General features: G+C 50.0%; 3 protein-coding genes and 1 pseudogene across 4 annotated transcripts; 2 read left to right on the forward strand and 2 right to left on the reverse strand.

The window, feature by feature from the left end:
- The first annotated feature begins 8244 nt into the window (after window positions 1-8244).
- LOC136467096 (uncharacterized) lies at window positions 8245-8993 on the forward strand (annotated as a pseudogene).
- Window positions 8994-28760: 19767 nt separating this feature from the next.
- On the forward strand, window positions 28761-30004 carry LOC136501992 (uncharacterized). The gene is made up of 4 exons (XM_066497488.1): window positions 28761-29163; window positions 29235-29327; window positions 29463-29600; window positions 29737-30004. Exons 1-4 carry the CDS (start codon window positions 28942-28944, stop codon window positions 29776-29778), a joined length of 495 nt encoding a protein of 164 aa, XP_066353585.1. The 5' UTR covers window positions 28761-28941; the 3' UTR covers window positions 29779-30004.
- A 153-nt stretch (window positions 30005-30157) lies between these two features.
- LOC136501999 (uncharacterized) lies at window positions 30158-31381 on the reverse strand. The gene has a single exon (XM_066497495.1). The coding sequence runs from the start codon at window positions 30984-30986 to the stop codon at window positions 30582-30584; it is 405 nt and encodes a 134-aa protein (XP_066353592.1). The 5' UTR covers window positions 30987-31381; the 3' UTR covers window positions 30158-30581.
- A 1461-nt stretch (window positions 31382-32842) lies between these two features.
- On the reverse strand, window positions 32843-48631 carry LOC136548047 (uncharacterized). Of its 2 annotated transcripts, XR_010781793.1 has the most exons (26): window positions 48164-48631; window positions 48015-48074; window positions 47821-47913; window positions 47285-47513; window positions 46674-46780; window positions 46470-46532; window positions 46092-46192; window positions 45635-45729; window positions 45329-45349; window positions 44367-44462; window positions 44140-44260; window positions 43616-43774; window positions 43341-43513; window positions 42912-43183; window positions 42367-42468; window positions 41980-42156; window positions 41702-41890; window positions 41330-41571; window positions 41089-41235; window positions 40073-40298; window positions 34649-34780; window positions 34414-34557; window positions 34046-34225; window positions 33522-33581; window positions 33199-33434; window positions 32843-33120 (listed from the first exon to the last, which is right to left on the reverse strand). XR_010781793.1 is itself a non-coding variant. In XM_066539703.1 (25 exons), the coding sequence occupies exons 1-25, from the start codon at window positions 48602-48604 to the stop codon at window positions 33363-33365; spliced, it is 3702 nt and encodes a 1233-aa protein (XP_066395800.1). In that variant the 5' UTR covers window positions 48605-48631; the 3' UTR covers window positions 32843-33362. The 2 variants fall into 2 exon arrangements, 1 of the variants encoding a protein (XP_066395800.1); XM_066539703.1 differs by having other exon boundaries at window positions 32843-33434.
- Window positions 48632-71094: the final 22463 nt, after the last annotated feature.

A 71094-nucleotide genomic window follows, 5' to 3' on the forward strand; every position in this document is an offset into this window, starting at 1 on the left:
CGCTGATCCTTAGCGCTCGGTCGTCGGGGCAGGCGGGGTCGACTGGGATGAGTTTGATGGTTTCCGCGGGCTCGAACGCCCCCGCGCGACGCTTGGAGTCAGGTACCTCGCCACTGAGTTGGTCGAGGTGGGCGATGAGGGTCTCGGCCTCTGCAAGAGCCTCGGCGTACTCGATGCATTCGATGTCGCAGTCGTATGCATGTTCGTACGTGGACTCGACCGTGATGACACCGCTAGGGCCTGGCATCTTGAGCTTGAGGTAGGTATAGTTGGGCACTACCATGAACTTGGCGTAGCACGGCCACCCCAGAATGGCGTGGTAGGCTCCCCCAAACCCGACCACCTCGAAGGTGAAGACTTCCTTGCGGTAGTTGGAGGGGGTGCCGAAGCAGACAGGGAGGTCAATGCGCCCGATGGGTCGCGTGCGCTTCCCCGGCATGATGCCGTGGAAGGGGGCGACGTTGCCTTGGAGCCTCGACCGGTCGATCTCCAAGAGCTCCAGGGTATTGACGTAGAGGATGTTGAGGCTGCTGCCTCTGTCCATCAACACCTTGGAGAGTCGGGTGTTGCCGATGATCGGGTCGACAACCAGTGGGTACTGCCCGAGATTCGGAACATGGTCAGGGTGGTCATCTCGATTGAAGGTGATCGCCTCTCGAGACCAGTCAAGGTACTGGGGGGTGGCCACCTTGACCGAGAAGACTTCTCGGCATTCCCTCTTGCGCTACCGCACCGTAAGGCATGCCGAGGGCCCACCGAAGATCATGAAGGCGTTGCGTACCTCAGGGAACCCATCGTCCTTGTCTTTGTCCTGGCCGCCGGCGCCCTTCTGCTTGGCGTCGTCGTCGAGGAGCCCGAGCCTGGCGTAGTAGCGCCGCAGCATGGTGCAATCCTCGAGAGCGTGCTTGACCGGGCTCTGGTGGTAAGGGCATGGTTTCTTGAGCATGTCGTCGAAGGGCCTAGGGCCTTTGAAGCCTCGGGGATTCTTGCGCTCTGTGGCCGCGACCAGATCAGCCTCCAGGACCTCCTGCTTCCCCAGGCGCCCCTTTTTCTTTCTCTTAGGGAGGTGGGAGGCTGAGGCCTCGGGGGCCTCGTCCCTCCGCTTACCCTTGGTGTCGGTGTCGGGGAAGATGGCTCCGACAGCCTCTTCTCCTGAGGCGAAGCTGGTGGCGATGTCGAGGAGCACGGCAGTAGAGCACGGCACGTTCCGACCTAACTCTCGGACCAAGTCCCGACAAGTGGTGCCGGAGAGGAAGGCCTGGACGATCTCCGAGTTGCCGACGCTGGGCAACTCGGTGCACTGTTTGGAGAAGCGCCGGATGAAGTCTCGGAGAGACTCGTCCGGCTTCTGGCGACAGCTCTTAAGATCCCAGGAGTTCCTAGGGCGCACGTACGTGCCCTGGAAGTTCCCGACGAAGATCCTAACCAAGTCGCGCCAGTCGTGGATTTGCGAGGGAGGAAGATGCTCGAGCCAGGCTCATGTTGAGTCCGACAAGAGCAAAGGGAGGTTGCGGATGATGAGCTGGTCATCGTCCGCGCCACCTAGCTGGCAGGCCAGGCGGTAATCGGCAAGCCAGGGTTCAGGGTTGGTCTTGCCGCTGTACTTTGCGAGATTGTCTAGTTGCCAAAACCGGGCGGGGAAAAGAGCAGCGCGGATGGCCCTGCTGAAGACCCGAGGGCCTGGCGGTTTAGGGGAAGGACTGCGGTCTTCCCCGCTGTCGTAGCGACCGCCTCGGTGTGGGTGGTAGCCCCGAGCGGGACCCTCATTGTCGTGGCGTCGTCGCCTGCTGACCACCTCATGGTCTCCCTGCACCTCGCGTCGATTGTCGAGGCAGTCCAGGAGCACGGGGACCCTGTGGGCTATTGGCGCTTGGTCGGGCTCAAGACGAGCCGGGGCTTCCCTGTCCTGCCGAGGCGGTGCCGTGGGTAGGTTCGATGCGCCCCCGTGCCGTCGGGAGGCGGAACTCTTGGCCTGCTGAACCGCGGTGGTCTCTAGGAGATCGCGGAGCTCGCCGCGGACCCGCCGCCCCTCCGTGGTAGAAGGCTCGGGCATTGCGCGGACCAGCATTACCGCAGCCACGACGTTCTAGCTAGCACGATTGAAGACTGGGGGTTGCTCGCTCCCTTCGTCGTCATGGATGCGGTGATGCACATCGCGGGCCCTCCGTCGGGCTCCTCCGCCTTCACCGCGGCCTCGCTGCTCTTGTTCGAGAGAGTCTCGAAGCTGCTGCAGAAGGAGTTGGTCTTGTTCGACCTTGGCCTGGAGCTCACGGAGCTGCTCTAGTTCTGGGCGCTGAGGTCGTGCAAGAGCGACGTTCTCGTTTTGTGCAGCCGGCAGGACATTGAGTGGGGGCATGGTGGCGCCCGCCCCTGGGCGAAGCGGGGAGTGGCTACCTACCGCCTCGTCCTCTTCGCCTGCCCTCGGCATCCCAAGCCCGACGTGAAAACACTCGCGAGTGGGGTCGTAAGCGGCTTCATCGTCGGAATCGGAGTAACCGAAGCAGTAGTCGCTTGCGGCCAAGAACTGGCGCAAAGCCCTAGGGTCGTGGAGCCCAGAGAAATCCACTCCGGGCCATGCCTCGTCCTCATCCAGGGAGTCGGCGCGGGTGCTTAGGTCGAGACCGAAGCGCTGGCGGCGCTCTGAGGGATCCTCGTGAGCGGCAGCGTATGCGTAGGCGTAAGAGGCGGCGGCATTTCTCAACCCAAAGGGGTATGGGGATGGTGCCGTCGCCAGATTCTGCTCCGCCGGGGTCGGCTCTTCAGGGAGTGGTGGAGCGGAGCTTGACGACTGGGCATCACCGCGAGCCACCGACGATTTTCCTTTGTCCAAGCTCAGGCTAGACAGGTCCCCAGCCAGGGACCCTGTGCCAACAGCTAGTCGTAGGATATCGGCGGGGAGTAGCGTGCCGCCCCGGGTTCGCGTAGCATCGGGGTGGCCTTGCTCGCGTCGTTCCTGGCGAGCGCGGCGAGAGCGGCCGCCTGGGCGACGCCTGCGCCTAGGCTGCCGGTGCATAACTTCATCGTCGGGCGGTGGGGCTCGAGGAGTGAGGAGTACCATGTCGTACTCATGCCCTAGAGACACGAATTCTAGGCTCCTGAACCAAACCACGGTGCCGAGACGCAATGGTCGTACGGGGTCTGCCATCCGGAACTTGCTGGGATGACGAAACTGACACGCAGAGGCCCCTACCTGGCGCGCCAACTATCGGTGTTTCGGACCGGGGGGTCCTCAACCGACTAGTGAATTTGTTCTGCGTGCTCCTGATTTTGGATGGTGATGCAAAGAGACACAAGATTTATACTGGTTCAGGCAATCGGTGCCCTACGTCCAGTCTGAGAGATCGAACTTGTATTCCTTGCACCGAAGTGCTCGTAGTAGGGGGTTACAAGCTAAGGGAGAGAGGGAGCTAGTCCCAGGTCTCGGCAGGGTGTCGCGTGGGCCATCTGAGACGTTGCTCTCAAGCGGCTGGAATGTGTGCCTGTGTGTGTGTGTGTGTGTTACAAGGTGTTCTTTCCCCCCCCCTAAGTGGCCCAAGTCTTCTCCTTTTATAGTTGAAGGGAAGACAAGGACAGTACGTGTATTACTATGCGGCGTCATGCCAACAGGGGTGGCATGTTAGAGCCCTATGGCATGTTCCTATGGCGGCGTGGTCGTCGGAGTGGTCCGTCCTTGGAGTACTGGGGCGGCGTGGTCGTCCCATCAGATCCTGTGCGTCGTGGGGGCCCCGGGAATGCCTCGGAGTGGACGCGACGGCGAACGTGCAAGCCACTGTGGACGGACTGTGCGCGAGGCCGAGACTTGGTCGGTGCCGAGGCTTGCACTACAGTGGGGGGTCTCGGCAGGCACGAACCCCAGGATCGCCGAGGCCCTGGTGTACAGTGCCGAGGCCTTGAGCGGGCGGCTGATCATGGGTACAGCGTTAGGACACAGTGGCCGGTAATCCCTGTCGTACCCTGTCCCAGCCGGTATGGCGCTGATCGTGGACACAGTGTTAGGACACAGTGGCCGGTAATCCCCGCCGTGCCCTGTCCCGGCCGGTATGGCGCTGATGCGACCTCGGGTCGCGTCGGCCATTCTGTGGCGTTGAGCCACCGTCCGGCTGAGATTGCGGGAGTGGTCGAAGCATTAATGAGACACGACGCGTTGTCTGGAGGGTCGGTCGAGGCGGGGGGGGTGATGGGCCGCGGACGACCCGGCCTCAGGCGATACGGAGAATGAGGCCTCGCGCGAGACGGAAAATGAGGCCCCTTGCCGAGGCCTTGCGCGGGAGGCCTCGCGCGATACGGAGAATGTTCCTCCTGCCGAGGCCTTCCGTAGAGAGCCTCGGGCGAGGCGGAGACGGCGTTCCCTGCCGAGGCCTTCCCTGGGGAGCCTCGCACGAAGCGGAGCTTGCGCCAGGACGACGAGACCTCGTTCTCGAGGCCCGAGGTGAGGAGGAGGAGGACCCAGTGGGCTCGGTCGTGGCGGGTGAGGGGCCCGCGACTTACCTTCTAGCTTTTATTTTTTAGATGGGACTTTAGCGATCCATTTGATGTTTGCTTGGGGTACCCCGTTCTAAGGTACCCGACACTCTCTACTTGTCAAATGCGAATTTATGAATGTATCTACGCTCTCATTTGTATAAAAAAATACACATATTTTGATTTGATGCCGGAGTTTACAATGTTTGACCTTTTCTTTTTAAAATTTTGATGCAGGCTATATTTAAAAATGTAGAGAGTAGCGATCAAGGACCTTGGTTAGTGTCGTAGTATGCTACGCCTAGCCTTAAATAAACTGTGACTACCATAGAAAGTGTGCCGAACAAAATTAAAGCCACACTTACGGCAAAGTTTGATAAGAAGCCTAAAAACTATGATATAATTAACCTAGGCATGGTAAGTTATATAACCCAAATATATCCTAACTTGTAGGTTGTAACAGCGTGCAGCAATGCTACTGCGGTAAAGGAAAATGATCAGAAAGAATAAAATATGCTGAAGCGCACTTGTAATCGAAGTGAAACATAGAGGGGGAAGGGAATAGATGCACTCCACATTCCCAGCCTCATGCAAGGACATATAATATATATGACTCCGGTCAGCCATGCTTTCAACACCATGAGTGCTAAGCTCTAAAAAATAACACAATGAGTGCTAATAATTCGATATCAAGCATTACCCCTCAACCACAACTCCGACAAACGATCTATTATCCTGCCGGCCACCAACAGGACACCGAACAAATCGCTGGGAAATAGCATTGGCCACACTAGGGCAGAGGTACAGTACAAATACATGCCATGCGTCATCTTAGTTCAAAATCTGCTAAACCCATAAAATGTCTATGACTCTAAACTCAACGTGAAACTGCTGTCACAGCACCTCGATTTTTCCCAATAAAACGAGAGAAAAATATGCACGATCAAAGCATGCAAATGACATATATATATTTCGAAATTGATATTTTGATAACTGAACCAATTCCATTGGTGGCTAAAAAAGGGGCACAAGCACAGGTATAAAAACAAAAGATAATACCACCATGGTATGACGACGGACACTAAAAAGTACATAGTTCTGCAGCTATGTCAGACTAGCAAATCATAATGGTTCCTCCCGCTGTATAATAGTCTTACTGGTGTCTTTTTCTTCCACTGCTTTGTATTTTTGGTGAATTCCAAACCATATTCAGCTATAGGAATGAAGCCATTACCCTGACCATGGTACTGCAAACATGAAGGATAGATCACAGATGTGAACCAAGCTAAATTACAGAACATAGTGCCAGGTTCAGTTTCAAGTATAGCCTATGGAAATATGTCACTAACATGTAGTTTGCAAGGAAACAAAAAAGTAGTGCTTTAATCCAAATAGGAATTTCAAATTCGATGGTGAATTGAGTTTATACAGGGAAAAGTTCAAAGATCATTAAAGTAAATTTTTATCAATTTAACTGTAGGTAAAAATACTTCCATATTTTACCATATTTTTGCTTAAAGATCTTGACAAATATCAAGATCCAATAACACTGAATTCAGAGAATTAGATTATGGAAGCAGATATCTGAAATGCGATGCTACATTGCTATGAATTTATATAGATCATTTAGTCCTACGCCCGCTTTAACCTTTTCTTGGCTCTGCTGCTTGGTGTTATTTTATTTTATTAGAATTATTTAATGTTATCACCCCACAACTCATTCCCATGGTAATGATGGTACTCAAACTCACCATTATTTGTACATTTGATTATTACTTCTTCACTTTCACAATAAAGGCAGGTCAACCAGAAATGTTCATTTCAATTTCATTTAAGTCACAACAATATTTACAGATCTGGACCAAAGATCCAGCAACTCTCTATGAATGCTATCCCAGAAGCTGGTAGAATTACCTCACGCTCTGGAATATATATAATTAGGCCTTGTTTGGAATAGAGGAAGTTCAAAGAAATTTCAAAGGAACTCAAACCTCTGTTTTGCTGATGTCACTATACGTTTGGTATGGAGGAATCGTCAACGAACTTTCCATAGGAACAATAGAGAAGCATGTACTTTTGTAGGAAACAAAAAATGAGCTCCGAGTCGATGGAAAATTTCCTACGGTGCTTGCGCTCACGTTGTGCTATGGATTCCTGCGTTTTTCCTGTGTTATGGATTCCTGCGTTCTAAATACTCCTTCTAGTTATTTTTTGTGTTTTTCCTTTCCTCTGTTTTACCACTACACACTCGCTCCATTCCTGTGTTTTTACCTGTTCCCGTGTTTTTTATTCATGCGTTCCAAACAGGCCTTATTGGCTGCCGACACAGCCTAGACAAAACCTGAAAGGAGAAAAATGTCATGCAAACAATATCTAAAAGACAGACATATAATCCAACTTGACGGGCAGTAAGGCTAAGGCACTAGCATTCTGCTCCATCTATTTTGGCTAGAACCTCCAGAAGTTCAACAAAAGTATAATAAGAACGACGCATGAACTTGTCTATCATGTCAATCAGATTCAACATGGAACTAATCTGGTAAATAAATGATGACTGCACAAACTAAGAATTTCAAGTTTTTAGAACAATAAAATCTATACCAGGAGTTTTGACTCTCCACCCCAGAAATCAGGCCGCCTTATCCTGATATGTTTTGAAATGTTTTAAATGTTTTAAATATTTTAAAGTGTAGATTTGAAATATTTTAGAGATATGTTTTACACACGGATATTGCAAAAGCAGATCAAGATGTTGCATATATTGCAATGGTTGTACACGTATGTTGCAAGCATCTGTCCCCAATGTTTCATTTGTTTGTTCAGACGTATGTTGCATGCATGTTTATCTAGATGTTGCATATGTTTCACATATGTTGCAAGTCTTTATCTGGATGTCGCGTGCGTTTGCAATGTTTTTTAATTGTTTTTTCAAGTATTTCAGATGCATGTTTTGAATGTTTTATGAGGATTTTATCTGTGTACCATTAAAAAAGATGGTCCCTATCAACAGGCCACTAAAAAATTCGAACGCACCCAGTGCCATTCACCTAAGCTTTTTTATCGCACATACCATTCCGTTCACATTATGTTAGGTTTCCACCGTTTGACAGGCCTGACATGTGGACCTGGTCAATGACAATGTCCAAAATACCTTTCTCTCACACCCCTGGCCTCTCACTTCTTTCTCTCTGCTCGATGGGCCAACCTGTAAGTGACCCGGGCACCTTCTTCTTCCAACCTGTCACACGAGCCCGATGCTGCCGTGCGTAGCTCGCCACTGGCCGCGTGCGGCTCCTCCGCTCTAGCCCTGCCCCTGCGCGCTCCGCCGTTAGAATCCGCTGCCCGCGCAGACCTCGCCTAGCTCCGCCGTGGCCCACCACCGGCCGCGCGCCCTATGACCAGCAAGCAGAGCTCGCAGCAGACGCTCGCGAGCTCCGCGGCCACCTCGCCGGAAGGCGCCCGCTGGGGAAGCCACCAGCCGCCCACGGGGATCTAGGCTGGGAGAGCCATCGTGCCCTCTTGCCTCCGCCGCACGCCGCACGTCGCGCCGCCCGAGCACGTGCGAAGTTCTGCTGCTATGCCGCCGCCTTGAGAACCTCCACCTCTGCCGTTGTGCCGTTGCAGCTGCTCATGGACAGCCTCGGTGCGGGTGGTTGACCAAGAGCGTCGCCCTGCGCGGCGGCCATGGTGCAAGGACGCGAGGGCGGCTAGCACGACCATGGTGGAGATGGCCGTGGCTGCGGAGGGCGCTCGCAGCGCGGGTGCGGAGGGTGCTTTACCACGATGGAGGCCCTAGACATAGGCTTCTTCCCATGCCACGAGATGTCCACCATCATCGACGGCTGCAACGACCTGCTGCTCTATCACACATCCCGCCCGACGGCGTTCCATGTCGTGAACCCGACCACGCGGCGGTGGGCGAAGCTGCCGCCGCCGTGTGCCAGGACACTGCTCTCCGTACTGGCGTTCGACCCCTACGCCTCGCCGTACTATAGGGTGGTGTGCTTCACCGGGTAGCTTCCCCGGGACGCCACCATCGAGGTGTTCGACTTCGAGCGTGGCGCATGGCAGGACCACGAGGTCGACTTCGGCCTTGAAACCAATGCCATGTCGGCCACCATGCACTACTCCAGTGGTGCGCTCCACGTGTTGGCCTACCCGGGCCACGTCGTTCACGTCGACCTGGACACTATGGTTTCCGTAGTCACCATGCTCCTAGCCCCCGTCAGCTGCTGGTCGCGTGTCGGGCACTCCCTGCGGCCGCTTGGGGTTCGTGACCAGCGACGGCACGGGCCTGAGGATCTAGGACCTCGAGGACGGGGTCAGCGACATGGTCCTCGATGGCGCGTCCCTAGCCCATCACGTTCTTGTTCATGGCGTTCCACCCTGAGCGGGAGCTGGTGTACCTTGGTCGCCGTGGAAGCTGCTAGCATTCGATGTGGTCGAAGGTGCGTCAAGAGGAGTTGGTGTTCGGATCAGAGAAAGATGGCACGCATCTCATACAGGTTTGGTTGTTTCCGTTGGAATGGTAGTCCAGGAACACAGCGATGGGAAATGGGGAGTGATGGGGACCCGAGGGCATTTTGGAATTTTTTCAACACAGTTTGACATCGTGAGATGGAAAAGTGGACGGAATGGCCTGTGCAAAAAAAAGTTTAGGTGAATGGCACCTGGGTGTCGGGGACCAATACTAGGGTATTCGAGGAGGAGCTAATAACCATCAACATTGATTCATCCGAGCAGTCAAGAGCGTGGCTATAGCTCCAACCGACCCCCAGGTGCGCAAGCTTCACCTCGCCCGGCCTCTAGGTGCGGGCTCTGCCTCGCTTGACACCGAGGCCACGGGATCCACCTCACGCCGACCTTTGAGGGCTGGCTTCGCCTCGTCCTACATCTGAGGGCGGGCTCCGTCTCGCCCGACCTTTGGGGGCGGGCTCCGCCTCACCCGACCCTTGGGGGCGGGCTCTGCCTCGCCCAACCCTTGGGGGTGGGCTCCACCTCGCTCGACCTTTGAGGGCAGCTCTGCCTCGCCTGACCCTTGGGGACGGGCTCCGCCTCGTCGAACCTCTGAGGGCGGGCTCTGCTTCGTCCGACACCGAGGTCGCGGGCTCTGCCTCGTCCGACCTCTGAAGGCTGGCTCTGTCTCATCCGACCTCTAAGGGCTGGCTCCGCCTCGTCCGGCCTCTAAAGGCGGGCTCCACCTCGCCTAACCTTTGGGTTTGCGCTCCACCTCGCCCACCTCTAGGGGGGGACTCTGCCTTGATCGACCCCGAGACCGAGGGATCTGTCTCGTCCGACGGAGACCCATACTGCCGCCAATCACTCCAGGTCCAAGCGAATGGGCCTAGGTTAAATCTCTGACACCAGGGAGGTGACCGGGATGTCCCGATATAACATGTGGCCATGATGAGCCATACCTGGGGATTCACATCAGGAACAGTGTTGGGCGTACTGGTGCTGTTCTGCCTAACCCTCGTACAAGCACTGACTAGGCGCGTCAGTCCACCACGACGTCCTGCTAGGACAGAGTGGAGCACCACTGACCTGGGAGACGATGCCTGCACATGGCACCAGTGACTGGATAGGGCCACGACGTGGAGTAGTCCTTGTTGATGTCTACTGGGTCGATGGTACCCGCATGAAGGAAAGAAGGACCCGACAATCCTATAGGACTTCTTCTTCCTTCTCATTCTCCTCTTTTCCCTCCACTATAATCCGTGCTTTCCTTGGCCTATAAAAGGGAAAGTAGGGACATCCCATAAGGGGCATCGCAACATATCAGCATCAATTGGGACTCGAATCCATCGAACCTCAAACCGACCAGAACACATCAGCACACAGCCAGGAAGCGACCGAAGCTCTCGGCACCCGTTCGTTCCTCTCACAAGAGACTTGGGACCTATTCCTCTCTCGACCATTTGTAACCCCTACTATGAACTTTCAGTGCTAGTAACATGAGCAGCAGCAACGAACTGGACGTAGGAACATTCTGCCTGAACTAGTATAAACCTCGTGTCCTCTTAGCACACCATCCGAGCTAGACGCGCAATATTAGAAATTTACTAGTCGGTGACAACTCGAAACACCGACAGTTGGCACGCTTGGTAGGGGCCTTTTGCGCGTCTCGACATCCACACCAGGCCTCGGATGGCTAGTCGCAACCTTAGCTGGGTCTTGGGTGCGCACGTGCGTTTTGGGGACCTAGACTTCATCATCACGACGGAGGGAGAGTTGGTAATGGCTTCCGCAGCCGTCCGACCTCTCCACTCCATCAGCCTCGACACGATCGCCGAGGCACTTAAGAAGCAGCAGCTGCACGCACCGGAGGCTCGTGTCCCCGAAAGCGACCAGCTCCTCGACTTCTACTACAGGAGGTTAGAGCACTAGTTTGGTGCCTTCCTACGACCCGACCATCCTGGGAGGACCTACGCCACTTCACCTTCACGTTCGCCAACATAATGGCATAGCTTGCCAGAGGGGAGTAGCTCTCTCTAGAATACCCCATCCGGAGCGCCCCAACAATGCTCCTGTTCAGCCTCCGCAATGTCATAGAGACCGTTGGCCATCTTGTGGCGCAATGCGCACCTCCTTTCCCTATGAACGATGAGTTTGTAGGGATAACCGAATATGTCATGGAGTATTTCCATGACCTCCTCGTGGAAGAAATGGAGTCACCCTCTGGTGGTCGGAGTCTGCCATAACCTTTGATCAGTTCGACCACCCAAAAAGTGTCCCACAACCAGGGAGATATCCGCTCGTGGTCAACCCATTCATTGGCACAAAGCGGCTCATGAAGGTACTGATGGATGGAGGCAGCGGCCTCAACATCATGTACGCCAAAACGCTTGATGCCATGGGCATTGACCGATCGTGTGTCCGACCGACCGGAGCGCCTTTCCATTGCATCATGTCTGGAAAGCAGGCTATGCCACTTGGGCAGATCGATCTGCCCGTCATCTTTGGGGATCCATCCAATTATAGGATGGAGACCCTCACCTTCGAGATGGTTGGGTTCTATGGAACCTACCACGCCATCTTGGGACGTCCATGCTATGCGAAGTTCATGGTCGTCCCCAACTACACCTATCTAAAGTTGAAGATGTCGGGACCATGTGGGGTCATCACCATTGGCACCTCCTTCCAGCGTGCCTACGAATGCGAGGTTGAGTGATGTGATCACACCGTGGCAATCGTCGCCTCCAAAGAGCTTGCGGCCATCAGGAAGGAGGTTGCCGAGGAAGCACCTGACTCCAAGCGGTCGGCTGGGTCTTTCAAGCTAGTGGTGGGCGCCAAGGAGGTCCTCATAGACCCCTACGGCTCCAAAGGCAAAGCGATGCGCATTGGCACCACGCTTTCTTTCGAATAGAAAAGTGCACTCATCGGCTTCCTCCGCACCAACAGAGACATCTTTGCATGGAAACCCTCAGACATTCCGGGAATTCTGAGAGAAGTCGTTGAACATGCCTTAAAGATTAGGCTAGGCTCCAAGCTGGTGAAACAACGCCTGTGTCGCTTTGACAAGGGGAAACATAGGGCCATCGGTGAGGAGATCACGAAGCTATTGGCAGCAGGGTTCATCAGGGAAGTATACCACCTAGAGTGGTTAGCCAATGCCATCCTTATATGAAAGAAGAGAGAGAAATGGAGAATGTGTGTTGACTACACGGGTCTCAACAAAGCGTGTCCAAAGAATCTGTTTCCTTTGCCACGCATAGACCATGTAGTCGACTCTACCTCATGGTGCGAAACCCTTTACTTCCTTGATGCATACTCCGAGTACCATCAAATCACAATGAAAGAGTCCGACTAGCTCGTGACATCTTTCATCACCCCATTCAGATCGTTCTGCTACATCACAATGTCGTTTGGTCTAAAGAACGTAGGGGCTACGTACCAACGTTGTATGCTCAAGTGTTTCAGAGACTATCATTGGTGATATTTTAAGAGATGGGCAAACTAGATCAAGATTGACTTCATTTTGTGAGTATTTCTTATTTGTGTCATCCATTGAACCTAAGAAGATAGATGAAGCTTTGAAGGATGTTGATTGGGTAAATGCTATGCATGAAGAGCTAAACAACTTCACAAGAAAGCAAGTATGGGAGTTAGTTGAGAGGCCTAAGGATCATAATGTGATTGGAACCAAGTGGGTCTTTCGGAACAAGCAAGATCAAGATGGGATAGTGATAAGGAACAAAGCAAGATTAGTGGCTCAAGGTTACACTCAAGTTGAAGGTCTTGACTTTGGAGAAACTTATGCCCCAGTTGTAAGATTGAAAGCAATTAGGATCTTGTTAGCTTATCCTTGTGCCCACAACATCAAGTTTGACCAAATGGATGTGAAGAGTGCATTTCTCAATGGGTACATCAATGAGCTTGTGTATGTTGAGCAACCTCCTGGTTTTAAAGATGAAAAAAAACCCAACCATGTTTACAAGTTGAGAAAGGCTTTGTATGGATTAAAACAAGCACCTAGAGCATGGTATGAGAGATTGAGGGATTTACTACTCTCTAAGGGATTCAAGATGGGAAAGGTTGACACCACTCTCTTCACCAAGAAGCTTGGAAATGACTTGTTTGTAATGCAAATCTATGTTGATGATATCATATTTGGGGTCAACAAATCAAGATTTTTATGAGGAGTTTGGCAAGATGATGGCAAGTGAGTTTGAGATGTCTATGATTGGAGAGCTTAGTTACTTCCTTGGTCTTCAAATCAAGCAAATGAAGAATGATACATTTGTGAGTCAAGGCAAATATATCAAGGGCATGCTCAAGAAGTTTGAAATGGATAATGCTAAAGCTATTAGTACACCAATGGAGACAAATGAAAGCTTGGATAGTGATGCTAGTGGCAACATGGTGGATCAAAAGATATATCGGTCTACGATTGGAAGCCTACTCTATGTGACCGCATCAAGGCCAGATGTGATGTTTAGTGTATGTATGTGTGCTAGATTTCAAGCCTTACCAAGAGAAAGTCATTTGAAGGCAACAAAGAGAATATTGAGATACTTGAAGCATACACAAAATGTTGCATTGTGGTATCCCAAAGGAGCAAGATTTGAGTTGATTGGATATTCGGACTCCGATTACGCGGGATGTAAAGTTGAGAGAAAGAGCACATCGGACACATGTCAACTATTAGGAAGATCACTTGTGTCTTGGTCATCAAAGAAGTAAAAAAGTATAGCACTTTCAACCACCGAAGCGGAGTACATTTCGGCCGGTAGTTGTCGTGCTCAATTACTTTGGATGAAGGCTACTTTGAGTGACTTTGGAATCAAATTCAAGCAAGTGCCTTTGCTATGTGACAATGAGAGTGCCGTAAAGCTCACCAACAACCCGATTCAACATTCAAGAACAAAGCACATAGATGTTCGCCATCATTTCATAAGAGATCACCAACAAAAAGGGGACATTTGCATTGAGAGTGTGGGCACCGAAGATCAACTTGCCGATATCTTCACCAAGCTACTTGATGAGAAGATGTTTTGCAAACTAAGGAATGAATTGAACATACTTGACTTCTCCAATATGTGTTGATGCACTCCCCATTATATGACATGCCTCTCCTTCGAGCAAAGCAAGGTAAAGTTGATTGACATGTCATCCATCCATTGCTAAGGACTTGTTTAGTGCATCTAGTCATTCCTATCATGTCCTAGGCTCATTCATGAAAATCAAATGAATTTGATGCTTGTATGATACCACTATTGCTTGTATGTTTGAAATGATCTAGTGGTAGCATGTGACATGTTTGTGGGCTTGTAAACCTAGTGTTTGATCTAGAAAATAAGCTATAAGTGTTTAACTCAGCATGGTACAAGATAATCCTTATTTGGAGGTGTGAATAAGCTTGTCCTTGGATCAAACCGAGTTAAATATCTTTTGCAAGTGATCTAGATTGAACCAAATTAGGAAAATGATCCTCACTTCACAAGGTTTTACCCCAACCTATCTAAAATTTGAGCTCACCTTTTTGTGCTAATTGTTGATAAAGGGGGAGAGAAATTCACAAAGATAGTAAGAAAGGGGGAGGAGCAAACAAATGAAATGACATTGTAAGGGGATCAATCAAAAAAGCACACAAGTAGGGGGAGCAAGCTCATAAACTTGTATGTTGTATTTGAATGTGTATTTCATACATTTGCTTGCATGGCATAAGTTTTAAAGTTCAATATCCATGCTTGTGTGGTGTATGCTAATTATATGCTTGAATGGTGAAATGAAAAACTAGCATGCATAGGCTAAAGTAACTAGACTTATGTTCATTTTATGGAAACTAGACCCTTGCTTGTAATGTTGATCTCATGGGGTATTCTAGTTTTTGTGTATGTCTAGTTACTAATGGTGCTAAGGATGGTATATTGGTGCACTCCGATTGGTATCATGCTTCAAAGGTCCATTTCTTATACCTTAGCATCATTTGGTAGACATTGTCTCTTATATTTCCTATCTAAGCATATGTGCAAGCATCAATCCAAACTCTTAGCACATATGTAGGGGGAGCAATTGCTACCAAATGGGATTCATGAAACTTGTCCATATCCTTTTTACACATGGTAAATATGCTTGGGCAAGCAACGTGGATTCAATAAAATCTTAATTCATATCATTGTGTAAGGGTTGTCATCAATTACCAAAAAGGGGGAGATTGAAAGCTCTAGTTTAGTTTTGGTTAATTGATGAAACCCTAAGTGCTAACCTAGTTTATCAAAGTGATTATGAGATAGGTACCACTACTCTAAGTGATGAAGCAATGGTGAAAATCATGATGATGGTGATGGCATGGTGATGATCAAATGCTTGAACTTAGAAAAGAAGAAACAGAAAAACAAAAGGCTCAAGGCAAAGGTATAAATAGTAGGAGCCATTTTGTTTTAGTGATCGAGACACTTAGCAAGTGTGATCACATTTAGGATCGATAGTTGTACTATTAAGAGGGGTGAAACTTATATCGAAATGTGGTTATCAAAGTGCCACTAGATGCTCTAACTCATTGCATATGCATTTAGGATCTAGTGGAGTGCTAACACCCTTGAAAATGTTTGTGAAAATATGCTAACACATGTGCACAAGATGATACACTTGGTGGTTGGCACATTTGAGCAAGGGTTAGAAACTTCACCGGCGAAGTGTCAGCCCGTAGAGTGCGGACAGTCCGACGGTGCCACCGATGCTCTATATAGAAATGGCGAAAGTCACTATAAGTGACCGGACGCTAGTCTTAGTAGGACCGGCACGTCCGGTTGGTGGAAGCATGAAGACGCTAGCGTCGGTCTTCGACCGAACGCTGGGGTTCTGTGTCCGGTCACTTCAAAGCAGCGCATCCGGCCACAACTTAAATGTACTGACGACCATTGAGATCGGGTGATCAGCGTTTAAAGCAAGGGACAGGTGGCACACATCGTACGACTAGACGCTGGGGTCTAGTGTCCGGTCGATCTGACCTACGCGTCCAGTCGTCCCATTTTTTAGTGGACTGAGGAGCCAATGGCTCTATTTTGTGGGGGCTTCTATTTAAGCCCCATGGCCAGCTCAAGCTCACTCTCTTGGCCATTTGCATTGACATAGCAACCTTGTGAGCTTAGCCAAAGCCCTCCCACTCATCTCCATCATTGATCCATCATTATTGTGAGATTGGGAGAGAATCCAAGTGCATTGCTTGAGTGATTGCATCTAGAGACACTTGGTATTCGTGTTTCGCTGTGAGATTCACTTGTTTGTCTTGGTGGTTGCCGCCACCTAGATGGCTTGGAGCAGTGAGGATCGTTGAGCGGAGGTTGGTGATTATCTCTGGCTCTGATCGTGGTGATTGTGAGGGGTCTTGTGCCTTCCCTAGTGGAGCGCTAAATGGTAACTCTAGTGGATTGCTCGTGTCATTGAGTTACCTCACTTGTGGGTAGGTTCTTGCGGTGTCCTATTATGTGGACGAGGTTCGTGCAATACCTCTTAGCCACCGAACCACCAAGTGTTGGTCGACACAATGGGGACTAGCATGCCGGCAAGCACGTGAACATCAGGAGAAAAATTGGTTCTCTTGTCCTTTGGTATTCTCCTGGTGATTGATTTAGTATTCATCTTGTGATTGGTTCACTCCTCTACACGGCGGTATAATCACCCTACTCACTCATTTATATTCTTGCAAACTAGTTGTAGCAAGCTCTTTAGTGTAATTAGAATTGAGAGCTTGCTTTGTTATTTTAAGTTCATCTAGTGGAGCTCTTTAGTGTAGCAAGTGTGAGAGCTCTTAGTGAGTAGTGACATAACAAATTGTGTGTCTAGAGATCGTAGCAACTAGAATTATTGGATAGGTAGCTTGCAACCCTTGTAGAGTTAGAGCAAGTTTGCATTTCGCTATTTGTTATACTAATCAATTTGCTCTAGTTGATTTGTAGAATTTTAAATAGGCTATTCACCCCTCCCTCTAGCCATATTAGGACCTTTCACTGAGGGGTATGCTGCTTGGTTTCGTTGTCTCTGAGCGTGGCATCGAAGCCAACCCAGAGAAGATCTCAGCCATCACAAGGATGGGCCCAATTCAGAACATGAAGGGGGTACAACGAGTTACAGGGTGCCTCGCCGAACGAGGTCTCCGCCTCTATGGGCTTCTGAAGAAGGCCGACCATTTTGAATGGACACCTGAGGCCCAGGAGGCGCTTGACACGATCAAATAGCTCCTGACGAAGGCTTCGATCCTAGTTCCTCCGACCGATAGAGAACCGCTTCTGCTCTACATTGTGGCCACCACGCAAGTGGTCAGCATCACCCTAGTGGTGGAGCGAGAAGAAGAGGGACACGCCCTCAAAGTACAGCGCCCTATGTACTTCATTAGTGAGGTCCTGTCCTATTCTAGGACCCGCTACCCTCAAATCTAGAAGCTCTTGTACGTCGTCCTCATCGTTAAGAGGAAGTTGCGCCACTACTTCGAGTCACATTCGATGACGGTTGTGACGTCCTTCCCCCTCGGTGAGGTCGTCCAAAACCAAGATGCCACAGGGAAGAATCACAAAGTGGGCACTTGAGCTAATGGGACAAGGCATCTTGTATGCCTCCCGAATGGCCATCAAGTCCCAAGTGCTGGCTGATTTCATTACAGAGTGGACCGAGGTCCAAATGCCGCCAGCAGTCGTCAACCAAGAGTACTGGACGATGTACTTCGATGAATCACTAATGAAGAAAGGCGCGGGCACAGGGCTGGTCTTCGTTTCGCCCCTTAGGGTACGCATGAGGTACATGGTTCACATCCATTTTCCCTCCTCCAACAATGTGGCCGAATATGAGGCACCCATCAATGACATGTGCATCACCATTGAGTTGGGTATCTGACGCCTCAACGTCCAGGGTGACTACCAGCTGGTCATTGACCAAGTCATGTAGGAGTTGAGCTGCCATGATGCCAAGATGGCTGCATATTGCCAAGAAGTCCGCTAGCTAGAGGACAAGTTCGATGGCCTCGAGTTCAATCACATTGTGAGGCGTCTCAATGAGGCGGCTGATATGCTAGCGAAGGTGGCGTCTAGATGAGAGCCAATGCTGATAGGCGTCTTCGCCAGCGATCAGCATAAACCCTCGATCCGCTACGAGGAGCCAGAATAAGCCAATGACTGGCCGCCTACCCTAGGCTTAGGGGCTAACCAGTCATCGGCTCCATCCGACCCCGAGGTTGTGGAGCTTGATGTGGATCCAACGATAGAGCCTGACCCTCTAGCCGACTAGAGGATGCCTTACCTTGACTACCATCTCCGCGAGGCGCTGCCAACGGACAAGATGGAGGCTCGGTGGCTCGCGCATCATGCCAAGTCTTTTGTCCTTGTTGAGGGCAAACTCTACAAGCGAAGCCATAAGAAAAGTGATTGCTAAGCGATATCCACGGTGGGATCTATGGTCACCATGCCGCGCTTAGAACCTTGGTCAGAAACACATTATGTCAAGGCTTCTACTGATCGACCACAGTAGCCGATGCCAAACAGATTGTGCGCACCTATGACGGGTGTCACTACTATGCTCGACAGACCCACCTGCTGGCCTAAGCACTCTAAACAATCCCCATCATGTGGCCGTTCATGGTCTAGGGGCTCGATCTGGTCAGACCTCTCCAAAGAGTGTCAGGGGGCTATACCCACTTGCTTGTCACCATAGACAAGTTTACAAAGTGGATAGAGGCCCGACCGATCTCCGCGATCAAGTTCGAGCAAGCCATGTTGTTCTTGATATCGTCCATCGCTATGGAGTACCGAACTCCATTATCATGGACAATGGCACACAGTTCATCGGGAAGAAGTTCCTCTAATTCTACGATGAATATCACATCTGCGTCAATTGGGCCTCCGTAGCGCACCCCAGCATGAATGGGTAGGTCGAGCGCGCAAACGGCATGGTCCTATAGGGCCTCAAGCCTAGGATCTTCAACCAATTGAATAAGTTTGATGAACGATGGGTCATAGAGCTTCTTGCAGTGCTCTAGAGCTGAGGACGACCCCTAGCTAGGCCACCAGCTACACACCATTCTTCATGATCCACGGTTCCGATGCTATCCTCCCGACTAACCTCGATTATGGAGTGCCAAGGGTCAGGGCGTACGACGAACAGGGAGTCGATGCGTCCCTCGAGGACACCATGGACCAGCTGGATGAAGTGCATGACGTTGCCCTCCTTTGCTCAGCCAAGTACCAGCAAGCGTTGCGCTGGTACCACAGCCATCGAGTATAGGGTCAGGCCTTCAATATTGGAGACCTGGTCCTCTACCTCGTCTAGAGCAACAAGGACTACCACAAGCTCTCTCTGCCATGGGAGGGACCATACGTCATCGTAGAGGTGCTCCGACCAGTCGCCTACAAGCTCAAGACTATCGACGATGGAGTCTTCGTCAATGCCTGGAACATCAAGCAACTATGTCGCTTTTACCCTTAATAAATGCACAATTTCTCTTATCAGTTTTGCTATTTAACTCCTCGACCTTTAGTGACACTCGACCCGAGCAACGGCAAGGGTTAGGCCTCACTCAGGGGCTAATAAGAGCATACCTATCTGGTAGACATTCTCTACGCCCGACCCTCTCTCACGTTAAGGTCCAGAACCAAGGTTCGCGGAAACAAACGATGAGTAAAACTGGTCAGACTATGAGAGACCTACGCCTTGACGGCTACGGTGCCTTTGCTCACCAGCGTGATTAGAGTTTTTTCACACCCTGAGCTTTTTTGGCCTTAGTCACGAGAAGTGTCGGTGCGTGTCTAAGAGTTTATCCACTAAGCCTACTTTCTCTATGCCCGACCCCCTATCATGTTAAGACCTAGGAGCTAGGGTTGCAGGAACAAGCTCTGAGTATAACTGGTCGGACTGCGAGAAACCTACGCCCTAGCGGCTACGGCGCCTTTGCCCACCAGCATGATCAGAATTTGCTCACCCGCACCCTAAGCTTTACAACCTTAACGATGGAAAGGGTTGGGATGCACTAACATTTTTATACAAAAAGGGGAGAAGGGCTAAAAAGTTGTTTGGCTATAACAAAATTTAAGAGCTTGTCTATTTATTACAAGTTCGTCGCCTAGCTTATCTGCCTAACTAAATTCTTACGCGGGATGTTCTCATCCTCTATCTCTATAGGAAAGTCATGTCCTAGCGGGGCAATACAAGTCGACCGGACAGCTTAGCCGCTACCGAGGGACGGGTAGGGAGCAGCAGGATGCCCCACACAGGTTATGCCGATCCCGTTATGAACAATGGACCTAGATTTCACTCGAACATATCTGATAAGAGCTCCCTAAACTCATCACTTGTGCCATCGAGGTAATTCCTATGCTAGTGGTCACCCAAGTCGATCAAACGATTCGGGGCACTGCCGAGTGACGGGTCACCCTTACTTTACACGCATTAATTTTGCTATTGAGCCCCTAACCCCAGCAACGGCAAGGGGTCGGGTCTCGCTTAGGGGCTGGCAAGAATGTCTATTCAGTAGACATTCTCGATGACCGGCCCCTTTCTCCTACTAAAACCGAAAGGCAAGGTGTGTGAAAACAAACGCTGGGTCAAATTGGTCGGACTGCAAGAAACCTACGCCTCGGCGGCTATGGCATTTTTTGCTCACCAGCATGATAGGGGTTTGTTGCCCACACTCCAAGCTTTAGCCTCCGCCTTCCCAGGAAGGATTTGGAGGGGCCCACCTATGGAATCTCCATCGAGGAGAGGCCAGCAGATCACCCAAAGTTGATCAAACCGCTCGAGCCGCTGTCGAGAGATGGATAGGGAGCAGTAGGATACCCCATGCAGGTTACGCCGGCTCCGTCGCGAATGACAAACCTAGAACCCATACGGACATATCCAGTAAGAGCTCCCCAAACCCATCACTCGAGCCATCGAGGTAACTTTACTGACCCCCACTTTTCTTTTCCATTGCATGATCATTCATTCATCCATTCTCATGCATGCATTCATACATTCATTCATTCATATATTCATCCATACATTCATCCCATAAAACCAAGCATTGCATATGCAATTGCTGCATCATAACGCTTCGCATCGCATCACAAAGCGGTAGTCGTCTCATTCGATATGAGCGGAGACTGACTGAGGTTCAAAGGCCGGCCTGCGAAGGGCTCGAGGCCACCTCGCATCAAATAGAGCCAGGGGAGAAAACGTAGATGAGCCCCAGTGGCCTTGCCCAACCCCGCTCAGAAGCGAATAGGGACACCTAGACCTTTCTCACTCGATCCTAACCTTAAACCAAGCCCACAGAATCTCCATTGAGGATAGGCCAGTGGGCCACTTGAGTCGCTCTTTGAAATGACACGGGCATCTACTAGGAGGTAGGTTAAGGAGCAGTGGAATGCCACATGAGGGCTATGCTGACCCCGTCAGCAAATGACGGACCCAGATTCCACTCGGACATGTCCGTTAGCGAGCTCGCCGAGTGCGACACATGAGCCATTGAGGCAACTGTCATGAAACGCATGAAACACGACCGACCCCCATCAAGTCCCACGAGGCTTAGGGGCTCGAGCCGCCCAACCTGAACTCGGGAATCCACTTGACTGAGGTTTAAAGGCCAGCCCACGAAGGGTTCGAGGCTGCCTTGTGGCGAATAGAGCCAGGGAGAAAACGTAGATGAGCCCTAGTGGCCTTTGCTCGGCCCGCTCAAAAGCGGACAGGGTCATCTCGACCTTCTCGTTTGATCCTAACCTCGAGCTAAGCTCACAGAATCTCCATCAAGGAAAGGCCAGCGGGCCATCTAAGTCATTCTCTAGAGCGACACGGGTATGTGCCGGGAGGCGAGTTAAGGAGAAGTGGAATGCCACATGAGGGCTATGCCAACCCCGTCATGAACGATGGACCTGGATTCCACTTGAACATGCCCAATGGTGAGCTCACTAAGCATGTCACTCGAGCCATCAAGGCAAGTGACGTTTGCTCAACCCCTCTGGTTGCGGAAACCACAGACGGGGTGACAATCACAAAGACAAGACGACCCTCAGCATGGGGGCTCAAGGAAAGTTGGACTCGCAAGGAGACTGAATGTACAGTCATAGAACAATGGCTCAGATCCTAGGGAGGGGGTATGCATAAAAATAAGAGACGCTTTCTCCTACTAGTTTTGCTATCCTCTCCTCGATCTTTAGTGACACATGACCCCAGCAACGACAAGGGGTCGGGTCTCACTCAAGGGCTGATAAGGGTACAAATACACCCTTTCTAAAATAGTCACCGTGCCCAACACCCTTCCTCATGTTAAACCTAGTAGCAAGGTATGCGAAAACAAATGACTGAGCAAGGCTGGTCAGACTGCGAACCTACGCCCCAATGGCTATGGCACTCTTCCTTACCAGCGTGATCAAAGTTTCCCTCCTACACCTCGAGCTCTACGGTCTTAACAAACGGAAGGGTCAAAATGTATGAACCCCTTTTCACACATAAAAAGGGGGGGAAAACAAATCCGTTCACACTAAAACAAAAGAACAGACTTGGTCAAACGAAACAAAATAACAAGTTTGTTTAAATGATACACAAGGGTTGGCACTTGTCTGCTGAGTACAAGAATTATCGACCAGCCTATTGAACTAATGAACCCCTCTGTGGGAGAACTATGCCTTCGATCTTGTCCACCAGGTCCTACGAAAGGGGAGCCACCGCCGCTTCCATCTCCTCCAGCTCATGGACTTCATAGCCAGGCACGAAGCCATGGCTCATCATCTCTAGATCGATGTTGTCCCCATAGTGAGAATGATCAATCACGAAGCATTGATTGACCCTGGCATGAAGGGCATTCCTCTCAAGCTAGCGCATCCGCACCGTGATCTCAACGGCATGGGCCACAAGCGAGCTGGTCCCCTCTGACCACACCACCTCAAGGTCATCGTAGACCACTCTGAGAGCAGTGCTCAGGATACTAAGCTCGTTGCTCTCCGCCTGAAGATTCCTCCTCACCTCGGCGAGGTCCATAGCTAGCCTAGTAGAAATGCTCTTGGCCTCCAGCTTCTGGGTCATCGCGTTTTTGAGCTCGACCCAGAGGGAGCCAACCTTCTACTGTGTGTCATCGTGCTCTTAGCAGGCTTGGTCACGCTATTGGAAGGCCTAGTCACGCTCCTCATGAGCCACTCCATGGTTTGGAGCAGCTCATCCCGCTCCTTGCATAGCCGAGCGGTCGCCATGGCATCCAGGCTCGCTTTCTTCTCTAGGGCCATGAGCTTCTCCTCAGCCCCCAGCTTTAGCTCCCTTTCCTTCTCAATCTCAGCTAGAAGGTCGAGGATCCGCTGGCGGGTCTCGGCGTCCTTCTAGAGCAGCTCATCCCGCTCCTTCCTGACCTAGGCGGCCTCCTCCTCATCCCTCTGCGATCTTGCCAATAGGGCCTCGAATGCCTTCTCGACCTCGTTAGTGTCTCGACAGGCCTCGGCCACTCATGATCGAAGACTGTCTGCTTCCTCGGTGAGGAGAGTCAGCTCAGCCACCCTCTACTGGGCGACAACAAGCTGAGAAGTCACCTCCTCGCGTAGCTACGCCTCCTCGATGAGGTGGTCCTAGGTCTCCTTCTGTTGATGAAGGAACCGAGACTTCCCTCGGCTGCAAGCTATGAAGGACTGTAGGGAAACGATGGTCAGAATACAAAAAGTATATAGAGAAAGAAAAGAGTAAAAAGCAGGATCAAGCAAATACCCGTCTGGAGGAAATGACAATGACACGTAAGGCACCCCTGGCAAGGTCTAGGGCTTCTAGCATGAACGTGATCCCCACGTCGAGGCTCTCCTGCTCCATGCTCTCGGCGACACCATCGAGGGTGAAGAGCGTCGACACTGGATCTTGTGGATTCATCCACCGGAGTAGGTGCTCGTCCCACACGAGCGGGTCACTGCCTACCAACGTTAGCACCAAGGATGACTCCCCACTGGTACCAAGCGTCGCCGACCTCTCTACCACCACCACAACTCTCGAGGACCCCTCGTCCATGTCCCCCTCCATCCAGCCCACGCCAGGCGTCGTCGCTTGGGCCGCCGATAGTGCGGGTTACACCGGTGCCTTAGGCACCGCTGCGGTTACGCTCGGTTGTGACCTATCGGTCACGGCCACCACCACCTCCACCTACATTGATGGGGTCACGACCGGCTGCGTTGCACCCGATATGGTCGGCGCCATGAGCGCTGTTGGTAGCCCCATCTGCCCCATCATTGGTAGGGGTATCATGGCCATTGTTGGCTGCTCTATGACCTCCAAAGATGTCCTTTGAGCCCCCATGTCTGCCCGTCCCACCGAGGGCACGGGCACCACCAAGGGCGGTGTCCGACCGGCCGATGACACGGTTACACTAGTGCCGCTCCCGCCTGAAACGGGCGTGACACCAGCCGACGGTTGCCACCTCAAGTGTAGGACAACGCTCTTCTTTGGCGCCAGTGCCAAAGGATTGCACTACCTACTGATGCTACAAGGGACGAAAAGCATAAGTCATGATGAAATCTAACTAAAATAGGAAAAACAGAGGAACTGACAACTCACCTCAGCGTCGTTGGGCGGCAGATGCGTTTAGGGTGTGAACCCCTGACCTTTGCTCCGCCTCATCGGGGCAAGGCTATTTTAAGCTCACCCCTGCTCCTGGGCAGACGAGCTCGCTCCCCTTGACTCTTAGGGTGCGATGGTAGAGCCACCCGCCTCTACCGACATCTCAGGTGTGGCAGCAGAGCCGCCCACCCCTGTTGAGTCCTAAGGGAGGCCAATGGTACTTCCCGCCTCCGCCAGCTCCCCAGACGTACCGTCCCCTACATGCAATAGGAAGGGTTCTGACTCTTGCAAAGATGAACCAATGCCTATCAGCGTATCCTCGTTCTTCAGGATGTCCCACTCGACATCGTCGGCTACCTCATTATCGTCGCCATCGTCATCATCATTGTTGCTGTCGGTATCCTCCCCCCCCCCATTACCGTGCCTACAGCTTCCGCTGCCTCTTCCTCTTCTTATCCTCCTTCGTCTTCCTCAGTCGCTCGCCCTTGGCACGATTCGCCGCCCTCACAGATGAATCCACCGACAACGGTGCCGGGTGATCCATGAAGATGAGGTCCCTCGGCTAGTCCCGCCCCTCTCAAAGTTAGTATTAAGAGGTTAGAAAATCTATTGAAGAGAAGGCATGAGAAAGGTAAACTTACGAAGATGACGTGGACTGGTTCCGGTAGCATCAGAGGATGTCTTGGCACCGGGTAAACGAATTCGAGGGGGGCACCTGTGTTGTCCCGCTAGAGCTCCATTGCCTCCTTGATGTGTTGCGTAATCTCGGAGTTCGGGAGCGCCCCCTCAGCAAGCACCGTTCCATCGAATGATGCCTTGGACGCCATCGCGTATAGCAGTAGCACGTGCATCATAAATGGCGCCACCCTCCTTGTGTGCTAGGCCCCGATGACGCCTGACCTCTTCAAGTCGTTCTCCTTAAGGATGTGGATGGCGATGATGTGGTCTTGGATCTTCTTCTTATCCTTCTTCGGGATGCCTCACTTCCTCCATGACTCTAGGGCCTCTTCGATTAGGCGCCCAGTGAACACCGACAGAGGGGCGGTGGTGTCGTTCTTGAGGTAGAACCGCTGCGAGTGCCACCCCTTGTTGGATGTCGATAGCCACATCGATAGGTAATCGCTGACCCGATTGTTCTAGAGCTGGATGCCGGCGCACCCCATCGGCATGTGTAGCTCCTGCCTGCCGCTCTTCTCCCTCTTCTTCTGGAGGGTGATGACGAAGAAGTACCTCCACAAATCAAAGTGAGGGCTGATCCCCAGGAACCCCTCACATAGGGCGACGAACGCCGCCATGTGCTAGATCCTGTTGGGATTGAGATATTGCACTTCAATCTTATAGTAGTGCAGTAGCTCCTGAAGAAATCTATGGGCGGGGGTCGCAAACCTAGGCTCGTGGAAGTGGGTGAACGACACCACATAGCCATCGGGTGGCAACGACTCGTCCTCCTTGTTGGGAAGCAGCCACTCCTCGGCCGTGGTCCACGCGCGGAGAAGACCACGACGGACGAGGCTCTCCATGCGTTGGAAGGTAATGTCAGAGCGGCACCACGGATCCATTGGAGATGGGGGCGGGTGGATACGAGCTCGATAGCGGCGGGGATGCGGAGATAGGAAACCTAAGCGATTGGCGGTGACGGTCGTGGATGTGGAGGCAAAGATGCAAGGTATGGAATCCGGGGGGCGAACCCTTTGGTTTTATAGGGGCGATGGATGCGAGGAAAACAACCACCCATCTAGATCTCCGTGTCTACCATGATCTGCCACAACGTCCTACCATGGGACGTGCGCACGCAATCTCTGTCTGTTCCCTCAAAAAACTCATCAGACATTTCACCTCTTCAGACGGGCGATGACTCGTCATGAGTAAGAGGAATACGGATCTAAAAACGCCTCTACGGCCCGACTGGCCCGAGAGTTTGCAGATCGGTCCATCAATGGGTTTGACAACCGATCCAGGCGCCTTTAGGGTGAGAGGTGGAAAGGGATGGGCCCGCTAGCGGCTAGTACCCGAGCGTGTGAACGCCGCGAGAATCCTGGCCCACGTTCGAGTCTCGGCCGGTTATGATCCATGGTTTCTTTTTTGTAGAAAGGTACTTAGCCCTCGAGACCGGTCGAATGGATCCAAGAACTATATGGATTGACCTTTGAGAATCTAGAGTCAGTCACCAAGCTGACCCAAGGCAGATCCCCATGAACGGGATGTCGGGGGGGCCACTCAGACTAGCCCATTAACAACTCACCGGGTGCCATGATTCGTCCTTAAAGGAAAATCGTGGCACAGCTCGGCCCCTCTGTTTTTATTGGAAAAAATGCTTGGGGAAGGACAATCACATAGATGAACCGATCCTCGACCGGGCCCCTGCTATGGGAGGGGGCTTAAGGAAAGGGAATCACCGCCACCAGGTCATGCTGTGGGCAACAAAAGAAGGCTGAGGCCTTCAGAGTCCTCCCATTCGGAAAAGCATCCAAAGGAGTATTTTACTCCTCCGTAGATTCAGGGGCTACTATCGGGGACCAATACTAAGGTACTCGAAGAGGAGGAGCTAATAACCATCAACATTGATTCATCTGAGCAGTCAAGAGCGCGGCTACAGCTCCAATCGACCCCTAGGTGCGCAAGCTCCGTCCAACCTCTGAGGGCGGGTTACGCCTCACCCGACCTCTAGGGGCAGGCTCCACCCCGCTCGACCTTCGATGGCGGCTTCGCCTCACTCGACAACGAGGTCGCTGGCTCTGCCTTGCCCGACCTCTGAGGGCGGACTCCGCCTCGCCCGACACCGAGGCCACGGGCTCCGCCTCGTCGACCTATGAGGGCTGGCTTTGTCTCACCTGACCTTTGAGAGCTGGCTCCACCTCGCCCGGCCTCTAAGGGCGGGCTCTGCCTCGTCTGACCCTTGGGTTTACGCTCTGCCTCGCCCGGCCTCTGGGGGGACTCCGCCTCGACCGATCCTGAGGCCGGAGAATCTGTCTCGCCCAACGAAGACCCATACTGCCGCCAACCACTCCAGGTCCAAGCGAATGGGGCTGGGTCAAAGCTCTAACACTAGGGAGGTGACCAGGACGTCCCGATATAACCTGTGGCCGTGACGGACCATACCTGGGGATTCACATTAGGAACAATATCAGGCGTAGCGGTGCTGTTCTACCTAACCCTCGTACGAGCACTGACAGACGCGTCAGTCCACCACGACGTTCGCTAGGACGGAGTAGAGCGCCATGACCGGAAGACGACATCTACACATGGCGCCAGTGACGGATAGGGCCGCGACGTAGAGCTGTCCTTGTTGACGTCTATAGGGTCGGCGAGACCCGCGTGAAGGAAAAGAAGGACTCGGCGATCCTGTAGGACTTCTTCTCCTTCTCATTCTTCTCTTTTTCCTCCACTGTAACACGTGTTTTTTCTTGCCTATAAAAGGAAAAGCAGAGCGTTCCATAAGGGGCATCGCAACACATCGCATCAATTGAGACTCGAATCCATCGAACCCCGAACCGACCAGAACACACAACCACACAGTCGGGAAGCAACCGAGCTCTCGGCACCCGTTCGCTCCTCTCACCAGAGACTTGGGACATGTCCCTCTCTCGACCGTTTGTAACTCCTACTACGAACTTTCAGTGCTAGTAACACGAGCAGCAGCAACGAACTGAAAGTAGGGACATTCTGCCCGAACCAATATAAACCCCGTGTCCTCTTAGCACATCATCCGAGTAAGACGCGTAATATTAGAAATTTACTAGTCGATGACAACTCGAAACACCGACACTGGGTGTGTCCGAATTTTTTAGCGACCTGTAGGTAAGAATTATCTTTTTTAATAGTACATAGGTAAAATTCTCATGTTTTATCTGTCTTTTTTTATGTTGTAAATGTTGTATTCAAATGTTTTAAAAGTAAATTAAGGTGTTGTATATAGAATGCGCGTGGGAAGCCGGAGGAGTGGGAGCGAGCAGTCCCCGCCCCGAGCGACATTGGGGCAGCGCGGACCTCCGCGTGGGCGTGGAGGTGGGCGTGGGCGTGGGCGTGGATGATGCAGACGCAGTCGAGCGATGTGTGAGCGGTGTGGACCTACACGTGGACGCGAGAGGAACCAACTACAGTCGCGGATATCCGGACGCAGATAGACGTCCGGTGCTAGGAGTGCCCAACACCAATCCTACGGCGTCACCAGCCTCAGTCATCAGAGCCTCAGAGGTCCGATCAGCGAGCATTCCTGGCCCTGGCCTCTCACGATCTCAATTCTCACCAGTCAGCTTCCGGCAAAGCCAGCGCGAGCGACCTGCAGCCTGCACCTACCCCCTCGTCCTCGAGATATTTTGCAATGCCTTCACAAATATCTCGTTGGCCCCCGCGGCACGGCGCCATCAGCAATCGCGGCGTCCCCTCTCGCGCGCGCGGCGCGCCATTATAGCACGGCGCACGGCACGCCTTCGGCCTCCCACTCGCTGCCCAGAGGACGTGACAGCGAGGAGGAAGAAAGGAAGGGGATCAATGTCGAGGCCCAACAGGAGCGACGCGCGCCTCTCCGCCGAGGACGAGGCGACGCTGGAGGCCGAGGTGCGGGAGTACTACGACGAGGCGGCGCCCAAGCGCCACACCAAGCCCTCCCGCAGCGAGCACTCCGCCGTGTACGCCGACGCGCTCGTCCCGGACGCCGGCGGCAACACCCATCCGGAGCTCGACAAGTTCCAGGAGCTCGAAGCCCACACCGAGGTTTCTCCGTCTTTCCCCCGCCAAAACTCTGAACTGCAATAGGCACCTAATATAATCGGTGTTTCTTTCAGAGGTTGGTGTACGAGGGCGGCAATGTAGGAGAGGAGTTCGTGGAGACGGAGTACTACAAGGATCTCGGCGGCGTCGGCAAGCCGCACCACACGGTTGCCACGTCCTTCTTTTCCACCTCCTGCTGCTTCCAGTTCCATACTTCCATGCATGGTTCTGACCATGAACTGCTGCGTACTGCTATTTACTAATAACCTGCGAATCTGTGCAAATACCGCGCGTGCGAGCAGACCGGAACGGGCTTCATCAAGATTGACAAAGCTAAGGGCGCCTCGTTCAAACTGTCTGAAGACCCAAATGCAGAGGAGCGCCATGCTTCTTGCAAGGGAAACCCTGCTACCAATGAGTGGATCCCGTCAGCTGACACGGTAAGATTGGCGCACAGTTCCAGTTTATCCTATGCAGTGTCGGCATCAGTGGGCGTTCCTCCACTTTTCGTCAACGAGTGATATGGTTTCTACTCACGAACGCATCGTTAAGCAAGTAGCTGTTGCGTCCTTTCAGGTGTACCCGGCGTCAGACAAACCGAGCAGAAGCGACAGCTGAGCAATTGTATACCTCCAGCCATGAGAATTCAGACGAGTGCTTTCCGCCATCAGAATAAGGAACCATACTGGTTGTCCAAGGATCAAGGATGCCCGTATCTTTACTATTCTGCGTCGAAATTCTTGTAATTTTTACTTGGAAAAAAGCGTGCTACGAGTTAGATTTCTGTGCTCTGGCTGTAAATGGCAAGGAATAAAGTTTTAATCATGGTTCAGCAGTCAATCAATTTATGTGTTCTAATTCTAAGGCTCTAGAAACAATCAAACCTTCAAAATAAACTAGGTGAGAATTCTATGTCGTTTTGAAATTGCCTTCAACCACACCGAGCAGAAAGAGGTGGTAAGGGCGTGTTTAGTTCCCAAATTTTTTTTTGGGTTGGGCTACTGTAGCACTTTCGTTTGTATTTGGTAATTAGTATCTAATTATGGACTAATTAGGTTCAAAAGTTTCGTCTTGCGATTTCTCACCCAACTGTGCAATTAGTTTTTTTTTCGTCTATGTTTAGTACTCCATGCATGTACCACAAGATTTGATGTGACACTTTGTGTGAAAGTTTTTGAAAATTAAACAGGGCCTAAGATTAGACCAATCACAGAGAAAAAAGAACATGGTATTTATTAGAACAGGTTGAAACGGTTATTGATACAGATATCGCCATGTTCATCACCGGTACTCTCAACGAATAAACAGTGTTTACGTAAGCATAAGCCAAATTTCAGTGAAATGAACAGGGCCTTACCACGAAGCAGGTAGAAACTGCCTGCTGGTAATCGATTGATTTAGGCCTTCACTTCAAACACGGATCAGTCCTGGTGCGTAGAGGCCGCCGCGGCGTCGGACTCGGTCGTCGGCCGGACGCGGAAGCGGGCGAGCTCGGCGTCGATACGGCCGGTGAGGATGAGCACGAACATACGGTAGTCGCAGATGAAGGACCACACGGGGTGGCCGAACGTGGCGGGGTGGTTGCCCTCCACGAAGAAGTGGCTGTACCACGCCATGCCGTACCCGAGAACGGGCGCCGCGAGGAGGATCGCGGCGCGGCCAATGGCGGCCGCGAGCACCGCGCAGGCGAGCGAGGCCAGCGTGCCGAGGAAGTGCCACCGCCGCGTGCCCGGCTTCGAGTGCTGGCTCAGGTAGAACCCCCAGAACTCCTCCATGCTCCCGAACTGCTGCCTCGTCACCGACGCCTCGCCGCCGCTCCTCCCCATCTGTACGTCGCGGTTGCAGCCCCTGTCCCTTCCGCTCTGCGCTGCGCTGCTTCACAGGCCGCGGTGCGTTGCCTTGGTGAGACGTGCACGTATACCTACCACCTGCTGCCCACTGCGCAGTCAGGTACTCATAGTGCAGCAAACTACGAGTAGTTTCTACGGGGAATTCCTGGTTTGCCATTAAAAAAATCACAATGTTATTTGTGTTTTTAAAAAAGTTTGGCGGTCTTCAGTGTCACTGTTCCAACTTTTTTTTTTGTCCTCTATGCCACTGGCATCAGTTTAGACTCTAACACCGTCAAACCGCAGGTGTGAAAAGTCGAAAATACTTTAAGTCTAAATATGTCATTAATTTTTTCTGAGCATCTTAACGACTTCAAATGAAAAAACTCAAAACTAGAAAGTTGTAGACCACGTCGAGATTTATATTTTTTATATAAAAATTATCTTCATTTAATTCAAAAAAAAATATATGATTTTTCTAAGATATATTAATCATATCAAATCATATTTTTTGTGGAATTAAATGAAGATAATTTTATATAAAAATTATAGATCTCGACGAGATCTACAACTTTCTAGTTTTGAGTTTTTTCATTTGAAGTCGTTAAGATGCTCAAAAAAATTAATGATATATTTAGACTTAAGGGTATTTTTAACTTTTCACACCTGCGGTTTGACGGCGTTAGAGCCCAAACTGACGGCAGTGGCATGGAGGGCATAAAAAAGTTATAGCTGTGGCGCTGAAGACCGCTAAACTTTTCTAGGGACACACAGAGCATTGCGATCTTTTTTAATGGCACACGAGAAATTCCCCCTAGTTTCTATAGCATAGGACATTGTAAAAAAACTATTTTTTCGTGTAATATTTTCTGTAGCATATGACATAAATAGTGATAGAAATCATATTTTACTCTTCCAACGCTGGTACAGTAGTTTCTTGTCATCGATAACTGTGAAGACCAAGTTTGTTAGTTAGACTTAAGCTCTGTTCGCTTTAACTTATCAGCCTAGTTTATCAGTTATGGTATGGTGTTTTTCTCTCAATAAAACAGCTTCAGCCGGCTTATCAGACGTAGAAACCATCAGCCGAACAGCTCATTAGTCTTAGATTTCTTCTCTCTCCTCATTAAATCACTTACCACGTCAGCAAATTGCCTATGTGATAGTGCAATTAATATATGACTAGGTTACATTGCTGATAAGCCATGGCTAAAAATACCATTGACTGATTTATTGTGAGAGAAAAATACTATTTATTAACTAAAAAAGTACGACTTATGGACTAAACGAACAAGACCATCTATACAAACTACCGTAATTTCTACATTGGGGAGTGCCCTCTCCGTTATCCTGATCCGGCTATTTTGATGCAAATCGCGATCAAGGAGTTCGGCAGCAAGGGAGCATGCTGGGGACAGGCGAGTAAAGAAATGCTCCGCCTTGTGCAGGGCGACACGGACACGACAGGGCGACATTTCCAAAGGCAAATGGGTACAATGGCGAGCATGGCAACATTGGCGCAGTTCCAATTCCAACTCATGCTTGCTAAGGTAGACACTAGATACCATATTTTCAAAATAACTTTTGGTCCAATCACGTTCTTTGTCCATCATCTACCGATGGTCCAGTTCGCTGCAGCAGGTTTTTAAGTGACTTTAACTGCTGCAAAACATTGTAGCGCGACTGGAAAAGCGGCAGCCGCGAACAGGGCGCCGTCATAGATCGAATAGACGATCAGACAAGTCAAGATTTTAGCATTATGTTGGTGCCGTCCCGGACTTCGGTACCAAGTTTTAGCCTGCTGATCTTGAACAAAACTGCGGCTTTAAATCAATGATAGGAAAAGTAGTAGAGTAAACAAACAATGTTGCATGTGAATTCACTATTGTATTGTATACTCCATAATCCATCCGGAAACAAATATACAAAAGATTAACAACACTACTTCACAGAATCACGCCATACACACGACCAAAATAATAATGGTCAAGAGCGGGGAAATGATGCCTCTACAATTTGTCTAAAATATATATTGCACAACATGAACTGGAGACGACGAAGTTGCCTTCTTGAACACAGACAGCAGCAAAATGGCACAGATGAACGGTTAACCTCTAAAGTAAGTGTCCACCTTAGCCACACAAAAAAAAAAACAATCAATTGAATGAACTCGTGGTGTGGGTACAGACAAATCAACACCCATACGAACCCCAAGATGATTGGATATGACATTCCACAAGGCCATGTGCCTATAAGACGTTAGGGGCACAAGTTTATGCAAAGATCTCTCAGGAGCATTCCCACGTGCCATTTTTAAGCTCATGAACTCCAAATAGCTTCCACAAGTGTGGGAAACGATACACACGGCTGTTATCATGAACTCACATATAGAACAGGAACCAGACCTGCCATCTTTCCATCCCTTCCAGGCCTCCTTTTCTTCACCTGGGCACACAAAAATAATCGCCAACTTTAAAATCTGTTCATTTGAAATCAAAGACAAGTAAAATCTATGGTGAGATGGGAACTTACATAATACCAACCATCGACCTCATATTCAATTTCCACTTCTTCTCCAGTGATTAAACTCAGCTGAAAAACAAAACAATGTACACGAATAATGAATAAACGTGTTGCAAGCAGATTCAACCCAGATCACCATCTATAGAAGCAGGTGCCACACCAGGCCACCGGAACCCACAATTAACCATGGCATTGAGCCTAAACCCTAAAGACTAGCCTGATGGGTGAGGGTCCCCCCAAAAAACAATTTCCAACTTGGGACTGAACCTAACCAAGTGTTCTCTTGTTTTCATTCAAAATAAAAGAGGCTTCTTTGTCTTTTTTTGGAGATATTTGACACTGAACTGGATAGTTAAAATAATACATTAATAACAATTATTTCCCAATAGTAAAGACAGTGAATCACTTATAAACATCTTTTACCCTGGGACAAAGAAAGACTTCAGAACCAACATTCCATCAAGCTCTGAACATGGAAGGATCACTTCAGGAATTTATAAGACAAACAGCAAAAATGATGGCTACCCTCGTACCTCATCATCACCACCTGCTGTGAAGTCATACAAAGCTTTCCCAGACTGAGGGTTACCAGAACTCTTATCTTCATCCTCATGGGATCCGAAACTTCGTCCTCCACGCCCTGAAAGGGGGTTTTCTAATGACTCCTTCCTCTGTAGTACCGACGTCGAATATGAAGGTGGTTCTTCACGTATCTGAAACAAAGGCAAACCTATCAGGAACCATATCCATCCATTACGTAAAATGGTTTTAAATTGTACAGTACAATGTCTGCTTTGTATAAACTCAGACAACAACAATGTTAAGTAGACGTGTTTTCTAGCACCCCCTCCCATCCACAACACGAAAGAAATAAACATAGCATAGATGCAGCAGAATATACCGTTTGTTGTGTGGCCCCATGGCTTGACGGTTTTGAACTAAACAGTGATGGATAGTTCATGCCTCCAAAATGGGACGATATGGAGGTTTCAACAGAACCAGTTGATTCGGGAGAGGATCCACCAGAGTACCTACCATCATCTTCCTGCAATGAATGATTAGCTAAGCTTAACTATCTGTACACATTTAGGAAGCATGTGGAGCAAACTACATTGAGCATGTGTAGCAATACTTACCTCTGCATCGTATGTTTCAAGAATTGTCTTAGCCCACATATCATCATAGCCCACTGATGGCCTCGAGTTCATGTATTCCTCATCATCCACATCAGGAGCATCAGTTCCAGCACCGGCAAGGAAGTCCTTTACCTACAATTCAATCAAACAGTCCCAATGACAATAGCTAAAAAAAAATTGTCGCTCCCAAATTAAGCTCATTCAATGAAGAAAAGTGTAAAGGGCGTTAAACCCTCGGGTAGCCGGCCCTCGACTACGGAGCTCGTAGTCTTGGTCCGTTGTCTTCTCCGGCGAGGTTACCCCGGCCGTAGGCTTAGTTGAGAGAAAGGGAGATAGATGAGATTCGAAACTCTTTTTCCTCCCCTTTACCGAATGTGCGTTACAGGAATATATGGCCCTTGGCCTCAACTAACCGGAGCAACATGCTCCTTTAATTTAGGAACTAATAATAGAAATCTATTCCTACTTTCCTTCTCAGCCACTCGCCCTGCTGGCGCCCAGGGCCTGCTCGGCCGTCTCCTCGTGTGCGCGTGTTGCGCGCTCCGCGGCTCTGCGCACGTCGCGGGCTCGGCGACGCCTCGTATACGTCTGCCCCCACATGACATCTCTCCCCCCGTCGAGAGGCAGCTCGTCCCCGAGCTGTACTCCTAGATACTTGGCGATGAACGGCTCCCGGTCTTCCCATGTAGCCGAGGCCGCGGACTCCCCTTTCCAGTGCACCAACACTTGGGGCACCCCGCGAGCTAGGCGGGCTTTGAGCACGCGTTCGGGCTCCGGCGTCACCGCCCCGTGGTGTAGTGCTGGCAGCGGCGGTGGCGCATCCGGCGGCGACCCGTGGAACTTCTTGAGGAGATTGATGTGGAAGACGTCGTGGATGCGGGCTCGGGGCGGCAGCGCCAGTCGAACAGCCACCTCATTGATCAACTCCGTCACCTGGTACGGCCCGAAGTAGCGAGGCTTCAGCTTCCCAGTAGTCACCAGAGCCAAAGACGAGGCCGGCCGCTGGCGTAGACGAAGAAGCACCCAGTCCCCCACGTTGTAGGACACCGCGTGATGCGCCATGTCGTAGTGCTTCTTGTGGACGACTTGAGCTTGTTCCAGGCGATAACGAACATCCGCCAGAAACTCGGCGCGCTCCTCCATGGTTTTGGCGACCGCGGCCACGCGCATTTCCCCCGGTTCATAAGACCGGATGGACGGGGGATCGCGTCCGTAGACAACGCGGAATGGCGTCTCCTGGAGCGAGGACTGGTAGGCAGTGTTGAAGACGAATTCCGCCCACGGCAGCCACCGTAGCCATTGCCGAGGTCGATCACCTGTCAAACAGCGAAGGTACATGATGACGACGCGGTTTGCCGCCTCGGACTGCCCGTCGGACTGTGGATGGAAGGCGGTGGTCATCTGCAGCTTGGTACCCAGCAAACGCATTAGCTCTCGCCAGAAGTTGGAAGTGAAAATCGGGTCACGGTCCGACACCATGGACTGCGGAACGCCATGGAGACGAACAATGTCGGCGAAGAACGCTTGGGCCACAGACTCAGCGGAGTACAGATGCGCCAACGGAATGAAGTGGCAATACTTGCTGAACCTGTCCACCACGGTCAGGATGACTGATTTACCGCGAACGCGGGGCAGCTCTTCAACAAAATCCAGAGCGACATCGGTCCAGACCCCCTGCGGAACTGGCAGCGGCATGAGCAGCCCCGCTAGGTGTAGGTGTTCCGACTTGTAGCGTTGGCAGGTGACACGCACGCACGAAGTCCTGCACGATCTGTTTCATGTTAGGAAAATGAAAATCACGGCGCAACCGATGCAGGGTGCGCTGCACGCCTTCGTGGCCTTCGGCATGGATCGCAGCCACGATCTCCTGGACGAGGGGCGACGCCGGTGGGATGTACAGGCGCCCCATGAACTGCACCATGCCGTCGGTGACCGACCACGGTGCCCCGCGAGTGCCGGCGCACACTTCCTCCTGAAGCACGACGAGGGCCGGGTCGGTGAGCTGAGCTTGCCGCAGGCACGAGACGAAGTCGAACCGAGGGGCGGACAGGGCCAAGACCAGCCCCTCGTCCTCAGTGTCGCGGCGCGACAGCGCGTCCGCCACGGCGTTTGCCTTGCCCGGCTTGTACTCCACCGTGAAGTCGAAACCCAGTAACTTCCCCACCCAATGATGCTGGGGGATAGTCGCAAGACGCTGGTCGAGAAGGTACTTGAGACTGTAATGATCCGTCTTGACGAAAAACCGGCGGCCCCAAAGGTATGGCCTCCAATGCCTGATGGCGTGGACGAGACCGATGAGCTCCCGCTCGTACGCAGCAAGGGCGCGGTGGCGAGGGGCCACGGGCCTGCTGAAATACGCGATCGGGTGGCCGTCCTGGACGAGCACGGCCCCGAACCCATGCGACGACGCGTCACACTCGACGGTGAACGACTTGGCGAAGTCCGGCATGGCGAGTATTGGGGCCGAGGTGACCGCGGCCTTGAGGGCGTCGAAAGCCGCCGCGGCCTCCCCCGACCAAGAGAACCCGTCCTTCTTGAGAAGGGCCATGAGTGGCGCCGCCACGGTGCCGTAGTTGTGGACGAATTTGCGGTAGTAGCCCGTCAAGCCGAGGAAACCGCGTACCGCGCGTGCCGAGCGAGGCACGGGCCAGTCATGGATGGCCTGCACCTTGGCCGGATCCATGGCGACGCCGGCCTCGGAGATTACATGGCCGAGGTAGGCGACGGACGGCACCGCGAACGCGCACTTGGAGCGTTTGACGAAAAGCCGGTGCAGGCGGAGCTCGGAGAGGACGGCGCGGAGATGGCGAAGATGGTCCGCCCACGAGCTGCTGTATATCAAAATATCATCAAAAAATACGAGGACGAACCGCCGGAGGAAGGGTCGCAGCACGTCGTTCATGAGAGCCTGGAATGTTGCCGGGGCATTGCAGAGGCCGAACGGCATCACCAAGAACTCGTAGAGGCCGTCGTGCGTGCGGAACGTCGTCTTGTGGACGTCGCTCGGGTGCATGCGCACCTGGTGGTACCCCGACCGCAAATCCAGCTTGGAGAAGAACCGGGCGCCGTGTAGTTCGTCGAGGAGCTCGTCGACGACCGGGATCGGAAAAGCATCCTTGACTGTGAGGGCGTTCAACGCCCTGTAGTCGACGCAGAAACGCCACGACCCATCCGGCTTCTTCACGAGCAGGACCGGAGAGGAGAACGCGGAGTCGCTGCGGCGAACAATGCCCTGCTCCATCATAGCAGCGCACTGGCGCTCCAGTTCATCCTTGTGGGCCGCCGGGTACCTGTACGGCCGAACCGCCACTGGCGCCGCGCCCAGCTTGAGCACGATGGCGTGGTCGCGCGCGCGTGGGGGAGGTAGCCCGGTGGGCTCGGCGAAGACACCAGCGAAAGAGCCCAGTTCGCCCTCCAGGAGGCCGTCTTCGGACGCCGTCGCGTGGACGCCTGGGCCATTGGGCGACTCGACGCCCTGCCAGCGAACGTCGCGGCCGCGCCACTGGAAGGACATGGTGCGCGCGGCCACGTCCCAGGCGATGCGCCCCAGCGGCGCCAGCCACTGCGTTCCGAGCACCATATCGTACCCGACGAGCGGCATCACGTACAGGTCGACGTTGAATGGCGTGCCGTCGATGGAGATGGGTGCCTGCTTGATGACGCCAGGGCAGGCGACCTTCTCGCCGTTGGCGACCGTCGCGGTCAGCCGTGGGCGCGGCCGGACAGGGAGTCTCGTGCGCTGCGCCGCGGTCTCCCCAATGAAGCTGTGGGTCGACCCGGTGTCAACCAGCGCGACCAAGGATGCAGCGCCCAGGGATACGCAGAGGAGCAGCGAGCTGTTGACGTGAACACCCGCCACGGCGTGGAGGGAGAACACGGGCGTCTCCGTGTCCACGGTCTCCTCGTCACCGTCTTCTTCGTCGTCGTCGGCGGCCGTCACACTGTCCAGCAAGAACAAGTGTTTGCATACCTTATTATGGCCCCGCGTGTAGCGTTCGTCACAATTGAAACACAGCCCAAGCCGACGGCGTTCTTCCTGCTCGACATGGCTGAGGCGCTTGACCGGCCTACCCTCCACGGTGGTCGTGGGTGTCGCGGGCTTGGTCGCCTGCTGGGGGGCAGGGCGTGGCGTCGGCGTGGGCAGCACACCGCGAGCAGGCTGCTTGGCCATGGTGGCGGTGTACTGGTCCATGAGCTCAAATTGGCGGGCGAGGCTCATGGCTATCGCAAGGTTCTGCGGGTTCTGCATCTGGACCTGCAGGCTGAGCGGTGGAAGGAGGCCTCCCGTGAAGAGCTGCACCCGCTGGACTTCATCGAGGCGACCAGCACGCGGCAGCAACGCCTGGAAGCGGTCCTGATAGTCTTCCACGGTCCCCGTACGGCGGCAGGACGCCAGCTCGAAGAGGGGCGCCGATCGGAGAGGGGGCCCGAAGCGCACGTTGATGAGGTCCTTGAAGCGCGGCCACGACGGCGTGCCCTCGTCCTCCTGGAGCTGTGTATACCACAGCTGCGCGACATCTTGAAGATTGTACGACGCCATCCAAACTCGTTCCTCCGGCATAATCCGCTGCTGCAAGAAAAACGACTCGCACTTGTTGATGAAGGGCAGCGGATCACCCTTGCCATCGTAGCGCAGAAACTCGGGGCGCCAATGTTTCGGCGGCCGATCTTGGTGATGCTCGCCGGAATTCGGTCGCGGACCGGTCGCGGACGAACTGGAGGCGGTGACGTTGGCGATCGCCTTGGCGTTGGCCTGAATGGACTCTTGCATGATCGCCATGTTCTTGGTGAGTTGGTCGATGGCGGCCTTGAGGTCAGCGGTGTCACCCATGTCGCCTGAACACGACGCGGCGGACGGCGCAGCAGGGGACGGCGGCGGTGGGCTGGGGGGCGTGGTGGTGGAGGACGCAACGGCGGCGGCGGAAGATGAGGATCGGCGAGACCATGATACCAGGTTGTCAAGAGCTCGTAGTCTTGGTCCGTTGTCTTCTCCGGCGAGGTTACCCCGGCCGTAGGCTTAGTTGAGAGAAAGGGAGATAGATGAGATTCGAAACTCTTTTTCCTCCCCTTTACCGAATGTGCGTTACAGCAACATGCTCCTTTAATTTAGGAACTAATAATAGAAATCTATTCCTACTTTCCTTCTCAGCCACTCGCCCTGCTGGCGCCCAGGGCCTGCTCGGCCGTCTCCTCGTGTGCGCGTGTTGCGCGCTCCGCGGCTCTGCGCACGTCGCGGGCTCGGCGACGCCTCGTATACGTCTGCCCCCACATGACAAAAAGGGTAATTATCCAGAAATGACTAAGAAATGAAGTTATCTTCCTTTTTCATAGAAAAAAGCCATTTTCCTAAAAAAATAGGCCTCAAACAGGTAGAAAGCCGATACATAACAGTAGTGATTTACAAAACACAACAAAGAATCTTACTTTATCCACAGCTGGAGCATTGTTTGCCCAAACATCATCTTCCAAACCTGCTGCCCAGGCCATTGCCAGATCAGGATCGATCCCAGACTGGACAGTATTGGTCTCTTTTTGTACTACTTTGGACTCATACATAAGATCAGATATTCCAGTGGCAACAGCAGGATCACTTAGACCACCAGATGCACTTATGTTATGACGGTTGCGGTAGATCTCAATTAGTTTGGCACTGTCCATACAGTTGAACGTACTTAATATCAAGAGATGGGATACTAACAAAATAATGTATCCCAGCAAAAGAAATAACAGGAGGCATCCATTTATGCACAAGCGCACAGGAACTATTAGAAAAATGTTGATTCTTGTGATGGATTGCTTTAACATGCACGATCAACTAGATACATTTAGATCAAACTAAGTAGGTAAATTAATACCTGCTTAGTTTGATTCAAATGTATCTAGTTGACTGTAAAAGAATTTTAGCTAGTTATGTTATATCAATAGGGCCTATTTTTTTGGCATACTTCCAACATGGACCAGAGCCTCTGGACAGAGGAGCACACCTAACTGAAAGTGATCCAGACTGATCAGGTTAATGTACCTTTCATTTATTGCATGACACAAGGCTCTAGACATCATTTGTGACTGGTGAACCGAATATTTAGTTCTTAGACAATTTTTAGCAAGAAACTGATCCTAGCTCAGTTGGTGGGCGGTGTGGATGTACACCCCCACCAACCAGGTTCAAGTCCTTTTTCTTATTATTTACAATGCCGCCTAGTTCCTACTAGGTTGGTCAAGTTTTTCCTTAGGCAATTTCAGCAACGAAGTAAGATTTCAAGTCAACAATAATTTTATCTACTCCCTCCGTTCCAAATTATAAGTCGCTTTGACTTTTTTGGTTCATCCATTTTGCTATGTACCTAGACATATTATTATATCTAGATGCATAGCAAAATGAATGTACCAAAAAAGTCAAAGCGACTTATAATTTGGAACAGAATTACAATAGTACATACCTGGTAGGACCAAGGGGCAAGTATTTAGCCCTTGGAACAAAACAGAATAAGGAAACAAAATCAAGAAGCCTCTCATGGGTTTCATAAAGTTTCTTAAGTTCCTCATCACTCCATTCCTGTTTGCTATTATCATGCTGGCGAATATCTCTGCAAAAATAAGACAGAAAAAAAGAATAAAAAAATGAGGCCACCTCAAGACCTTTTATAGAGCAACCATGAGGAATTTTAATGTCAAATATACCTGGCAAGATCATCTTGAGCTCTATACATTTCATCTAGGACCTTAAGCATTGGGCTTATTAAAGATCCAAGACCAGTACCACTGGCTCCTTGATTTTCCCCATTACTTAGCTGCAATTCTGAAAAGTTTGACTGCACACCCCCAAGAGCCAAAGCATGAAGAAATTCATATATCTGCAGTCTATAAGGTTCACCAGACCTTATTGCAATGGTAGTTAGGGCTTGGACAGCAGCAATACGGATCTACAAGTTTAACAGTACAATCGAGAAAAAACAGAAAGGCATCAAATAAGATGTCATACTATCTCACCCCATATCGCCAAGTATTTGTAAACAATAAAGAAAAGGAATAGTCCTTTGCAAACGGCCCTACCTCCCAGCTTCCACTAAATGCACACCTTTGAAGCCTCGTCAGAGCGCTAGCAAGTGTAGGATTACGGGAGCTTGCAGCAGCAACCATTTTATCAGCATCTAGCATCATTAGTGCAGTACCGGGTGGCGTTGCGGACTCCCAGGCATACTCAGATGCAGCATAATTAGCGTTTTCTCCTAGAAACCAAACCTGATAGTTGACAGGCCAAACATCAGTTTGTTGTTGTTTCAAAGTCAAAGCTCAATTTAAAATTAACCAAGTGGAAATTTTGTTCTTACAGCAGCTTGAACTAATCTTTGGAGTGCCATTGCAGATTTTGGATCAGAGGCAGATACCATATCAACAGAAGTGAGTCCAGACATTGAACCAGGCTGTGGTGGTGGCAGATCAAGAACTATAGTCACAGCTTCCAAGGCTGTATGTTTCCCATCTGGTCCTGCTCCTACAAGGCATGTCTGGTAGGCAAATTTTGTTTTTTTATTATTATTTGCATGGTCATTCTAGAAAAAAAAAGTAAAACCACTGCCAAACCAACATAACATCAAATGTAGTAAGAAACTAATGGTTATATGCATATACGCAAGTACATGAAAGCTTTGCATAATAGAATTGTAGATGGTTCAATGTTATTGAAACTGCTTCACGAAAAAGGTCTATCGCTCTACCTTCCATAACAACTGTAGAACATCAGCATCAATCTTTCCAGGAACTTTAGTGGCAAAAATTCTTGCGATCTCAAGCAGAGTCACAGCCATATCAGGGGTTGCCTATCATGTAAGACAAACAGAAGAATAAGTCAATCATGCAATCAGGTAAAGGGGAACATACTAATAAAAATCAGAAGGATAAGTGCAAGAACCATAAAAAACAATGGGAGCATGAAAAGGAGATAGAAAAATTACAAACAAATTTCTGAAAAGAAATATATCTATCCTATGTCCCGATAAAAAAACAACATAAAAACGCACCATCATTTTTAAAAACAATGTTACTTTTAATCATTAAACACTCAATGCCACTACAGAACAATTGAATGTGCTTCTAATCGTGTTCAAGAAAATATGCTTGCAATCTGAAATGTGATTTGACTATTTGAGGCACAAGCAGATAATAAACGAATTAAAATGGCAAAAATGAACAATGTACTGAGCATAATGTCAACAAATTTAGAACTATATATACAGTATAAACACTGAAAGGGATCCAATACCTTGAACCTAGCATGTAAGGTTAGTAGGACATCATTCAGGAGAGAGGAAGGCCAGGCTGGGTCAGACAGCTCACATGCAATGATAGATTTTAGTTCTTCAAAAGATTCATGTGGATTTTGCATCCATATCAAAGCTTTGATGACCATTGCTCGAACATATACACACTCGCATGCTACTGTTGTCCGCACAACTTCCATTAGTGATGCTAATAATCCTGCTATTGTGTCCATTCCACCATGACCATTGGATAGCGGATTAGGCTTTCGGGTAGCTACAGCATAAACATGGAAAAGTCACATAGTTGCATTAAAAAGCATTGCATAGTCAACTCAGTGCGAAATTAAATGATAGATGTAGGATTTTAGTTAACACTAAGAGTACTTGAATGTGTAAACATATATTTAAAATCTATGATAACATCAGCATACCTTCAGCCATTGGATTCTCAAGATCAGAATCAAGAGATTCAACATCAATACTGGCCCCCTCATCATATGCACCTAAAGCAAATGCAGCTGCTCTACTTTTGCCCATTTCCTGAACTACTCTTGCAGCAGCATGAAGAACCGGACGAGAGAAGCTACGGAATGAGCTCTCCAATCTGAGAATAAGAAACAAATAATAAAGCATCCATGACCAGGGGCTGCGTAAAGGAATCAGGAGAGATCAATCACTTGTGCAGACTTAAAAAGGTGCAACACACCTTCTCATTACAAGTTTGATGAGAGGCTGAGGGCGCCTTGCTTTTGAAGATTTTTCACTAGATTTTGACAGAACACCCTTTGATGCTACAGAGGGGGCCTCTGGCAATTTGAGAATTTCTCTAGTTAACCGAATCCATCCACCAGCTCTGTCCTCCGTGCTGCAAGATATGATGATAATATAATATACTTTGCATCATTAGTGACTTAGGCCCTGTTTAGATTCAAAGTATTTTTGTTGTTTTAGAAAAATACCATGGTTTTCTGAAATACTTTGGTTTTGAAAACTATAAGGTGTTTGGATGTAACAATCTTTGTAGTTTTGAAAACCATGGTATTGCCATATTGCTAAAACTATAGTCTTTTTGGAGGAGTTTTAGAAACTCCACTCTAGACCTCTTTTTTTCTACACCGTGGTTTTGTACATCTCTTGTTCTAAAACTAAAGCTTCTCAAAACTACATTCCAAATATGGACATAAGCTGTTGAACAACAGAACAATATGCTATGCCTCTGCATCATTGTACCTTTCTGTGTTGTCACCTTTTCCCAACACACAATTTATGGCCTCAAAACAGACCCTGTCACTGGGATCCAGAAGAAGTTGATAAAGGAGGGAACTGTACTGTGACTTTATGTCAGGCCTCTCTGCATAAATTGTATATGATCAGAACCGCAATTTGATGCATTCACCCTGATTTGTATCACAAATCACACATATAAATTCTGGTCAGGCACAAAACAATTCACTTACGATCCAATACGCGTGCTCTGGATATTGAATGACACAACTTTGCAAGGTAAACCCTGGCAAGGACATCATGCAAATGAAGAATGTCCTGAAGAGCTCCTGTTTCAGTTTGGAACAATGATATATGATATTGTACACAAATAAGTACATCAAAGTGAAAAGAAGAAACTCCAACATAACTGGATTTAACAAAAGAGGAAGGACTCAATTATATAGAATCTAAGAGGTAATGCCTTTTAGATAGAACTGGGAGAAATCGACAGTAGAATTGGTCACTGTAACCAGATATTACACAAAGTTATATACGATATTTTTCCTGATATTATTTAGAGCATGTAATACTTGAGACACGGCCAAGAAGATATATTGCCCCCTGCATGTTACTTATAATCGGGTAGGCCAATGAGTAAACATATTTAAAGGCATAGTTGTGAAGGGCAGTAGGAACTGAGCCTAGCTCCGTTGATTGAGGGTGTAGATGTATGCCTAAACCACGTAAGTCCAAGTCCTCATTTGGGTGCTTGTTTTCTTCTTATATAATATAAAGCCACCTAGTTCCTCCTACGTTGGTCCAGCTTTTCTTTATGAAGAGCAGTTAGGATATTCACTTCTCCACAATACCAAAGTTATTGGTATATATGTATTTTGCACAAAAATCTTGATTCTTGTAACTCAAATCAAATGAAAACTAGAATTGCTTTGCTCAGCATTTTAAATAGAGTTTGTAGCAAACTAGTGACATAGTGTCAAAGCGTCAAAATATAGCTACCTATAGCTAATCTAAAGCTAGCTATTTAGAAGTTAGAACCTTGCTTTGCTTGCTTTCTCCTGAAGAGTGTATTGTTTGAAACATTTATCATGGACAGGAGAAAGATATAAATTATTAGCTGAAATCACTTTAGAATATGTTTGTGTTCAAATGATTAAAGACTAACAAAAAGATGCTTAAGGAAAAGGAAGCATACCACCGGGTTGTGCACTTTTGCCTGCATAAAATGAAGCCATAAATGAGATTATAAACCACATAAATGGAATGAAACAAGACTCATCACAAATTGGCTAAACATAAAAAATATCAGGATCACAACTGAACTCTACTGTTACATTTGGATTGTTAGTATTTACTGTTTTCAGTGCACGAAAGATCAACAGTATTCTAAACCATAATGGTATATGTTCTCTCTGCATGTCAATTTTTTTAACGTAATTTCTGCATGTCAAAATAAAATAGACAATGTGAGCAATTGTTAGCAGTATGTGAGGAAACTGACCCAATGCCATTGCAACAGAGTATGGATCTTTCGCAGCAATTTCAGATATTATTGACAATGCATGTCTGACTGCAACTGGGTCAGAAAATTCAATCCTGCAGTTGTATCAAGTAAAATGACAAGAAAATTAATATGAAACAGTATGTTCATACATAAGTAAAATTTTGCATACATGGATCGATTTTTCATAGAACAGGTAGATGTTTGATCATACTTTTCATCCTGATAGATAGTTGAGTACAGAAATATGACATAAGAAGAAATGAATTAAAATCAGTAACTGGTTCAGAAGTCACATCAATATTGGTTTTTCTCACATTTATAAAGACAACCAAAGACAAGAAACCATAAATGCTTCAATCCCTTGTATTGAATAGTTGAGAACTTGTAAAATAAACAAGGACCAGAATACAAGGTGGTAAAATTAGTTTTACAAACACATTAAGTCCAGACTCACCCTTGCACAGCTCGGTGGAGGAATGCTTGATTACCGGGATCAAGTGGAAGCCTTCTCAGTGCACTCAGAGAAGCATATTGCAAATTACCACGTATGATAGACTGTGCAAATAAAATAAAAGTGTCACAAGGTTGAGTTCAGAACATAAGACTCGCAATATTCAGGTCAAGTAAACTAAGCTGGCCCATCATCTTAGCCAGATAATAGTGAGCTGCAAGTTTAAGTGCACGCTGTAGCAATTGGTGTTTTTTCAATGCTTATAATTAGCAAGGTCAACAATGGTAATATCCAGACACCGTAAGATAGTTCATATTATATACAAACAGGAGTACTTCAAAGCACCAAAACTAAATGCACATTCTTGAAACGAAACAGCACCTCCTTATCACCACCTTGCTTAGTAAAAATACCCTTCTTCCGTTTTTGTTTAGTATCTGCTACCTGAAAGTATCCAGATATATCATGGAGAGAACACTGTCAACTTTAGTGCCACAGACCAGGGAAACAGAAAAGGAGCTAAGAAAAGTAGTTTAAAGACTAATGTAACTGTACAAAGAACAACTGAGATTATGGATGACCAACCTTTTCCAAGATGCCAAACACAATTTCATTTAGCTTTTCCATCATCTCAGAACTGCTAGTGGAACAGGAGGTAAGGGCCTTCAGAGCAGCAAGTCTCCGCGCATGAACTTCAAAGGACCAGCATCCATAATAAAGAACAATGAGGAACAAAGCGACGACATTCAACAAGGAATTAAAAGGGAAAGGACTAAAACATTAATTGCTTTAGATCGGCCTAGAAACTTTGTCTTGCTGTGCCTTTCATCATGACACTGTGAAACTCTTATTGCTCACAACAAAGATGTTCAGATTTCAAATTTCAACTAAGGTATTTCATAAATTTGATCGTATAGTTGATTTTCTTATGCAGGACTTGCCAGGAATATACGTTCTTATGATAATGCTTCAAAAAAATCCAAGAGGAAACCAATTCCCAACAAGAGAATAAGAAAATAGATCATGAGTTAGGTTTGAAAAAAGTAAGCAAGAAATGCAGGCAAGTAACTTTGGTTCAATTAAGAAGCAGTCCCTGTGAAATATTCAAGTTTTTTAATAAGTGGCAAAATGTACGATTAGAAATACATTTTTCATACTATAACTTTGATGTACACTGAGATAGCATAAAGGCATACACTCAACATCGTCACTGGAGGATTCCGCTGAAAGCTGATCAACTATTCTCGGTACAACGTCTGCTCGTGTCACTCCCCCGACAGCATCAATGTCCGCAAGAGCGTCCCAATTGGGTGTGGGTATGCCACCAGCAGCACTTAAACCCTGGGAACCATTATCTGACAGTATACGGGCCAGATAGTAGTATACATAGCGCAGAACATTTCTGTCCTCGCATTGCTGATGGAGCTGCAAACGCAAAGGAGAGTCGAAGTAATGAGGGAGAAAAAAATACCTAAAGTAGTCAATAATATCGAAGGTTATCATGACCATGGTCAATGCTAAGTATATGATTTCTGTACAACACATTTATTTAAGTACCTAATTTCTGTTCAAGGCATGCAAAGGTGTGAATCAAGTTAACCAAAACTATACTTTAACACGCGTCGTTATGGTGCTATCTGCTATCATAGCTGGTGCGAATCTGTGACTGATCTAAGTTGTACCTACACAACTTAGCAACAAGCAGTCGAGGAAGGGCACAGGAAAAGCTTACCATGAGAAGAGATGGAGCCACCGAAGGATCCACGGAATTGTACACAGCAAGCTTGGGGAACACACTGTTTACAAGCTGCCTCTGGGAACTTTTCTACAAAAGGCATGGCAGAAGAGCAGATAAAGTTAACAGATCCAAGCTAGCATCATGCAATTATAACCAAAGTACCAAACCGAAGCAGCAGCCGGACGAACCTGGTCGCACGTCGCGGCGAGCTCGTGGATGCTCCGGGCCAGCTGCGCGTAGGAGACGGGCTGCACGAGAAGCATAAACTACAGCATGAGACTGGAATGCGAATGAAGAGAGGATGAAAATGATGCGGGGAGAGAGGGAGGGGACGCGCCTTCTTCTTCCTGTTGCGCTGGGGCAGGACCTTGACGGGGTTAAGCGCCTTGGCAGCGGATATGGTCTCGTTCTGGATCTGCGTCAGCGTCCCCTTCTTCGACTTGCGATCCGCCGGCGGCGCCACGGGCTTCCCCAACAGGGAGCCGCCGACGCTGCCGACGCCCGAGGAGGACTGCTGCTGCGACGACGCCCCGGCAGTCGAGGTGGCCGACGGATCCGAGGTGATGAGATCCATCAGCGTGGTGCCCGACGAGTCCTGCCCGGAGGCCATGGTCGCGGAGCGAGGGGCCGCGCGAGTGGGAGATCTCCGGCGAGCAAGAGGCTTGTCTGTCTGGTGGGACTTTTCGGGTCGGGTCGCACGGGGCAGGGGCGGTGAGCCGAGGGACGGAGGGAGATGGTGTGGATTGCTGGATCCAACCGCCAAGCTGGATTTTGGCATGCGTTTGCTCGAGACCCGGTGGGATGGGATGGACAACGAGAATTGCCGTCTAGCAGCAGCATGTTCGCGTAAACAATCGTAAAATAGTTTTTTTTTTCTTACATCAAATCCGTCAGCACTAATAATCTAGGATCTAGCCATAGCCGAACTGGCTGTAGAAATGGCTCCTCATCTCTGTCCTCGACTACTCATGGAGGAAAAAAAATACTCACTCCATTTCTATTTACAAGTCATATTAGGTTTATATCCTAAATCAAACATTTATATATCTTTGACAAATTCCCAAAAAACGATATAGATTTACGACATGATATTTACTCTCTTCGTCCCAAAATAAATGCACATCTCACCTTATCGATGAGTCATTTTTTTCTAAATTTGACCAGGTTTATATAAAAAAAATACTAATATTTATGATGTATAACAAGTATATCATTAGATTGGTTGTGAAATATACTTTCATAATAAACTTATTTGAAGTTCTAGATACTTAGTTAAATTCAAAAGGAGATTGATTTCAATAAACGATGTGTGCACTTGTTTTAAGATAGAGAGAGTATGTTTTTAGATTTATTATGAAAAATACTTTCATAATATATAATTCATATGTTATAAAAGTATGAGGATTTTTAAATTGGATGGCCGAAGATATAAATATTTGACTTAGGACAAATCTAGTATGACATATAATAAAATACGAAAGGAGTATTTCTGTTCTCGTGAAAACTCCCATGAAAGGTTTGGTCCCGTCTACATCCCTGCGCGTGGAATAAACCTCATGGAGATCTCATCTCCACTTTGATACATCTCGGAATTATGTGACAATTCAAATTTAACACGAAAGTAAGTAATAATTTTTGGCCCTGTTCGCTTGTAGAAATTTAGAGGAATCTGAATGGTTTTTGATGAATCTGGAGGAATTTGTGAGAGAAAAACATTGTTTTGGATGAAAAAAGAAGCGGATCAAGCCGGGTTTAAGGGCACGCGAATGGGGCCTTTATTTTTACCAAGTGTATAATTGATGAACTACTATCAGGGCGAAAAGTGACCAACACGTAAATATTTATAGTTTTGTCGTACGTTGTGATCGGATGTGGCCTAACACTCAATGACATAGGGTTTATACTGGTTCAGGCAACGTGCCCTACATCCAGTTTGAGTCGGTGGGTGACTTTATTTCTGAGCTCAGGTACTCGAAGTTTGCTATGGGGTTTATAAACGAGAGGGAGTAAGATGGGGGTATCAGAGGTCCGGTCGGACTCCGGACCGAAGGGCCGAGAGTAACGGGAGCTCTAACGTGCACTAAGTGTTCGAACGTATGCTCTATTTGGCTTTAAAGTTCTAGAGCTAAGCAGAGAGAATCAGAATGATCCGCCTGTTGTTCATTGGATCGTCTATGTGAATCGATCGTCCTCCTTTTGAAGAGAGTGCATCCCCTTTTATAGCTGAAGGGGACGGCTTTACAAGAGAGAGTGTGTGAGAGAAAGAGAGTGTGTGTGCTACCTAATCTTGTTGCCCACGTCATTGGGTACAATGTGGTTTGTCGGCGTCTATAATATTGTTGATGGTTGGGATGCATGTGGTTGGTTCCATCGTGTTCTTCTGGTATGGCAAATATCGACGCCTACCATACTGTAGGTCAAATGTCGGCGCTATAACACTGTTTGTGTTCTGATCACGTCTTGAAGGCTACAGAGCACCCTTCTGACATGATCTGACAACACTATCCTACGGATGTGTAGGGTACGGTCCTCGGTATTGCGGTTGACTTGAGAATCCTGCCTTACTTGCTCCGCCTGATTCTTTGGGTTCTTACCGAGCGGGCGTCCCCGTTCGGTTGTTTCCCAGTCGGCTCCGACCGCGTCGGTCAAAGAAGAGCTATAAGTAGAGGTTCGGTGTACTCCTAGTCGGAGAAGCGAGTCGGAGTCGGAAGCGAACGTCGTCCCCTCCTTTGCCATGCCTTCTGGTCGGAGAGGTGGGCCGGAGTCAGAAACGAGCGTCGTCCTCCCCTTGGCTAGGCCTTCCAGTCGAAGAGGTGGGTCAGAATCAGAAGCGAGTGTCGATCCTCCTTGGCTAGGCCATTCGGTCAGAGAGGCGGGCCAGAGTCAGAAGCGAGCACCGTTCCTCCTTAGCCAGGCCTTCCGGTCGAAGACTGGATCACCCTTCTGGAATGTCGTTAGGTTTTTGGGCCGACCTAGGAGCTGTATGTCGTTCGCAACATCGTCTGTTGGGCTGAGCTTTTGCTAGAAAGCAAATCTATGAGGGACCTCGGGTTTATGAACCCGACAGGAGCCCTCGAGCCCCCAGGCGATTCGGGTAGAATCGTCTGGTGGATTTTTATTTTGATAGCGGATATGCGCGAGCGCACCCACAGGTGTAGCCCCCGAGCCCCCGGGCAATTCGGGTAGAATCGTCTTGGGTTTTTTCATGTTGCCAGTGAGGGGAACTTTTTTGTTTTGACGGCGGGTGCGCACGAGCGCACCCGTGGGTGTAGCCCCTAGGTGATTCAGACAGAATTGCCTAGGGGTATTTGTCCGCGGGCGTGTGTGTGCAACTTAGTAGGTGTAGCCTCTTTTTTCTAGTTTCTGACCCATCGTTTCTGGGAGCATGGTCCTGGTATTTGGTCGTAGCCGAGGGACTGGGCGAGATGGAGTTTCGTCAACCGGGGCATCAGGGCCCTATTGGGCTTGGTAGGGGTTGGTCTAGTTCCATGTGTTAATCCATCTATGGTTTTCGCAACTGGAGGGCTGAGCTAACGTCGCTTGCCTCGATGGCTCGATGACGCGCTCGGTGAGCTCGCTAACGGGTACGTTCCAGCGGAATCTGGGTTCGTCATTCGTGACAGGGTCGGCATAGCCCTCATATGGCATTCCACTGCTCCTTAACCTATGTCCCAGCAGATGCCCAGGTCCTTCCAGAGACTAACTCGGGTGGCCCGCTGGCCTCCCCTCGATGGAGATTCTATGGGCATAGCTCGAGGTTATGATCGAACGAGAAGGTTGAGATGACTCTGTCTGCTTTCGAGCAGATTGGGTGAGGGCCGCTGGGGCTCTGTCGATAGAATATCATCGGTAGTCCTCCGAGAGGTATCCTACGAAGGTAGATTGATCGGCAGAGGAGCGTGAGATCAAGAACAAGAAGGCAACAGAGACACACGAGTTAGACATGTTCAGGCCGTCAATATGACGTAATACCCTACACATGTGGTCTGTTGATTTGTATTAGCTATCATATGATATGCCATGATTTTAGAGAGGGTCCCTACCCGCCTTATATAGTCCGGGAGGCAAGGTTACAAGTCGGTTAGATCTAAGAGATAACCGGAAAGTAATAACTGATTACAGGAATCTTGGGATCATGCATATCCTAATAGAACTCATAATATCTTCTGGATATCTTCCCAATATCTTGCCGGAGGCGCCGACCAGAGTTGTGCCTGGCAAGGCTTCTTCTTGTGGGCTGGGCCACCCCTAGGGGCATAGCCCATGTGGTCTGCCATGGGTATCTGGGGTCATACACCCCACAGCTAGTCCCCAAGCACCTTGTACCCGTCGTGCAACGTCGTCTTAAGCTTGTCCGAACAGGTGTGAACAACGCCGAGCAGTCAAGCTTATGGTCTCACCACCATGCTAAACTACCGAGCTACATGAGCCGTCTACGAGCAGTGTGAACTGTTGCCAAGCAGCACAATCTGTCGCCGAGTAGGACGACATGTTGCCGAGCAACGTGAATCATCGCTGAGCAGAGTGACCAAAGTACGGCTTGCCATAAGGGTGTAAGGAGCTCAAGTTTAGAATCGAAAATTTATCCGTAGTGGACCAACTGTGCCCACTTAGAATCCGAACAAACTTGTTGGAGTCAATCTTCCTCTATAGGTGTATAGTCTTCGAGAAAAAATCCCGCACACTCACCGCGAGGTGAAGTGTGCCCACTTAGTCCCCGAGCCTGACAATAGATGATGTAGTCATGTGGTGCTAGGGTCAGAAAGAGAGAAATAGCCAAAAACCAATGGAAAAGACCACCAGTCCCCGAGCTACAGGCGGAGTTATCGGAGAAATCCAATCGTGGAGAAAAAACCAGAGTAACGGCTGGACAGCGTCAATTACTTAGCCTCAATAAATGGCGGAGATGTCGGCAATATTTTGGCGTAGAGCAACTGAAGGCAATGATAAATGAGCACCATGGGCTACAATTTGCGCGGAAGCCTAGGTAACGGCCCATTTGCCGCATCGGAGAAATCGCAGCGGCGCAGATCATGGGAACGGTTCCCAAAAAACCCTTGAATGTGGAACGATGGGGAGGATCCTATATAATAGTGTGGCCGTAGTCCCTGTTCCCACCTTTTCCACTTCATCTTCCTCCTCACTTCTCGCACCGCCAAATCCACAACCACAACTACCTCCGCCGCCGAACCCTAACTAGATCTGAGAGATGGCGCCGAAGAGAGGAGCTGCGAAACCGAAGAAGATGAGTCCCAAGAAGGCAGATGCCATGGCCCGACACGATGAGGAGTGGGTGCCGTCATGAATAGGAGAAGCTGAGCTGAACCAATTGGTGGAAGCCGGCGTTCTCCCCGACCGTGTGACCGCCAGATGGCAGCCAGCCCTCGGTGAGTCCTTTCCCAAGCCTCATACTGACGAAGCGGTAGTATTCGAAGACTATTTCTGGCGTGGGTTAGGGTTTCCTGTGCCCCCATTTTTGAGGGATCTGTTGGAGCTCTAGGGGGGTTACTCTATGCAACCTTCACCCCAACACCATTCTGCACATCTCTATCTTCATCCACTTTTGTGAGGCATACCTTGGCATCCTACCCCACTTCAATCTCTTCCATCACCTATTCTGGCTGAAGAAGAGAGGCGGCGCTGGTTCGAAGGTGGTCGGTGGGGTGTATCTCCAACTTCAGGATGAGATGGCGAGTGATATCTTACCATACCGCTAAACACTTCGCTAAAGGGGTGGAACACCAAATGGTTCTACATGAGACAAAGCCACCCAGCGGTGCATTGTAACGCCGACCACATCCTAGAAAGCCAAATGAGTTGGTTGGAGCTACTGAGCAAGGACGACATGGATCAAGTGAATGAGCTCCTCGGCTTGATAAAGGGTGTGAAGACCAATGGCGGATTGGTAGTGGCGAGTTTCATAGTGCGCCACATACAACCCTATAAAGAGAGGGCGCACCTAGGTTTTTAATTCAAAGGGGAGACCGACGGGACTCGAGAGAGGCCCAAAATACTTTCCAGGAGCGACGTCGAAGAGCGAACTACCGAGCTGTTCGCTCCGCTATCCTCCTTTAGGCTGTCAGGGTACACGAAGCCCTTCAATTGCAAGAATCTGCCCCCTCAGGTAAATGTCTTCACTTTATGTTTCTGAGAATTTTATTTATACTGCCGAGCAATAAACTGATCCTACTCATGTGAAGATCCATTCACAGGACAGGGCAGTGTATTTCTCGAGCGTACCGAGAAATGATTGGCCGCCGTCAGTGGATGCACGTCGACCTATTCAAATTGAGGAGAGCTCCATCGGTGTCTCCTCGGAATCTAGAGGAATGCACACTGGTCGGACGGAGAGTCCTCCCCCGGTGCCTGCAAAAAATAAGGGAAAGAGGTCAATAGAAGATGAGCAGGCACAGAAGAAAAGGAAAATAGCAGCGACTACTCCTCGCAAACCAGACGAGATCTCGTTGGATGATGACTAGACCAATCGAACACGAAGAACCGCGGTGTTCGATTGGTCTGACGACGACAGAATTCTCATGAACCCTCCTTCAAGCACAAAAGGGCCTTCTCTCTACCCATGCACGGAGCAACAAACTGGTGTAGGCGAAGAAGTCCTTAAGGCTACGACATGGAGAGTCCCCGAGCATCGAGCGGAGGGAATTACTGCACAGCAGACGTCAGAAATCCCCACGGAGCGGGTAACGGAGATCATGGGGCAACAAATGATAGTAGCCCTAGAGCAGCAGACTGAACCAAGGCCAACCGAGGAAGAGCCGAGAATCCCATCGCCGAGCACTGGAGTTAACCCCGAAGCTACGCCTGGAGGCTCTGGCCGGCACCGCCGGTTTAAGAAATTGAACCGTCAGACCAAACTGTAAGTACTCTTATGCTGCAGTAACTTTGTTGTATTTTCTTTACTTATGTTGTTACTAAATAACTGATTTGACATAGTGCAAGGCGAGCAATAGATCCAACCCCACCCGCTCAGACTGATCGACGACAAGAAACTTGTCCTAGAGCGGTGGAGACGATAGCAGACCACATCCTGGAGTCCTCGAGTGCTCGGGAGCATGCTGGGGAGCCAATTGCTGCCCCTAGTGATCTTCCTGGCAGTGAGCGACTGCCTATAATGGCGAGCGAATCGGCGACAGCTCCTTCTGCGATGGTGGAAACGGGGGCGGAAAAGCTTCCAGAGTCAAATGAATAGACGGTGGTCCCCGATTCTCTGGAGCACATGGTCGGAACTGCTATCCGAACACCGAGCCCTAAGGTGGTCCCTCTGGCTACGATGGAAGAGGACGAGGTGGAGGAGATCGTGCGCGACGAACCTCGACCTCAAGCAGTCCGAATCCTTCGAAAGCGCGGTGAAGAAATAGTTATTGTTGAAGAGGAGGACACCACCAAGGAGTTTAGGAGACTAGCGACTTCCCTTACTGGTGTGATGAAACAGATCAAGGTGAATACTTTTTTTTGGAAAAGTCCTAGTCGTTTATTGGCATTGGTTAACAATAATGTCATCATATTTGTTGCAGGAAATATCTCGAGTTGCCGAGCAGCGCCGCCAGCTAATAAAGCGAATGGAGCCCCTTGCAACAGAGAATGAAAAACTCAAAGAGGCCAGAAACCTCTCGGAGAAGAATATCCAACGAGCCCAACGTGAATGAGACCTTGCGGAGTACAACACGCGGGACCTGGAATACCAAAAGGGGGTCATTACCGAAAAGCTAGCGGCCGCGTCCAAGCAAGTGCGAAGCCAGTCCGAGCAGCTGGCCGCTATCTCCAACCAACTAAAATGTGCTTCCGAGCAGCTAGAGAAGAAAAGCGAATAGCTCAACAGTGTATCCAAACAGAAAGCAGGTATGGTACATCAACGAATGTACTTTAGTATTGCTGAACAACCTCATTTCCGTTAACAACTGATGTGCTTGTAGAGCAAGATGTTGAGCTCGGCCAGATGCGCCAGACCATCGATCAACTTCGCCAGGAAAAAGCAATAGAAGCAGAGCGAATGACCAAACTTACTAAGGAGCTGAAAGGTGAATTCTTTTTGGTCGGTATCATTGTTGTAATAGCTCCTCATATAACAGATCATTGTAACTCTCGTAGGTTATCGTCATAAAGCCAAAGCATAATTCGACGTGTTGGTGCAGGAGGCCAAGGTCTAGAAGGAGAACTGCGATACTGTAGTCACCACAATTAAGCCGGTGCTTGACTGCATCGACCTGAAAACGGCCACTCAGCACGACGGCCGGCGGCAACACCCTAACACCGTCATCCAGAGGTGCAATGCAGCATGGGAAAACTTCAAAACCTTCAACCGTGATGCCATTACTACCGTCGCTACCCATGTCCTTACGGTTGTTCAGTCCCATTATCCAACCACCGACCTTCAGTCCATAGAGGGTGGGTTCACAGAAGGACTGAGCGACATGGAGACCCAGTAGCTGGAGGATGAAGTGGAGGATGCAGCAAAAATGCTGGCCGGCGACATAGATCTGTTTGGCGAGACGGATGGCGATGGTGGAGCTCATTAATCTGATTATAGAAGACCATTTGTAAAACCTTGACTGTGTATTAGAAAACGCAATAGCACAAGAAACAAGTACTTATCAAATATTTGTCATAAGGTGCTTGTATATGTAATATATGCAGTTTGCTTATAGTTCGGCGAAATAATCTTCGAAGTTTCAAACCTGATGCGGTTATGCATAGTTCAACTAACGTCCGATCAGTTGGTCTGCTACTGGTCCCTATGGCCTTGGCTAGCCCATAGTCTATGACATCGAGCGCGGAGCCTGTGCACGTGTAGGAGTAACATACATGACCCAGGAACCACAGCCGACCACCCATGACGTAGAGCGCAGAGCCCGTGGCACTTGTAGGGAAAAATTGGTGGCTGAGTCTTTTCCATAAAAAATAGCGTTGAACGTGTTCTGGTCAGCAGCTGTTATACGAACTTGGAGATAAAGGCAACACAAGCGGCGTCTGAGCAATGTATTCTATGTTGAACTCTCGGCCTTAGCTGACCCATAATCCATAATGTCGAGTGCGGAGCCCGTAGACATGTAGGAAAAATAGGTGTGACCAAAGGACCGCAGCCGACCACCCATAACGCAGAGCGCGGAGCCCGTAGCACGTGTAGGGAGAAGTCGGAGACTAGGTCGTCTCCGAAGAGAACAGAAAAGAAAAAATGTTGCTCTCCAATCAAAAAATGTTTTCACTATATGGAAAACATGCTCTGCGATTTGGAGACATCAAGTTTGGTGATTTGGAGAAATCGTGTTCAGCGTTTTGGAGAAAACTAGTTCGGCGATTTGGAGAAAACGCGTTCGACATTTTGGAGAAATCACGGTCGGCGTTTTGGAGAAATCACGGTCGGCGTTTTGGAGAAATCGTGTTCGGCGTTTTGGAGAAAACTAGTTCAGCGATTTGGAGAAAACACATTCAGCGTTTTGGAGAAATCGCGGTCGACGTTTTGGATAAATCGTGTTCGGCGTTTTGGAGAAAACTAGTTCGGCAATTAGGAGAAACCGTGGTTGGCATTTTGAAGAAAACGAGTTCAGCATTTTGGAGAAAACGAGTTCGGCGTAGTTACGACAATTACGTATTGGAGTTCGTTATGAAGTAGCATATAGCTCGGCGACCACAAGTGGTTATTAATCCACAATAGAGACAAAACGGAGACAAGTTATGGAGACCAAAAAACATTACTGAATATAAATTTGTAGAGTATATATCTGTAGTGTTTCAAGGATAGAAACGTATAAGGTGTTGAATGTGCCACGAGTTGGGAACATCGACTCCTTCTAAGTCACTTAGGCGGTAAGAACCTGGTCGAGTAACCTCCTTGACGACGTAAGGCCCTTCCCAAGGGGAAGAGAGCTTGTGCAAACCTTCAGTCCTTTGTTTCATATGGAGAACGAGGTCACCGATAGAGAATGAACGACCTTTGATGTTTCGGTTGTAGTACCTTCGCAAGCCTTCCAGATATTTAGCTGTACGGACATAGGTGATTAGGCGCTCTTCTTCGACTCTGTCGATGTCCTCAGACCGAATAGCCTCAGCCTACTCTTCGTCATAGTTTTCCACTCTAGGTGCTTGGAAAGTAACATCCACTGGTAGTATGGCTTCTGAGCCGTAGACCAGAAAGTATGGAGTTACGCTAGTGCTACGACTAGCTTGAGTACGTAGTCCCTAAACTATAGCTGGAAGCTCCTTGAGCCATCTGCCTGGGTGTTGTTCTTCTTTCTGATATAATCGCTTTTTAGGGCATCAAGGATCATGTCGTTCGCTCGTTCGACCTGACCGTTGGCTCTTGGATGAGCAACAGAAACATATTTGACGGAGATGCAATGGTCTTCGCAGAAATCCCAGAAATGATGTCCAGTAAACATAGTTCCGAGATCGGTGATGATGCTGTTTGGTAGACCAAATCTGTGGACGATATCTTCAAAGAGCTCAATTGCCTTCTTTGCAGTAGCCGAGGCGAGCAGTTTATATTCAATCCACTTGGAGAACTTGTCAATGGCGACATATACGTACCAAAAACCACCTGGTGCTAGCTTAAAAGGCCCAATCATGTCCAGTCCCCAGCATGCAAAGGGCCAGGAAGCTGGGATGGTTTGCAGCTCTTTGCGTCAGCACGTGTATTTGCTTAGCGAAGAATTGGCATCCTTCACAACATCGGATGAGATCTTCTGCATCAATGATGGTTGTGGACCAATAAAAACCAGCTCAAAAGGCCTTGCTGACCAATGTTCTTGAGGCCGCATGGTTGCCACAGGAACTAGAGTGAATTTCAAGAAGCAACTTCACTCCCCCCTCTTGGGTGATGCACTTCTGCAATATCCCTTCCTTAGCACTTTTCCTCATCAAGCTGCCGTCCACCAACATGTAAAGCTTGCTCCGACGAACTAGGCGTTCAATTTCAGTCTTGTCCACGGGTACCTCAGCGCTGGTGAGGTACTTGATGAATTGATCCCTCCAATCGGCGACCGGCGAAGGTACCGCAAGTACCAACTGCTCGGCAGGGGGAACTTCTTCAACTTCCTTATCTTTTTTGATGGATGGCTCTAGGAGATCTTGAACGAAAACCCCTAGTGGAATCACGGTGCGAGAAGAACCGAGCTTGGATAATTGGTCGGTGAGTTGATTTTGGTCATATACCACGTGGTGATACTCGATGCCATAGAAGTTTCCTTCAAGCTTCTTAATTTCAGCGCAGTAAGCGTCCATCTTCTCACTGGAACATGGCCGGTCTTTGTTGAGCTGGTTGATAACTAGTGCAGAGTCCCCATACACCATGAGGCATTTGACGCCGAGTGCGACGGCTATACGAAGACCATGGAGACATGCTTCGTATTCCGCGGCGTTGTTGGAGGGCGGGAAGTGTATCCAAAGAACATAACGTAGCTTATCCTTGGTCGGCGTAATGAACAGAATGCCCACACCGGCACCGTTGATATTAAGGGCACCGTCGAAGTACATTACCTAGTGTTTGGGGCAAGCAGCGGCGATGGGCTCTTGGATCTCAGTCCATTCAGCGACGAAGTCAGCGAGCGCCTATGACTTAATGGTAGGTCTGCTTCTGAATTCAATAGAATAGGTGCCGAGCTCAACAGCCCATTTAATGATGCGGCCATTGGCTTCTTTATTGTGAAGAATGTCCCCTAAGGGGAACTCAGTGACCACGACGATCTTGTAGTATTCAAAGTAATGTCAGAGCTTGCGCGATGTAATCAAAATTGCGTATAACAGCTTTTGTACCTGAGGATAACAAGTTTTTGGCTCATTAAGTACTTCACTGATAAAGTAGACCGGACGTTGCACCTTGTAAGTATGCCTGACTTCCTCGTGTTCAATGACGATAGCTGTGCTCACGACGCGAGAAGTGGCGGCGATGTATATGAGCAAAGTCTCGTCTGGCCTTAGTGCTGTCATGATCGGTGGCTTTGTCAAAAACAACTTAAGCTGCTCGAAAGCTGAGTCTACCTCCTCCGACCAGGAAAAGTGCTCAGAGGCCTTGAGGAGCTTGAAGAAAGGCAGCCCTTTTTTGCCGAGGTGTGATATGAAGCGGCTTAAAGCAGCCATGCAACCTGTAAACTTTTGTATATCCTTGACACATGTTGGCCGTTTCATATTGGTGATGGCGGAGACCTTAGGATTAGGCTCGATACCTCGAGCACTGACTATGTAGCCCAACAGTATATTTGATGGAACTCCAAAGATGCACTTTGAAGGGTTCAGCTTCCATCGGTACTTGTTTAGATTGGAGAAGGTTTCTTCGAGGTCGGCGATAAGGTTGTCGGTTGTCTTGGTTTTGACGACCACGTCATCGATGTATGCTTCGACGTTGCGGCCGATCTGCTGGTCGAGGCACATCTGAATGGCCCTTTGATAGGTAGGCCCGGCGTTCTTGAGTCCAAAGGACATAGTTTTGTAGCAGTATACACCGAAAGGTGTAATGAACGATGTCTTTATCTAGTCTTCTTCCTTGAGGGAGATCTAATGATAGCCAGAGTAACAGTCAAGGAAAGAGAGTAGTTCATAGCCAGCGGTAGAGTCTACAACCTCGTCTATCCTAGGCAAGCCAAAGGGGTCTTTAGGGCAGTGTTTGTTAAGATCAGTATAATCAACGCACATTCTCCATTCTTTATTCTTTTTTCGAACGAGAACAGGGTTTGCTAACCAATCCGGATGATACACTTCTTTTATAAACCCGGCAGCTAAGAGCCGTTTTATTTCTACCCTAATAGCCTCCTTGTCTAGCACGAATCAGCGGAGTTTCTGCTTGATCGGTTTGGCGGTCGGCGAGACATTTAAGGAGTGCTCGATCTTCTCCCATGGTACCCCCGGCATGTCTACAGGTTTCCAAGCAAACACATCGGCGTTGGCACATAGGAAGGAGATGAGCGCGCCTTCCTATTTGGGGTCAAGGTGAGCCCCAATCTTCACGGTCTTAGAGGCGTCGTCGAGGCCGAGGCTAACCTCCTTGATTTCCTTAGACTTGGCGGAGGCGCGGGGAAGCTCTAGCTCTAGAATTTCCATGTCATCGGTGGGTATTGTCTTGGCTTCGGCGACCACGCTAGCTATCTGGATGGAGAGGTCGGTGGCTTCGGCGAGAGCGAGACTCTCTGTCTCGCAGGCGTAGGCAACGGAAAGGTTGGCCCACAGAGCCAGGACTCCTATAGGCGAAGGCATCTTTAACACCAGATACGTGTAGTGTGGTACGGCCATGAATTTGGACAGAGCTGGCCAGCCAAGTATGGCATGGTAGGCGGTGTCGAAGTCGGCGACGTAGAAGTTGATATGCTTGATGCGGTAGTTGCTTGCCATGCCGAACTGAACTTGTAGGGTAATCTCTCCAAGTGGTCTGGATGCCCTTCTAGGTACCACACCCCAGAAGGAGGAGTCTAAGGGTGTGAGATCTGATATCGCGAGGCCCAACTCCCTTAGGGCTCCGGCGAAGAGTAGGTTCAAAGCACTGCCACCATCAACAAGGACTTTTCTGAAGAGCACCTTCTAGACGGTTGCATCGAGGATAAGGCGGAAATGCCCTATATATGGTATGTCTGCCCATTGGTCGGCCCTACCGAAGGTGATGGGGATCTTGGACCATGGGCGATAGCTAGGGTCGGTGGTAGTTTCTTCTGAAGCGACGGCGAGCACTCGTCGGGCGGCAAGCTTCCGTTCCCTTCTACTCTCAGTGGAGGCGAGGCCCCCGAAGATGGTGGCGACCACCTTATCGTGGTCCTGAAAGGCGTTGTTGTTGTTCCTAGGCAGTCGGTGACCTCCGTCTCCATCATTGGCATCGTCATCGAGTCTCTTGTCCTAGAACTCCCTGGCGAGACCAATGCGGTCCTTTATCTTGTGTTTGGCATTCTTGTGAAGAGGGCACAGGCTGTCGAGGATCTTTTGGTACCGCTCGTCGTAGTTACGCTTGGCGTGAGGTTGACTGGCAGCGGCAAAGATGTGTTCTGGCTGGCGGCGGTGATTTTGGCCAGGCCTGTGTCCTCCTGTTCGATCACGACCGCTATCACGATGATAGCTGCGATCGTCGAGACGACGGTCGCTGTGACATCGGTCGTCAGGGCGATCGTCGTATCAGTGAGGTGGTCGCTAAGTGCCTGTGTCCTCATTGAAGCGCACCTCGGCTTCCTCTACATCGACGTACTGGTTAGCGGTAGTTATCATTTCACTGATACCGGTCGACGGCTTACGGTTGAATTTGGAGCGAAGCTCGCAATGCTGGAGTCCTCGGATAAAGGCGGTGATGACTTCAGCTTCCATGATGTTGGGGATAGAGTTCCTCATCTTGGAGAAACATCGGATGTAGCTGCAGAGGAGCTCAGATGGCTTCTGGTTGATGCGGCTGAGATCATGCTTTGTGCCAGGTCGAGTACACGTGCCCATATAATTGTTGGTGCAGACTTTCTTCAACTCTTCCCACGAGCCAATGGAGTCTGGCACAAGGCTGGTGAACCAGCTCATGGCGGGTGGCGTGAGCATGATGAGAAGATAATTTGCCAGGACGCTAGTGTCTCCTCCCGCAGCACGGACGACAGTGGCATAAGCCTGCAGCCACTGAGTTGGGTTCATTCTTCCTTCGTAGGGCTCGACCCTAGTGATCTTAAAACCATGGGGCCATCAAAGCGTTTGGAGTGCCCTTATGAAAGCCGGAGGCCCCTCAGGGTTGTTGACACCGTAGTCTATGGTGTTGTGCTTAGGGATAGGCTCGAGGGCTGAGTCTGGGTTGCCGTACTCCCTTTCATAATCCTAGCGGTGATGTACTTTGTCTTCATGGCGACCAAAGCGACATTGCTCGATATGCTGCCGCGCATCCTAGAGGTTGCTAAGATGTACTCTAGCATCCTGCTCAACCTCCAGGTCGTGTTGGCGATGGTGTTCGTCACGATGCCCCCCACGTCCCCCCTAGAGAGGTAGCGATTGGTCGGTGAAACGGCTTTGACTTGGGTGGCGATTGGACCTCGGCACAGCTGATCGGTGAATCGTGCTCGTAGAGCACGAAGGTGTCTGATCCTTGCGGATCTCATTGACCTGACAGTGAGCCGCTTTAAGCATGGCAATGATCTTGGCAAGCTCAGGCATTTGAGGGAAACGAGCGAGCTCGTTGGCGGCTACTATCAAATTGGCGCTTGGAGTCTTGAAGACGTCGTGGCCGTCAATGCGGAGAAATTCTTCGTCGAGGTCGCGGTGGAGCGGGAGTGGTCTTCCTTGAGAGTCAAGCCGATTATTCCAAGCAGCCTTGGCCCTCATGATGGCTGCCTCATTTTCTTGCCGCTACATGCAGTTGATGTTTTGGTTCTCCCGAGCAACGCGCTCCTCCTCGGTTTCACCGTTCTGAGGAGGGCTATCGATGCTGAATGTTGAAGATCGCACCACCCTAGAAGGGTGGAAGGAGAAATTGATCGAAGAAGGTTTCAACGATGGTCTTCGTAGAGCCCTCAGACTCGGAGCCTAGAGTTTCTTCTGGGATGGTCTAGAGGTGCGCTCTGGGGCTCCGGCCTAAGTGTAGCGTGTTGACGGTTGGCGAGAGCTGGACAGTGACCTGGTCGGTGAGTTTGCCCCTTAGGGCGTGCTGGTAAGCAGCGACGACGTTGGAGAATCCAAAGGGTAGGGCCATAGCCCCTATAGTTTCCCAAGCACCATCTGATAGATCTGGATCGGAGGGTGGTCAACGCTGAACCAGAGTGTCTAGTGCCAATTCAGCAACGGAGAGACAATCGGCGAGCTTTAATCCGACCCGATCGATAGATTCAATCAGATCGTCGTTGTTGATCGGCCTCCTCTGGTAGCGAGGAAGCGGACGATGCGTCATCACCAAGGGAGACCTCGGAATAGGCTCCGAGATCAAATCTGCAGTTGCAGGAGTGGTGGTGACCGGTGCAGAACCGATCTGCCCTGGCTCGAGGAGCTCTCTGACTCCATTAGCGTTGATGACCCAGGAGATGGATCTGACCATGAAGATCTGACCAGGCTACAGAAGGGATAAAGAGCCTACAGAAAAAGCCATCTTGTTCAACAAGGAAACATCACGCACACCCCTACCTAGCGCGCCAACTATCGATAGAATATCATCGGAAGTCCTCCGAGGGGTATCCCACGAAGGTAGATTGATCGGCAGAGGAGCGTGAGATCAAGAACAAGAAGACAATAGAGACACACGAGTTTGATAGGTTCAAGCCATCAATATGACATAATACCCTACTCCTGTGGTCTATTGGTTTGTATTAGCTATCGTATGATATGCCGTGATTTTAGAGGGGGTCCCTGCCCGCCTTATATAGTCTGCGAGGCAGGGTTACAAGTCGGTTAGATCTAAGAGATAACCAGAAAGTAATAACTGATTATGGGAATCTTGGGATTATACATATCCTAACAGAACTCGTAATATCTTCTGGATATCTTTCTAATGTCTTGCGGGAGGCACCAACTAGAGTCATGCCTCGCAAGGCTTCTTCTTATGGGCTGGGCCACCCCTAGGGGCACAGCCCATGTGGTCTACCATGGGTATCCGGGGTTGTACACCCCACAAGCTCATCTATGTGTTCTCCCTTGGCTCTATTTGATGTGAGGCGGCCTCGAGCCCTTCGTGGGCTGGCCTTCGAACCTCGGTTAGTCGTTGCTCATGTCGAATGAGGCAACTACCGCTTCGTGACGCAACATAGAGCGTTGTGATGCATTTAACTGTATATGCGACGCTTTGGATGTATGGGATGAATGAATGATTGTATGAATGAATGCGTGAATACATGTATGAGAATGGATGAATGAATGATCATGCATCAGAAAAAATAAAGTAAGAGGGATTGGTAGAGTTACCTTGACGACTCGAGTGATAGACTTGAGGAGTTCTTATCGGATATGTGAAAGGTCCTTATTTGGTTTTGGTAATTAAGTGACAACTTAGGTGGACTAATTGTGTTTATGTGAGATACACAGGTGATTAGTCTACAGGTACATGTGTATGAGCAACATATGCCATAGAGGTGAAAATGGTGTGGAGATGTTGCAAAGCTCACACATGTGATGATGAAGGAGCTTAAATGCACATGAGACATGACATTGAGTCATGTGATCAAGGTAGAGAAGATCAAGACAAGACTTGGCTTGATGGACCGGTTGCAAGCGTGAAGGGCAAGTCGAAGGCTTTGGAGTGATGGACCACGTGGCGGTGAAGCTTAAGCAAGACTTGGCGCCGATGGACGATGGCAACGGTGAAGAGCAAGTAAAGTCAAGATCGATGAACCAATATAATCACGTGATGATATGAAGTGGATCATATCATTGTTGATCGTATTGGTGCATGTGTTGCATCGACATTGGAGGAGATGGAATAGAATGCGCAAGGCAAAGGTATAACCTAGGGCATTTCATTTCACTGGTCATAGGTGTGTAGAGAAGTTTATGACCGGGTTTAGGATAGATGGCCGTACTATCAAGAGGGGCAAACTTGTTTGCATATTGGTCATCTAGTGCCACTCGAGTGATCTAACTTTGCATTGTCGCTAGGATCGAGTGGCGTGGCAAGTTGAGTGGCTTATATCCTTTGGGAAATGATTGTGAAAATGCTAACACACATACACATGGTGGTGTACACTTGGTGGTGTTGGCACATTTACAAAGGAGGTGGTGTTTGCAGAGGTGAGATGGGTTTGGGTCTTCGATCTTGGTGGTGTTGGCATATTTACAAAGGATTCGGCGCTTTCGGGAAAATGGAATGCCTATTTTCTATTGCGCCGGATGCAAGTTCTTGTGGTTGGCACATTGGAGCAAGGGTAAAGAAGTTAGAAGTAAAAACGAGTTGATCGCGAAGACGTTGGCATCGGTCAACTGACCGGATGCTGGGTCTAAAAGCACCGGACGCTGGCAGGCTGCGTCCGGTCAGGCTGATGTATGGTGACGCAGAAGCTGGAGTGTGACCGGATGCTGGGTTGCGTCCGATCAAGTGTGATCGGACGTGTCTGGTCGAGGTCGGTACCTTAGTTGAAACAATCGGACGCTGGGGGTTCAGCGTCCGGTCAGTTGTAGCTGCTGCGTCCGGTCAGGTCAAGTGACTATTGGAATCGGGACATGTGGCCGTCTGTGGGCGATCGGACGCTGAGGTCCAGCGTCCGATCAACACGACCAGAGCGTCCGGTCGGCCCAATTTTTGCCCAGTGAAGGGGCAACGACTAGTTTAGCCCTTGGGGCTATAAATAGAAGTGGCCTTCATCCATGGCTAGTAGAGAGCACCTAAGGGGACTTAGTGTCCATGCTTGTGAGTGCTTGGGAGCCCTCCATCACACATATACATGATAGTGATCATTCGATTATGTGAGTGAGCGATTCTAGTGCAATTGCATCATGAGGTTGCATCGAGTGGCACTAGGTGATCGAGTTGCAAGCCGGTGGTGCTTGTTACTCTTGGAGGTTGCCACCTCCTAGATGGCTTGGTGGTGGTCTCCGTCGAAGCGTGCAAGAAGCTTGTGCGGCGCTCCAGAGAAGCTCAAAGACAGGAGGAACCCACATCCCAATAGGTGGAAGCATGGGAAAATCCAGCGAGCTAAAGCGAGTCATATCGCTTGAGCCCGCCATGCCAAGGACGGTGGAAAGGTAGGCCATCCGATGACTAAAAGCATGAACTACGACGTCCTCCCCACGAATGGCGCCAACTGTCGGGGCGAAAAGTGACCAACACATAAATATTTGTAGATTTGCCGTATGTTGTGATTGGATGTGGCCTAGCACTCAATGACACAGGGTTTATACTACGTCCAGTTTTAAGTCGATCGGTGACTTTATTCCTGAGCCTAGGTGCTTGAAGTTTGTTGTGGGTTTTACAAACGAGTGGGAGTAAGATGGGGGTATCAGAGGTCCGGTCGGACTCCGGACCGAAGGGCCGAGAGTGACGGGAGTTCTGACGTGCACTAAGTGTTCGAACGTATGCTATGTTTAGCTTTAGAGTTCTAGAGCCAAGCAGAGAGAATCGAAATGATCCATCTATTGTTTGTTGGATCGTCTATGTGAATCGATCATCCTCCTTTTGGAGATAGCGCATCCCCTTTTATAGCTGAAGGAGATGAATTTACAAGAGAGAGAGTGTGAGAGAAACAAACTGTGTGTGCTATCTAGTCTTGTTGCCCATGTAGTCGGGTACAAGGTGGTTTGGCGGCGCCCATAATACTATTGATGGTTGGATGCATGTGGTTGGTTCCATCGTGTTCCTTTGGTATGACAAATGTTGGCGCCTACCATACTGTAGGTCTAATATCGATGCCCATAACACTCTTTGTGTTCTGATCATGTCTAGAAGGCTGTAGAGCACCCTTCTGACATGATCTAACAACACCTGTCCTATAGGTGTGCAGGGTACGGTCCTTGGTATTATGGTTGACTTGAGAGCCCTGCCTTACTTGCTCTGCCTAAGTAAGGCAGGGCTCTCAAGTCAACCACAATACCGAGGACCATACCCTGCACACCCATAGGATAGTGTTGTCAGATCATGTCAGAAGGGTGCCCTGCAACCTTCAACACATGATCAAAACACAAACAGTGTTATGGCGCCAACATTTGACCTACAGTATGGTAGGCGCCGACATTTGCCATACCAGAAGAACACGGTGGAACCAACCACATGCATCCCAACCATCAACAGTATTGTAGGCACTGACAAACCACCTTATACCCGATGGCGTGGGCAACAAGACTAGGTAGCACACACACTCTCTTTCTCTCACACACTCTCTCTCTCTCTTGTAAAGCCGTCCCCTTCAGCTATAAAAGGGGATGTGCTCTCTTCAAAAGGAGGACGATCGATTCACATAGACGATCCAATGAACAACAGGCAGATCATTCTGATTCTCTCTGCTTGGCTCTAGAACTCTAAAGCTAAACAGAGCATACGTTTGAACACTTAGTGCACGTCAGAGCTCTCATCACTCTCGGCCCTTCGGTCCAGAGTACGACCGGACCTCTGATACCCCCCATCTTACTCCCTCTTGTTTATAAACCCCATAGCAAACTTTGAGCACCTGGGCTCAGGAATAAAGTCACCGATCGACTCAAACTCGATGTAGAGCATGTTGTCTAAACCAGTATAAACCCTATGTCATTGAGTGCTAGGCCACATCTGATCACAACATATGACAAAACTACAAATATTTATGTGTTGGTCACTTTTTGCACTGATAGTTGGTGCCGTCCGTGGGGAAGACGTCATATGTTCACACTTTTGGTCATCGGATGGCCCACTTTTCCGCTATCTTCGCCATGACAGGCTTAAGCGATACGACTCGCTTTGGCTCATTGGAGTTTCCCGCAATCCCACCTATTGGGATGTGGGTTCCTCTAGTCTTCGAGCCATCCTAGGCCTTCCTCTTCGGAAGCCTAGACTTCGGCGCTGATCGGCTCGACGTACTACACCTCCGCGAGGAGGCACTCGTTTCGGCGCCCGTCGGAGGGGTGCCCTCCATCGGCTCCGGGACACCCGACAACTTCAACGGTGAGGTGCTTGCGCTTCGTTCTGAGCATACGCTCTGCTCAAACCTTGCTGTGAGTAATGTATGCTTTGTTATTTACTCGCTATTTACTATCTTTCGCCGATTCTCCGGAGGGACCCTGTTGTCCCTGCCATGACCGCCATGCGACCGGTTGCCCTATGGCCTTGCATCCCCCTCAGATGCATACACCCAGGGGCTCCAAAGGATGCTGGTGCCACCCCCTCTCACATCCGAATTCGTGGGGATGGCGCCAGCATCCTTCGGCTCCCACCTATTTCCATGATCTCATGGATGACGATGTAGAGAGCGATGGCTCCAGCATCGGCGATGTCGAGGCACCTAGCCACCCTCTATCCAAGGAGTGCGCTATGGCGGATGCCCTGAGACAGCACTGGTGGTAGTGGAGTCTCTTCAGACCCACACCCCTCTAGACCCTCGTGTGGATGAACTCACATGTGCCTAGGCACACTGTGAGGAGCTACGACAAAGGCAGTGGAACCAGCCGCCACATGTGCTAGCGTGCTCGGTGCACCACGATGCGCCCCGTGCGTGTAACCTGGAGAGCAGTGCCCAGGGCCACGCTCGCTAGGTCTAGCACAACATCATGGATGAGGGGGACGATCCCCCACTGTTCGCTCAGGCTATCCAAAACATCGTTGCGGCGGCAATGCTTCTACGCGGCCTTCCCGAGCCAGACTACCCCTAGGAACAGGCGATCCGTCGGAACATCCAGGCACTAGTGGAAACCATCGCCATTCAATAGGCGGGGAGCTCCACGTTGTGCTACCGACTCGCGGCCTCTCTCCCCACCAGGGGAGTGGGGACGCACTAGACGAATCGCTCCATCCGCTCACCATTGCAGCCACCAGGCGTGGAACAGGAGGCCGCAACTATGCCACTACCTGACCCATCACCTGCTCTACACCAACCGCCTATGCGTAAATGCCTCGGGCCGAACCAAGATGCTCATAGCATCATCTACAACCAACATCTAGCCAGGCATGATGATGACGTCCATCGGGCGGTGGTGAGAGCAGACGACATGGGCTCCAGCTGGACCATCGAGGAGACTGGTGAAACATGCCCCAGGCGTGGTCACCGACCCAATGACTAGAGTCCCAGCCTAGATGGCCTAGGACCATGAGCATTTGGCCGACGCATCTAGAGAGTGTCGTTCCCACAGTGCTTCCAAACGCCTACCAACATCGCTAAGTATATCAGGGAGACAAACCTCGATATATGGCTCAAAGACTTTTGACTCGCCTACCAAGTCGGAGGAGTGGATGATGACCACTTCAGCATTCAGTACCTCCCCATCTGCATGGGGGAACATGTTCGAGCGTGGCTCAAATTCCTCCCGCATGACAACATCTGTGACTGGGCAGATCTCAAGAGGATCTTTGTCGGGAACATCTAGGGGACGTATGTCTGCCCTGGGAACTCCTAGGACCTCAAGAGCTACCAGCAAGAGCCCAATGAGTCCTTATGGGATTACATCTGCAGGTTCTCAAAGTAGTGCAACTCCCTTCCTAATGTCATCGACGTGGATGTCATCAGCGCATTCCTCTCTGGGACGACCTATGAGTCCTTGATCCACAAGCTTGGCTACCTGAAGCCTTGAACCACCCACGACCTGCTCGATGTCACCATGAACCACGCCTCCGATAAGGAGGCGGTCAGAGCGGTCTTCAACGGAGGCAGAGACAAAGTCAAGGCCAAGCACGAGGACCAAGATGAGGGCCCCTCCATACAGAGGGGCAAGAAGAACAAAAAGGATCGGCGCCGGTCGGCCAACTCCGCGTTGGTCGCCGTAGCTAATCACGCAGGCAAGCAGCACCAGCAGGGCCTACCTGACCACTTCGGCAAGCTCATGGATAGCCCCTGCACCAACCACGCCTACCCTGTCAAGCACCTCTATAAGGTCTGCGAGCTCCTCAAGCTTCCTGCAATAGGCCATGCGAGCCGAAAGAAGGAAATGGCAAGGAGGCAGCAACCAAGAAAGGAGGCACGGCAGGCAAGGATGGGGATGGCTTCCCTTACCCTGAGGAATGCATCATGATCTTCAAGGGATCCGATGCCATCTACTCCAAGCGTAGCACAAAGTGCGCTACCGAGAGGCGTGCGTCGCCGAAACGGCCATCCCCTCCTTCCTTCGCTGGTCAGAATCTTTGATCACTTTTGTTCAGAGGGACCATCCATCCCACATCGCCAGACTGAGGCGGTACCCGCTCATCGTCGACCCCATCGTCCACAAGAAGCGCCTCACCAAGGTGCAGATGGACGGAGGCAGCGGCCTCAACATCCTCTACGTTGACACCCTCGACGCCAAGCGCATCCCCCAGTCAGAGCTCCGATCGACGAACTCTCCCTTCCACGGCATGATCCTAGGAGCGCAGGCATACCTGCTCAGGCAGATCGACCTACCCATCACATTTGGCGATCGAGCCAACTTCCGCTCGGAGGTGCTTACCTTCGAGGTGGTGGACTTCCCGGGGTCTTACCATGCCATCTTGGGGTGGCCATGCTACGCTAAGTTCATGGTGGTCTCCAACTACACCTACCTGAAGCTGAAGATGCCGAGACCAAACAACGTCATCACTGTGGGTAGCACCTTCTCGCATGCCTTCATGTGCGACCGTGAGCAATATGAGCTCGCCACTGCTGTCATCAACTCTTCCGAGCTCCCACGGCTCGGGGAGTTGTCGACCCTAGCAGTCTTGGACTGCAACAAACCAACCCCCTCGACGGCCTTCTGCCCACTCGAGGA

This window comes from Miscanthus floridulus, chromosome 1, assembly GCF_019320115.1.
Source record: "Miscanthus floridulus cultivar M001 chromosome 1, ASM1932011v1, whole genome shotgun sequence".
Taxonomy (NCBI): Eukaryota; Viridiplantae; Streptophyta; class Magnoliopsida; order Poales; family Poaceae; genus Miscanthus; species Miscanthus floridulus.

Bases quoted from the DNA above. Each gene is read 5' to 3' on its own strand.
- LOC136501992 (XM_066497488.1), top strand. From the start codon at position 28,942: ATGTCGAGGCCCAACAGGAGCGACGCGCGCCTCTCCGCCGAGGACGAG. The intron at 29,164-29,234 runs GTTTCTCCGTCT...TGTTTCTTTCAG, and splicing joins AGCTCGAAGCCCACACCGAG to AGGTTGGTGTACGAGGGCGG. The intron at 29,328-29,462 runs GTTGCCACGTCC...GCGTGCGAGCAG, and splicing joins TCGGCAAGCCGCACCACACG to ACCGGAACGGGCTTCATCAA.
- LOC136501999 (XM_066497495.1), bottom strand. From the start codon at position 30,986: ATGGGGAGGAGCGGCGGCGAGGCGTCGGTGACGAGGCAGCAGTTCGGG.
- LOC136548047 (XM_066539703.1), bottom strand. From the start codon at position 48,604: ATGCCAAAATCCAGCTTGGCGGTTGGATCCAGCAATCCACACCATCTC. The intron at 43,184-43,340 runs GTATGCTGATGT...TTTATGCTGTAG, and splicing joins TGAGAATCCAATGGCTGAAG to CTACCCGAAAGCCTAATCCG. The intron at 41,572-41,701 runs GTAGGGCCGTTT...TTAAACTTGTAG, and splicing joins CATTTAGTGGAAGCTGGGAG to ATCCGTATTGCTGCTGTCCA.